The sequence below is a fragment of the Sapajus apella genome, unplaced genomic scaffold (assembly GCF_009761245.1).
Source record: "Sapajus apella isolate SASKATOON/1434 unplaced genomic scaffold, GSC_monkey_1.0 scaffold40, whole genome shotgun sequence".
Classification (NCBI taxonomy): Eukaryota; Metazoa; Chordata; class Mammalia; order Primates; family Cebidae; genus Sapajus; species Sapajus apella.
In genome coordinates this window covers 16,463,930-16,536,018 of record NW_022436980.1, presented here as the reverse complement: position 1 = coordinate 16,536,018, position 72,089 = coordinate 16,463,930, and the positions used below count along the sequence as shown (strand labels likewise).

Below are 72,089 nucleotides of genomic sequence, written 5' to 3'. Positions count from 1 at the left end.
GCCCCAACCAGGAATGTCAGAAAAACCATCAGCTGATGGTCAGGCAGTTGTTAAACTGTCTCGCTAAAATAATCATTTGTTGCAGCTGGTACCAGGGAAAGGCAGCTCCCAATAGATAGAAAACAGCTAAATCTGGTGATTGGTAACGTCTCAATAAGATTTCAGGTGTTGGGCAAGTGGGCTCCACCATGCACGACCATGTAGCTGTTAAATTGTCTCGCTAAAATAATCATTTGTTGCAGCTGGTTCCAGGGAAAGGCAGTCTCTTAGTAGATAGTAAACACCTGAATCTGGTGATCACTGCTCCCCAATAAGATTTCGGGAGTTGGGCAAGTGGGCTCAAGAGGAGTTTAACAGGTCTATGACCTTCCTCTAGGAATGCTTGACTGGTAAGAGAAAAGCACTTCAAGTGAGCACATGAATACAACTTCAGGAAACACACTGTGCGTGTGGCCCCTCCCTTGTGTTAAGAAGCCACTGCGCAGGTGGATAGCCCAACCCAAGGGAAGAATCAGGGGAGAAGAGACGCAAGACCCAGAACAATGCCAACATACAAAACCTGAAGTGAAAAGTCAAACCACACACTTGAATCTCTCAAGTTTCTCTCTTGGCACTTTTCTAAGTGTACTACACATCCTGTGGTTCCTGCTCTAAGCTTTTTATTAAACTTTCACTCCTACTCTAAATGTTGCCTCAGTCTCTTCCTCTGCCTGATTGATGCTCCTTGGGTCAAAGTCTTTCTTCTAAAGAGATAAGAATTGAGGTTGTCTGGGTGTGGTGGCTCATGCCTGTCCCAGCACTTTGGGAGCCCGAGGCATGGAATTCAAGACCAGCCTGACCAAGATGGTGAAAGCCTGTCTCTACTAAAAATACAAAAATTAGTTGGATGCAGTGGCAGGTGCCTGTGACCTCAGCTACTGAGGAGGCTGAGACAGGAGAATCGCTTGAACCTAGCGGGCAGAGGTTGCAGTAAGCCAGGATTGAGCCATTGCACTCCAACTTGGGCAAGAGAGTGAGATTCCGTCACAAAAAAAAAAAAAAAAAAAAAAAAAAGAATTGAGGTTGCTGAAGACCCGTACAAATGCCACTGCTAACAAAAGAATATCTCTTCATTTATAGGAGAAATTTCAACCTTTTTACATACATCCACAGTGCTTACACACAAAATCAATGTTTTGATAGTGGAATTTCATGGAGTCAAACTTCTGATATCAAAAACAGAAGAAGAAAAGTCTATCACAGCACTGAGAGAGAGAGAGAGAGACCTATTTGCTTCCTGTATTTGTTCTTTTGAAGCCCTTGGCTGATTGAATGGTGTCTGCCAACACTGAGGGCAGATCTTCTCCACAGTCCTCTCAGCCCACACAGTATTCACTGCTGAAAAGCACCCTCACAGTCATACCCCAAGTTATGTTTTTCCAGATTTCTAGGTTTTCACTCATCTAGTGATATTGGCACCTAAAATTAAGTCCACAAGTCCAGTCCTTGTCAACTTGGCATTCATATACATCTTAAATCATAATTAATTTCAAAATATAGATGATAACAAGATAACAGTTCCACTTAACATGATACAATTAACATGGTGTAACTATCCTACATACAATAGAAAACATATCAATGCCTTTTCAAGAATTTGGATTTCAGGATTTCAATATTCTGGATTTTAATCTTTTGTGATTGTGGCTTTTGGGATTTACATTTTGGGGAATTCATTACTAGTGATTTTGATCTTTTGGGATTTCAACATCTAAGATTATAGTGCTTAGGTGTGTTAAGATTATTGTCCAACTCTACTTTTTTCAGTGCTATGCGTTAGTAATTTTGAGTCTCCTATTATTATATTTGAGGTTGAACTAATGAATAAATGTATTGACAATCAGGGAATCAGGTTTCTCTCATTTGAAAAAAAAGCTGAAAAAAAAATGAAAGGAAAAAGATTAAAATACACCTTGTGTTGTTTGATTATATTGGGGAAAGGGAGGCTGAAGAGAGGAGAGGGAGACAGAATAGGGAGAGAAAGAGGGAAAGTGAGACTAAATGTCTAAATGCAGGAGACAAGTATACTTTTACTATCTATATTTCTTAGCTCTGTCTAATTCTAATGTGAAGACTCTAAGGCTAAGGTACTCCAATAGCAAAAACACCTGTAGTATTCAGATCTTATGATTAAAATTATTTTTTCTATTCAAAGCAACCAATGCTCCTATGAGAGAAGGAAAAATTCAACATTGATATAGGGAAAAGAGAAGATGATTGTGCCCATACATGGTCACAGAATAATGGAGACAAATCAAAAGAACATAGTTGCTGTCTCAAAGTGGCTCTCACAGGTGAAACCTGGAGAAATTTGAACATCAAAATAAAGATAATATTGAGTTATAATGTACCAAACAACATGCTATAATTTTATTCTGGTATTAATAAAGAATAAATAAATACGCACATGCAATGGAAGGAAACTCCCTTTCTTACATTCAAATGTCAACTTCAAAATATAGATTAAATGATGGAGTTGGGAAATTATCAATTGATACTTAAATAAATAATAATTTTACATTTAAAAAGATATCTACATAGCTTAAAGAAATTTGCCCCCAAATATGTCATAGTTGTGAAAGGAAATATGATAAATGTAGTGACACTACCTTACCAAGCGATCAGAGTTAACATTAAAAACTGAGAATAAAACAGTAATAAATTTGTAGTATTCCTCCGTAAAGTGCATAACTTGAATCACATCTTTAGAAAGCATTCAAGAACCATAAAATGGATAACATCCTATTCTTCAAAATGTCCAGGTAAAGTAGGATTTAAAGGGGAAAAAAAGACTGAAAAGCTTGCAAATTAAAAATAGCAACTATATGCAATGAGTGTTTCTCCATTGGATCCTGGACCAAAGAAAGAATAAAACTTGTAAAGGACATTACTGAGACAATTGAAAAGATTTTGTTATCCAGATAACATTCATCTAGATAACATTTGCTAAATACTAGTGTTTTTACTTAGATAATTGTACTGCAGTTTTATAAAAGAATGTCTTCTTGTTTTTAAGAAAATGTTACTGTAGTTCTTAGGGGAGAGCAGCATATTGTGTCCAATGTACTCTCCAATGTGAGATTTATTTTCGTGTCTAATTGTGTCTATCTCTTTGTGATTATCTTTCAAGAGTCATCTGAATTTTCTGCAGTAAACCTTGAGGAGCTACAAAAAACTCCTTATTGCAAACCAAAGCGAAACTGGCTATAGCTACATAATTGATCCAATGCACAGATTATGCTAACCTTTAATGGAGCCCTATTTGAATTGAATATAGAATGTTTTCTGCATTGGTTCACCCAACTGTGCATTGTAACCTGAAATCTGCACAAGAAAATATGTACTTTAAAAACTTACCTTGAAGTATTCTGTGTGTAGGCAGTTCAGACTGAGCCTATATTTATGTCTTCATATATATATATATTTGACATATCATTTATATTAGAGTATGCCACCTGAGTGCTGTATTGACTACACACTGACTTCAAACAGTATATAGCTATTTAAAAAACAACCCATCTGAGTAAGGGGAGGCAATTACCATTATTGCCTGCCAGTTATGTAAGTTAAATCCCATGTATAAATATGTTCTCAAGAGAATATGATAGATTGCCTCTTTGTTAAATTAAGAAGGTTCAGAGAATGCCATTTTGTAAAATATTGCCCTGCTGTTTCTACACAGGCTCTACTACTCATGTTTGTAATCAGACTCAAGTACACAAGTGGACAGAGCTTGCCTGGATCCATAGCCCTATTTCAAATCTAGAGGTTTTCTTTTGATGAATTTGTATTGTCTGCAAGCCCATATGGTGGCATATGGAGACAATGTACAAAAAATTAAACAGCCACATAAGTTACAAATCGATGACTAAGCTACTTTATCTTTCTATTGGCAAAATCAAAGCATTGAACGCATTGCTAGGGAATAAAGATGACTGGTGATATTTCTTAATCTTTCTTTCTTAGCTGGCATGAAACAGTAATGTGATGAGTGTGGGTGGAGACGTATAATAACATTATGTCCCATATTATCCAGTGTGGGCATGTCTATAAGCATTGAAATGAAGACTTTTAAAATAAAACAGCTTTAAAAACAATATAAATTATCTAAACTACACTATTACCATCACTGACGAATAATAAAGAAAATAGCATTTTATAACTGGTTGGAACCTTGTTTATCTTCTATCAACAAATTCTGTTTACATGTAGATAATGTTAAGTCTTAATTGTTTCTTGTTTGTTTATAATGCATATCCATTATAATGGTCCTCAAATATTGAGTTGATAAAAATTTCATTGCACTTCTAAAAACACACTTTGTTGTATAGCTGTGCAAGCTCTAGAAGTATTTTTTTCTCTTCCTTTTGCCTACGAACTATGACTGAGTTATTAAAAATGCATAAAATAATGCAATAGCACAGGCTAAAGATACTTTAAACAAAATATGTTTCAAAATCTACATTATATGAAAGAGAAAACTAAGTCCAAGTAGTTTATATTATGATGCTGATACCTTGCCTATAGCAATTTTTATAGAATTATTATTAATCAAAGGATTCTTAATAATTTAGAAGTCTAGCTATACAATTGGCAGTAGTCCAGTAAGTTTGAGAAACAGAGAAAAAAGGAAAGCCTTGTCTTCATTTTTAGGCACTAGATCTGGTAGAAAAAAATGAGGTGTAAATAATGGTATTGTTAGGATACATTCTATGATTAAACCATATTTAAAAAAATAAAAAAGTAACTAGTGCTATTGACTTGTCAGACTAATTGCATATTTAGAAGTAATTTTAGAAATTTAGAAGATGATAACAAAACTGTGTAATGACCTAATTTGGGAAGTATTCATGCAAAATAACAGTGGACCAAAAGTTTCAGAAGAATTTGAAGAGACAGAAAAATAACAGGGTAGTAACTAAAGTCAGTGTTTTAAAATTCTAAATAACATTTTAAGAATACTGGAAATAAATTGTAAAATATTTGTCAAGCTGTACTTTTAAAGGTTATTTATTTTAAGGGGAAGTCTATGAGGTAAGAATCAAGCAAACTTTCTTTTTAGTGTATTTGGTCACTAAAGATAGAAATTAAAATAGCTATGTAAGTTATAAATCAATGTGACTTTATTCAGTCACAAAAAAACAAAACCAGTAAATTGAAATTGTGTCCCTCTCCTTATCTTTAGGTAAAAGGTGAAGTTCTTAACTATAATTTCCTTGGTAGGAAGTAGGAGGGGAAAAAGAGTCATTGAGTAATGTAGAAAGAACAATTTGTCTTTGAAAAATGAGAATTTTGCATTTTGTAGGCTTTATGTACGTCCTGAAGAACATGAATGTTTTATAACAGCATTGCAACTCCATAGAGATTTACATAAAAAATTATCTGTGGAATCACATTCTACATAACTTATGACTACATGATGATTTATAAACACCATCAGTTATAAATATCATTATACTAATGTTAAGAACTTATGGTTTGCAACAACCACACCTGTTGTGGCTTTAATAGTATAAACTCTGAGATGAAAGTATTTTTTGGTGTTTTAAATAGAAAAATCTCACTTTCAAGTGTGTTCTATACCAATGGCTTTGATACTGTGAAGAATTTTAATTGATATATTTTAATGGAACATTTAAATCAATCTTTTCCCTATTGTTCTGAATTCTAAAACTTATGAATCTCAATCTTAAGTAAATAGATAAACAAAAACTTTTACTGTATTTAGCACTTGAATCCATAAATTTACAGGAAATGCTGATAAAGATATTCAATTATTCAATGAGCTTTCAGTAAGAAAAGCATAAGAACTTGTCCTTTAGTACTCAGGACTTATTTAATAGGAATGCAATCGTGTGTTTGCTTACTTTCAGTAAGAAAAGTATAAGAACTTGTCCTTTAGTACTCAGGACTTATTTAATAGGAATGCAATTGTGTGTTTGCTTCAGTAGATTATGGATTTGGTGAGGTAGAAACTGAATTAGTGATGTTCAAAACATATTTTAGAGCCTAGCATAGTACCTGGCTTGTTGAATGTACCTGATGAATATTTACCAAATGAAATGTTTGTGAATCCAACTAGGAAAGAAATGAGGAAGGAAAATAAAATTATCAGAGCTATTTATGAATAGAAGATGCTGCTTTGGGGGGCACCAAATTATCTCCAACAGAAAATATTCAAGCATAGACACAAAATATAATATAAAAGAGAAACATTAAGTTAATCAGGATTTGACCGAGTATCAGTGTTTTTCCAATTCTGTTTTTCACTGTCTGATACAGTGGTGTAATTAAAACCTCATAATAGGCTGCTCACAACTTTAATCCCAGCATTTTGATAGGCCAAGGCAGGTGTATCACTTGAGGTCAGGAGTTTGAGACTAGCCTGCCCAACATGGTGAAATTCCTCCTCTATTAAAAATACAAAAATTAGTGGCCATGGTAGTGCACACCTGTAATCCCAGCTACTTATGAGATTGAGGCAGGAGAATCACTTGAACCCAGGAGGCAGAAGTTACAGTGAGCGACGATCGTGCCATTGCACTCTAGCCTGGGCAACAGAGAAAGACCTTGTCTTGAAAAAGAAACAAACAAACAAAAAACCTCATAATAAAGTTTTATTCACAGTTTGTGTCTGTGTGTGTTGCTATTGTTTGTTCTGTGTGTGCTTTTTTAAATTTGGTACATGACATAATAGAAACCTATTTCAAACTAGCTAAAAATGGGAGATGTGAAATGTGTTAGCTCATGTAAGTAAAACAATCAAGTATGAGTTAGTCTTTGTCAATATAGTTAGACAAGTGTTACCAGTAAAGTTCTTTTTCTCTTTAGATTTAATGGCATTTAGATTATTATCAATATATTTTTGTTTAATCATTTCTTATACTCCAGCTTCTTGAGTGTGAAGTATGTATATATCTGTGTGACTGTCATTAATTGACCAGCCTCTGCTGTTTCTAACATGTCAGGCTTCTTATGGTATCTAATTAGACATTTAGCAACTGAGTCAGGTCTGTGATGTTATCATTTTCCATATGAAGAATAAGATTATCAGAGAGTTAACATACCCCAATCTACACAGGTAAAGAGGTTAAAACCTGTGTCTACACTTACTAATATATTTACATATACTTTATTGCCTACATTATAAGTGTTTACAATGTGTTTAACTGAATTTTTAAAATGCTAAAACTTCTTTGTGTTCTTGAATTATCAAAATAAACACATGCAAACATTCTCTATAAATGGCAAAAGTATCAGAAAAAAAGGCTTTTATTTTCTTGTAAATTCACTTGGGCATTTTAAAACCAACTTAGGTATTATCACCTTTCAAAAGTAGTATTTTCCTTTCAGTGATATTTCCTTGCTTCTATCATCTACAGATATTTGTTTTAGTTCTTCAATAGAAATTGAAAAGAAAAAGCAAACAATTTTATCTATCTATCTTCCTTACTGTAGAAAGTTTAAGGAGTTAAAGTAAATTAGCTTGCCAGTACTACATTTTCTTGAAAAACATAAGTGGAATTCAATATGCACTCCAGGAATTTCGTTTGCTAAAAAAACACATTTTTGAATTTAATATTGTTTCTACTTTCTTTCTCTTTTGTCATCTGATCATTGCAAATATTTTTGACAAGTAGCAAATAAGCAAATAACTGTTTCCACCAAAACTCAACAAACCAACAAACCAAATATGTACAAACACTCTATGCACTAAACAAATAGGTATCTTTTTTTTTCCCCATTTATTTATTTTATTGCATTTTACATTTTGGGGTACATGTGAAGAACATGCAAAATTGTTGCATAGGAACACACGTGGCAGTGTGATTTGCTGCCTTCCTCCCCATCACCTACATCTGGCATTTCTCCCCTTGCTATCTCTCCCCAGCTTCCCACCCCCCACCCTCCCTCCCCTATTTCCCCCCAACTGACCCCAGTGTGTAGTGCTCCCCTCCCTGTGTCCATGTGTTCTCATTGTTCAACACCCGCCTATGAGTGAGAACATGCGGTGTTTGATCTTCTGCTCTTCTGTCAGTTTGCTGAGAATGATGGTTTCCAGGTTCATCCATGTCCCTACAAAGGACCCAAACTCATCGTTTCTGATGGCTGCATAATATTCCATGGTGTATATGTGCCACATTTTCCCTATCCAGTCTATCGTCGATGGGCATTTGGGTTGGTTCCAGGTCTTTGCTATTGTAAACAGTGCTGCAATGAACATTCGTGTACACATGTCCTTATAGTAGAACGATTTGTAATCCTTTGGATATATACCCAGTAATGGGATTGCTGGGTCAAATGGAATTTCTATTTCTAGGTCCTTGAGGAATCGCCACACTGTCTTCCACAATGGTTGCACTAATTTACACTCCCACCAACAGTGCAAAAGTGTTCCTATTTCTCCACATCCTCTCCAGCATCTGTTGTCTCCAGATTTTTTAATGATCGCCATTCTAACCGGCGTGAGATGGTATCTCAGTGTAGTTTTGATTTGCATTTCTCTGATGACCAGTGATGATGAGCATTTTTTCATGTTTGTTGGCCTCACGTATGTCTTCTTTTGTAAAGTGTCTGTTCATATCCTTTGCCCACTTTTGAATGGGCTTGTTAGTTTTTTTCTTGTAAATCTGCTTTAGTTCTTTGTAAATTACGGATATCAGCCCTTTGTCAGATGGGTAAACTGCAAAAATTTTTTCCCAATCTGTTGGTTGCCGATTCACTCTAATGATTGTTTCTTTTGCTGTGCAGAAGCTGTGGAGTTTGATTAGGTCCCATTTGTCTATTTTGGCTTTTGTTGTCAATGCGTTTGGCGTTTTGCTCATGAAGTCCTTGCCTACACCTACGTCCTGAATGGTTTTGCCTAGATTTTCTTCTAGGGTTTTTATGGTGTTAGGTCTTATGTTTAAGTCTTTAATCCATCTGGAGTTAATTTTAGTGTAAGGTGTCAGGAAGGGGTCCAGTTTCTGCTTTCTGCACATGGCTAGCCAGCTTTCCCAACACCATTTATTGAACAGGGAATCCTTTCCCCATTGCTTGTTTTTGTCTGGTTTGTCAAAGATCAGATGGTTGTAGATATGTTGTGTTGCCTCCGAGACCTCTGTTCTGTTCCATTGGTCTATATCTCTGTTTTGGTACCAGTACCATGCTGTTTTGATTACTGTAGCCTTGTAGTATAGTTTGAAGTCTGGTAGTGTGATGCCCCCCGCTTTGTTCTTTTTGCTTAGAATTGACTTGGCTATGCGGGCTCTCTTTTGGTTCCATATGAAGTTTAAGGTGGTTTTTTCCAGTTCTGCAAAGAAGGTCATTGGTAGCTTGATGGGGATAGCATTGAATCTGTAAATTACTTTGGGCAGTATGGCCATTTTCACGATATTGATTCTTCCTAACCATGAACATGGGATGTTTCTCCATCTGTTTGTGTCCTCTCTTATTTCGTTGAGCAGTGGCTTGTAGTTCTCCTTGAAGAGGTCCTTTACATTCCTTGTTAGTTGTATTCCTAGGTACAAATAGGTGTCTTGTCAATAACAAGCTTCAGATGATTTGATGGGGCAGAAAAGACAATAGTAGGAATCAGGATTTCTAAACCGATGAAGAAAGATACATGCCTAGCACATATTTTCATTGTCCTCAAGCTGTGTTGAAGTTCTGATATCTCAGAGTTAACTTTGGTGTGCTTCTCTTATATAACGTAATGGGCTTGCTCTAGAACAGGAGATCTCTGTGCAAATAAACTCATAAGGAGCAATAAAAGAAGCCTCGGAAACATTCAGAGATGGAGTAGCTAGCCCCACTGATGCTCTTTTCTCTTCTCAATATAATCAGTGTTATAGAGCAAGGGTTGCTACTGACATTAGTCATATTAGTTTTAATTTTTCTTCCATTAAGTCAAAGTGAATGTGCTCCTAAATCTTATGTCATTTTCTCTGGATTTAAATGGCTTAACTTAACTCTCTGTTCCAAATCTCATTAACAGTGATTTTACAACTTAAATTTATGAAACAATTGTTTATTATAAGTATTTTTCCTAGAGTTTTTATGTAGCAGCTCATTTAAAATTTACAACAATCTAGTCTGTGACCCAAGTCCCTTTATTTTATTCACTAAAACTAAATTATTTTAATATATGTATCATGTTAGAACATTTAAATGGAAGAAAAGAAGATCCGCCAAGCCTTCCTTAACATGAAGACGTCATATGTTGTGTAATTCAGTTATTGACTTTTGCTTTAATTTTTCAGAGGTTTGATAATTTGTATTATAGACAAATGACATATAAACTGGATAGACATTATTACTATTTTCAGATGTGCAATCTGTACATAAGCTAGGGAAAGGTATTTCACACAAAGAGTAAGATCATGTGAGAGAACAAGCATTGCTAGAGCTTCTGAACCTCAGAAAAACTATAAAGAGGAGAAAATACAAGCGGCATGGTTTTTGCCAAAGTTGCCAATGAGAAATATACAATAAATTCTCAAAAGAAATCCTACACATAGCTTAATCTTCCAGCTGTGACTGCAAACCAGCATTGTGGTTTTCTTCTATTTCTTTTTGAAAAACAGACAACAACAACAACAACAACAACAACAAAAACAGATGATTGTATCTCTCAATGTTGTTTTAGGTACTTTATTATACTATGCTTTCAATTGCGATTGAAAATTTCTTAGCTACTTGTTAGGTATCTTATGTTTATGTGCATAACATTAGAGATTTTAGGCCAGAAGTGGTGATATTTTGGAAAGAGGAGCTATTACAGAGGACAGTCAATACTATCTAATAGAGTAATACCTCATTCATTATGAGAACAGCAGTGACTAAAATAAATCTAAAAATCAAGGGTTTTTTTGAAGTGTGGCCTAACTTGAATTTCATAAAATTTGATATTTTTAATTCTCCAAAATGCAGATTACATATTTTTAGTAATTAAGGAGCAGTTTGTGCACACAAAACCCAAGGAAATAATGTTTTGTTTCACATTTCAAAAATCTGTAATTGGGTTTTATATTTTTACTACTGAAATGTATACACTCCCTGAAGTTTGGGATTTAAATAATGGAGAGCTCACTAGATGACACAGAGATAGGGAAAGCAGCAAACTTATAGAATAAAGATTATTTTTTCTTTTTCTTTTTTTAAAATTATGTAAATTTGAGAAATAAAACATGATGTTTCGATATACATATACATAGTGAAATTATGACTACAGTCAGGTAAATTAAACAGGTTAGCTTTTTAGATAATTAAATGTATAACCAAATGTTGATCCTCATCTATATTAAAACAATATTTGACATATATTTTAGGAAACTCTGAGTCAAATTTTACCCTTAGCCCAAAATTTTAATTGCAAATTTTAAAATTCATGCTAATATTTAGACTTGTTTTTTTTTTTTTACCTTGGTAAAATGTGTATTAACTTATTTAATCTTGATACCAACCCAGTCAATACTATCATTAGTGTTGTCAGCACCATATTATACTTCAGGGTAGTTATGTGAACAGTTGAGAAAACTGATGCTCATCTAAGTTCTTTGTGCATTTATTAATACAAAGTAGTATAAGTGTTAATGGTTACTGAAAGGATTTAAAGTCTTTGTACTAACTGTGCATCTAGAAGTTAACAGAACATATTATAATGTCTCTTTAAGTAAAGTTCATAAAAACAGAAGAAATAAAATAGTACAGTCTTACATTATCACCACCATGTGGAAGTCAAAGCTTTTTCAAATCTATTTCTCTAGTTAAGAAATGTTAAAAAGGCAACTCAAGTGTTCACCTGCTTTAGTGAAGGCTGACCTTAAACATAAGGCATGCTCATACTTTCAATTTTATCACTTCCAAGGCACCTGACATAGAATGACTTGAGCAGCAAGCTTTTGAAAGGCAATGGTATCCATCAGCCCGGAGCTCAACTTAAACATCTTTGCTAGGTATACATAAATCTGGGACAATTTTGGCTGTGTTATAACATTGTACTCTTACTACTTTGTTTGAAAATGTATAGAAGGTAAAAAAAAAACAAAAACAAAAAAAACAAAAAACAAACAAAAAAAAAAACTAGAAAACAAAATTTGCATAAAGAAATAATGATATGGGCTGGGTGCAGTGGCTCACACCTGTAATCCCAGCACTTTGGGAGTCCAAGGTAGGCAGATAGCCTGAGGTCAAGGGTTTGAGGCCAGCCTGGCCAACATGGTGGCGAAACCCTGTCTCTAGTAAATATACAAAAATTAGCTGGGTGTGCTGGTGGGTACCTATAATCCCAGCTACTCAGGGGGCTGAGGCAAAATAATTCCTTGAACCTGGGAGGCAAAGTTTGCAGTGAGCAGAAATCACACAGTTGCACTCCAGCCTGGGTGAGAAAACAAAACTCTGTCTTAAAAAAAAAATACATATATATATATGAATTATACTAGGCATGCTAAAAGTATTGGATCTAAGATGTTCAGACCCCATTCAATACTTATTTGACAAAAGCTAATTTGCTGTGTATTCAAATATGAGGGGAAAAAACTTTCTTTGCTTGAATCCCAGAAGAGTTTGGGTGATGGATGCTCAAAGATGAGTATTTAAAACGCTAGCTCACAGCCGTGAATTGCTGTACCCTGTTATATGATGAGTAGCACCCTGTCAGCTTTTCCTGACAGAAATTGATATGAACTGAAGAAGATGACAACTTTTCTAAGTCTGAGGTCTCTGAAGTATGTCTGTTAAACAGACTGCATCTGTAATAGATTGAAAAAGACGTCTAATACTCAGAGAGCAGAGCTAACTGTTACGAAATAGAAAGGCCTTGGCTCCTAATCCCCTTTTAGAGATGAACCATTTAATCTACTCACTGTTGCAGAAATCTTGATACTTATGAGGTTTCTCTGGAAAGAGTTTTGAATTGTTCTGTATCCTGCACAAGGGCTGATCTTTATTATACAAAGAACATAGAAGGGTGGTTGGATCTGAACTAATTTAAGCACAGCTTGCGACTGCTCATAGCTTTAAAAATGGAAAGATTGCAGTATAATAGTCATCTAATTGTTCATTTTATGATACCTAATACCATCTGCCCAAATCTGGGTTTGTTTGTAAGTTTCCTAGCTGGGTGTTTTCTTTTCCCTAATCATAATCTTACTTCAATCTGAACAGGCACTATGTGCTGACTCATTTTATTCTCACTATTTCCACCATGCTGACTAAAATGCTTGCTAATAGAATATTCCCTTACCTCAATAGCTTATTGTGAGACCCAATCACTGTCCTTGGAATCTGTCCCTAATAAGTTATTAAGTCTCAAATAAGCTAGAGAAATCAATGTTGTCTGACCTTCCTCGTAGTGGATATAAGAGAGCTAGCCTAGCGAGATCAATCAAGTTGCCCAAAGTTGTGTAATGTATCATATTTGTTTATGCATATCCTGTGTTGATCTAAAAAAGATTTATGGCAGTTTAAAACAATGCCTGACACACAGCAGGAGTGAAAACAGGTAAACAAGATGAACAATAATAGACAAGAGATAAATAGGTATATACAAAGAAATAACTTCAGTGAAATCACATACATATTCCAGAAGTGGCATATTAATTTATCTTTAAATTTTTAGCAGCACACTGAACAGGAAGTTCAAATCAGTAAGTAGTATAATTTTAGAATGTTTAACAATAAAATCACACATATTACTCAGAAAAAACAATTTTACTGGAATTATAACAGAAATATATTTATCCAAACACTTTGATAATGAGGACTTTGCAGTAATTTATAAACACATTTTTACAGTAGATAACAATGAGTCTTATAATGTCTCAATACAATCTGACAATGTAATACCAAATCAAGTGAGTAAACATTTATATGAAGACTGATAAGAAAACTAACTGCCTAACATTTTGCTGGTGTTGTCTATTGGAGTCATGGATTTTATATTCTTTAATATTCTCAGATATAGGCAAACGTCATAAATTTCAGCCAATTTTTCATAAGTAATTATGTGTATCAGCTGAAATTTTTATACTTTTTGAGTAGCATTTTATTCAAAATTGTGTTGCCTAGTATATACACTTAATCTACTTTGCAATTAGTCTATTTTTCTATTGTGATATATTAATATTATTTTGTGACCAATTTTCTTCCATTCCCACTTTTACCATGAGTTACTTTGGACATAGAATCTTCCCTGTCTACCTCAGGCTGTTTTCTATAGCTATAATTGAATATCTGAGACTGGGTAATTTACAATAGACAGAAATGTATTAGCTCACATTTTTGGAGGCTTAAAATTCCAGTAACAAGGATGCAGCATCTGCAGAGGGCCTTCTTATTGCATCATCACATGGCCGAGGGTGAGAGAGTAAAAGAGAACAGAATTTGTTCTTTAATAATGGTTCCAAACACACCCATGAGAGCAGAGACCTCATGGGCTAATCACTTCTAAAAAATCCCATCTCTTAATATGTTAAAATGGCAATTAAATTTTAACGTGAGTTTGGGAAGGGACAAACATTCAAATCATAACATGACTCAACTGAATATGAGTTTGTACCTAATACTCCTTTTTCCCAACAAAATGTGATCAGGGATAATGAACCTCTAACCCGAGGCTTGTATTATTTGATCTGCCCTCTTCTGTTCCACAGCACACCCTGAGAAGAACGTGCCCCAGATTCTACCATTAGCCTATGTTGTGAAATTAGAGATGTGTACGACTGATCTGATCTCAAGCCTCACCAAATTCTCAAACCCAGAGTGAAGTTGTAAGCTACTAAAATATGGGGATTATTTGTTCTTCCATATTATCATGGTAATACCTAAAAATGTTATTAAATATAGAATATTATGTTTAAATATTGATAAAAGAAAAACTTCAGTTGTATTAAATTGAAAGGAGTTTAATTAAAGTAATGTACGATTCACAAATCAGGAAGCTCCTGGAATCACAGCAGAGTCACAGAGACTCCAGCACAGTCACGTGGTGGAAGATTTATAGACCAAAAAGCGGAAAGGACATGCAGAAATCAGAAATGAGGTAGAGAATGACCAGATTGGTCACAGCTTGGGGTCTGCCTTATTTGAACACAGTTTGAACACTCAGCAGTGTATGAATGGCTGAAGTATGGCTGCTGGGATTGACCAAGACTTAGCAATTGTTACAGGCATATGCTCCTAAGTTAGGCTTTCAATCTTGTCTGCCTATTAAGCTAGGTTGCAATTCATCCACAAGGACTCAAATATAGAAGTATGGTGTCCATCTCAGGCCACATTTAGTTCACTTTAATAATATGCACATTAAAAGTGATAATATTGGCATCATATTTTCTTTAAAAGTGTTGGAGCACATTATTAAAGATTCAGAATAAAGACCATCCAGGTTCAGTTCAGATTTGAGTTGAGGGAAAACATGGTGAGAACAGCAATAAGTTTTAGAATAATTTATAATTGTCCCAGCCTACATTTTATTTCAGGATGTTGTCTTTCTTACCACTGTTAAAAATAACCAGGGCAGCCGCGATGGACCTCTCTTGGGGTTAGCACTCTACATGAAAATAGCCCTTCTTGTCTGGGAGTCTTTATAGGTGGGATCCCAGATATCACAATTTTGCCCTTTCTGTACTTGATTCTTCCAAAATATATATTTGACTTAACTAAGCCAAAATGTGGAAAACAAAAATTGAGAACTGAAATGGCTGAAGATTAATCACCTATGGTTGATTGGTAAGCCTTTCTTTTATTTCAGTCGAGACTTTCATCACCATTCTAATAGTTCCACATCCACCACCCTTTTCTATTTTTATTTAACCTAGTTGGGTAAAGTTGCTAATACTTGCAGAGTAATACAACAGCTTTTGTGAGAAGGTTATTTTTTTTCTGACAAATGGAAATGGAATTAGTTTTTTACAGATTAGTTCCTTACCCTGAATGTATCCAGAGTGACTACCATCTCATTTATATCACTGATAGGCCATATTGTTTTTTAAATTATAAATGACCATTGTATACAGCAAAACTTATTCTTGAAGACAAAATACACTAAATATTATTTTATTTAATATCCATTAATAGGAGATTTAAAAAATCTATATATGCCTTTGTTATTAGTACCAAGGAATCAAGCCCAGGTTGGTTGTCTCAACAACTCAGTTCGTCATTTTCTTTAGCCATAAAGAAAACAAATTTTATATTTTCATATGTTTCAGTGGCAAAGACCACTATCGATCCTCATGTTGACACCATCCATTCACACAGGCAGTTAAACTATCACTGGTCTTCTACTTGGCTCCAGGTAAAGGTATTAACAGCTGTGGGAAAACTAATTAGGCCCAATTATCACCCACCTGACCTAATTCGCCATCAGCTGTCTGAGACCACAACTGAATTATCAAATAGAGATGTAGCCACTATATACACATGAGTCCCATGGATAATTTATTTCTAATGAAATTCATTTGGAGAATAGAAATGTACTGACTGTAATACAATAATCAAAAAGAGGGATATGATATAAGTCAAACATCCTGAAAGAATATGATAGCACAATATAATGGTATTTATTCATTATTCTACTCATTTACTTTTTTTCTCAAAGTCGTTCTTCCTGTAAGTTAAAAAGAACCTTTAATTTTATTGTTAAAGGTGTGAGATACAATTTGCTCATGATAAGGTGCACTAATTGATAAATCCTTTTATCTATATCATTTTTTGCCCCATAAGTCATTTATTTTAAATGATAACAAGATGCAAGACATTCTTCCTGACTTTTTGGTTTCTAGTTGGTTAACAAAATCCACACTTATGCCTATAGGTGTTTTTGAGGGTACAGCAACACCAGGATTTTCAATGTCTTCTAAAAGGAAAGTAGAGTCATCTGGGTAACTAAAAGTAATCAATCAGGCATCATTTCCATTCAGCCTGAGCCAGAGGAGATCCTACACTGGCATATATTTGTAATGAAAGGTATTCAAGGGACAGGTGAACAAATAGGTGATCCACAAATATCCACAAAAAAATAACTCATTCATTGGTAGAAAAACATATGTTCTGAATTGCAAGAGCTTTTTTCAAGTTGTGCTGAAGAATGAGAGTGAAAACAGAATATAGAAAATAAACTTCAACTCTCAAAGTAACTATTACACTAGATGATGAAAGAGGATTAAAAGGAAGAGATAATTTATAATTACAAATATTTCATCAGCTCTCTGAGGGAGTTAGCAAAGCACATTGCTGTTAAAGGAAAAAGGAGACTCTACTTATACCTTGTCTTTTATTCTGCTTGAGAGCTAGCTAACTATAGATCCATACCCTGTGGCAAAGGATCAGCTTCTTGTCTGCTCATACAAAGCTAATTAGTTGGTACAGCTGCAGCATAGGTCAGTCAGGAGCAGGCAATGGAGGAAAAGCAGTACTGTGCCTTGCAGAATTTGTGACTTTTCTATAACAGGCACTTGACTTAATCCTCTCAATTTCATCCTTTCAATTTGATACTTTATACACTTTTTTAAAGGACTGGTAACTCTGTGACACATTTAAACCATTGTCAATCATATCTAATATAGGATGATTTAAAGTTCTGAGAGTAGATATCAATGAAAAATGAGTAAAAAAGATGCATGAGGGCATTTCAATAACATAGAGATGTGTAAAGCAATTACTCTAATAGGACAAACAGAAATTTCTCAGAGAAGAGCGTATGAAGAATTGACATTGTTCCTTGTTCCTTAGCCAGTGACAGCCATTCCTGACAAGCCCAGTAACTCAGGAGACCAGAAAGTGGACCCTTGCATGAAGATCATGAGTCCACTTACCTATTTCTTTATCCAGCTTATTCAAATAAACAACACAAAGCTATGTAGGACAAAATCAAGTCTTATATATTTAGTCTTAATACTACAAAGCTAATAACAATGTATGCATCTATGTGTGGAGCTCTTACTATGTACCTGAAATACTGCCAAGCAATTAATGAGATATAAATAACATAATATTTAAAACAAAAAGTCTATAAGTCCCATTTTATAGACAAAGATAATATGGCAAAGAGAAGCCAAATATATTTTATAAGGATATAGGTCCAATGTAAGTGACATAAGTCCAGGCAGCCTGGTTATGGGTTATACTGTCTTATTAAAAAGACAAAAAGAAAATCTGAATAGAAAAAAATTAGCCTATAGTGAATAAATAAGTACATTCCAAATATTTTAGAAAGATAATATATTTATTTGACAAAACAAATCTATCTATGAATTTTGAAAGTATATGCAAATTAGGACAGTCTTATATTTAACATATTTATTATTCTTCATACACTAACAGATTTATTCTTATCTTCCTATAAGATGGGTAGACATTTGCAGCAATGTAATTTTGTCTACGAATCACTCTCAGAAAACAGGCCACCAGTTTTCTTGATTTGATCTACTCAGCAGGCCAGGGCAGGTGGGTCTCCATGAGCTCTTGTCATTGAGTGCATTAGGGTTGTCAACCTCCACATCCAGTTACATGATGGCTGCTTAGCCAAAACACTCCGGCCCTTCCTTGTGTCTCCAGTGTCTTCTTTTAGAAGTGTGTGCAAGATAGTTTGCCTCCTGATGCTGGAGGTGGCTTCCTGGGCTAATCTGACACAGAGAACAGAAAACTAACGTGACCTAGCCCAATGCTGGAGGCTGCGTTGGTGTTATTATTATTGTCGTTTCTTAACACTTGTTATCCTATCTCTTAATAAATATAAATATTTTTTAAATAAAATAAAGAAAGAAAGTTTTCCTTGGCAACTGAGGCTGTAATGCCTTGAGATATCATTTCTCATTAAAAATCAGCAGCACAGCATAGAGATTTTTATCCTGCAGAAAGATCACCTCACAAGCATTTATATTCCTTCTCCACCTAACTCCAACATAGCATCCTAGCACCAAGATAGGATTAAGAGTTTCTTCTGACAGAATCTCAGCTTCGATTTTTCAAAATAATATTGATTTCTGCAAAGTATGAGCCACAATTAACAGAAGTCTCAGAACTAGGAAAAGAGAAACAATTACTTTCCCACATATTAGTACATGTGTATGTGTGTATGTATGCACACACATGTAAATAATGTACACCAAGGATATGGCAAAAGGATATGAAAGTTGTTATTCAGTTGTTTAACAGTGCACTGGTTTAATATTTGATTTTTGTTTTTATTTTGTTGTTCATGATGTGCTACTTTTATTCTTTCATATCTTAACATTTATTTGTTGAGGTTACATACCCTTGCAGAGAGTGGAAATATGAATAGGGAATTCCCAGGAAATATTATTAAACCTAATAAAAGCAACACATAAACTCCTGGAACTTTTTTTCTTTTGTCCTCTATCCTGTCATTTCATTCAGAATATATGAGTGCAATTTTAAAATGTTTTAAAATAAGAATTTTTGAACAATATTTCTTTTGCAATTAAACAGAAAAACAGTCAATGAAATAGAAATAATTAGTGATATAAGTAAACATAATCATAAAGTTTTGTCTTTACTTTGCTTCTACTTATGGAGTTTTGAAAACTTCTAAAATGAAACCCACATAACAGAAGAGTGAAATAATTATGAGCCTGAGCGAAGAAACAGAATTCCTACGTTCTAATCTCAGAGGCAACTATTTTATTTTGTTTTTGAGATAGAGTATCACTCTGTCTCCAGGCTGAAGTGCAGTGGCGCGATCTCGGCTCACTGCAACCTCCACCTCTGGATTCAAGCAGTTCTCCTGCCTCAGCCTCCCGAGTAGATGGAACTACATGCATGCAACACCAAACCTGGCAAATTTTGGTATTTTTAGTAGAGAAGGGGTTTCACCATGTTGGCCAGGATGGTCTCGATCTCTTGACCATGTGATCTTCTTGCCTCGGCTTCCCAAAGTGCTGGAATTACAGACATGAGCCACTACACCCAGCCTCAGATGCAACTCTTATATGTTACTGACACCAGTCAAGTTACACAACTTTTTTCTGCTCTATTCTCCTCACTTGTAGAATGAGTGTAATGATAGTCCTTCACAACTTTGTCATGAAGATTAACATGTAGTTTATCATTAACATCACATGTGTTAAGCACTTAAAGCAGTACATAGCACATTGTAAATGCTATAGAAGTTAAATAAAATATACCACTTACAATAAAATCAGCTAGATTAACCCTTGAGTCTCATCATATTCTATTGTGAGATAAAGAAGAAAATTGATTATTAGAAATAACAATATAATTAAAATATCTTTACTTTTATATCTATCTATCAGTTAAATTCAATTGTAATCATGTACCAAAAAAACAAACACAACATTTAGAAAATCAGGTAGTGAGAAAGGAAGGGATGTCAATGACATCTGGGAGATCCTTCTGCATGGCTTTAATGATACATAATATTTTCTTTATGGTAATGTAATCATATACAGCCAAAAATACAAGATTTTGTTAAAAGGCATAGTGGGAATATGACTATTATATTTATCTATACCATAAAAATAAGTATTTAATTTAAAAAAAGATGACTTAAGACTCACACATGCCTAATGTCAATCCTGTCTTTGCTAATTATAAGCTTTATGACTTTGGGCAAGTCATTTATTCTCTCTGTACTTCACTTTCTTCTTATTTCTATGACCTAATAAATGTTGAGATAATTCAGAGCAAAAAGAGGTATCCCAGATTTAACTGTCAATATATACATGTTGTAAATAAAATTAAAAAGAAGACGGTCACCAATTATTTCAGTTTTCTTATTAAGTTCCCAATTGAAGAATGGCAATATGAAGAATTTCCATTATTAGTGACACAATGGCTTAGGGATTGTTTCTGGAATTGATGCCTAACACACAGTCAAAAAGGAAAAAGGCAGACTTAATAAAATCCAAATAAAAGATTACAAAATTACTGGTAGTTTTGCCTTGAATAATTCGCCATAAACACTACACCTATAAATTATGAAAGTGATATCTCTAAAATTGAATATTAAGTGTACATTACTTAGAACAATAAGTTCTCCTTCAAAATCCCTAGCAAAATCAGTTCCTTTATGTGTAACAAAGAGAAGAAAAAAATTCAGAATTAAAGAGTGTACAACAAAAGTTGATAATAAACATCAGTTTAATAATTTGAAAAAAAATATTTTAGAAGTCGATCCTTTATGAAATTTGTAATTGCATGAGACATAGAGTAGGATTGTGTGGATCTTATATAATCATGTATATCAATGATTCTGACTTGGATTGTGCATTACAATAAACTATGGAGATTTTTTTTTTTATTGTACTTTAGGTTCTGGGGTACATATGCAGATAATGCAGGATTGTTGCATAGGTACATACATGGCAAGGTGGTTTGCTGTCTCTATCGCCCCATCACCTATACCTGGCATTTCTCCCCACATTACCTCTCCCCACTCTCCCTACCCCCAACTGTCCCTCCCTTAGCCCCTGCTAACACACCCCAGTGTGTGATGCTTCCCTCCCTGTGTCCATGTGTTCTCATTGTTCAACACCCACCTATGAGTGAGAACATGTAGTGTTTGATTTTCTGTTCTTGTGTCAGTTTACTGAGAATGATGGTTTCCAGATTCATCCATGACCCTACAAAGGACAGAAACTGTGTCCACAAATGGGCAAAACAAACAACCAGTAACAAAATGGCAGGATTAAATTCACACATAACAATATTAACATTAAATGTAAACAACCTAAATGCCCCAATAAAAAGACACAGACTAGCAAACTGAATAAAATGTAAAAACCCATTGGTGTGCTGCAGGAGACCTATCTCACATGCAAAGACACACATAGACTCAAAATAAAGGGAAGGAAGAAGATCAAGCAAATGGAGAGCAAAAAAATAAAAAAAGCAGGGGTTGCAATCCTAGTCTCTGAAAAAATGGACTTTAAACTAACAAAGATCAAAAGAGACAAAGAAGGTCATTACATAATGGTAAAACAAGAAGAGCTAACTATCCTAAATACATACTTACCCAATACAGGAGCACCTAGATACATAAAGCAAGTTCTTAATGACCTTCAAAGAGACTTAGACTCCCACACAATAATAGTAGGAGACTTTAACAATCCACTGTCAATATTAGACAAATCAACCAAACAGAAAATCAACAATGATATCCAGGACTTGAATGCAGATCTGAAACAAGCAGACCTAATAGACATCTACAGAACTCTCCACCCCAAAGCCACAGAATATACGTTCCTCTCAGCACCACATCACACTTACTTTAAAATTGACCACATAACTAGAAGTAAATCACTCCTCAGCAAATGCAAAAGAATAGAAATCATAAGAAACAGTCTCTCAGACAACAGTGCAATCAAATTAGAACTCAGGATTAAGAAACTAACTCAAAACTGCACAACTTCATGGAAACAACTGGCTCCTGAATGTCGACTGGATAAACAATGAAACAAAGGCAGAAATAAAGATGTTCTTTGAAACCAATGAGAACAAGAACACAGCATACCAGAATCTCTGGGACACATTCAAAGCACTGTCTAGAGGGAAATTTATAGCAATAAATGCCCACATGAGAATTGAGAAAAGATTAAAATTTACACCTTATCATCAAAATTGAAAGAGCTAGAGGATCAAGACTTTAAAAACTCAAAAGCCACATTTTCCCTGTCCAGTCTATCATTGATGGGCTTTTGGGTTGGTTCATTCTCAGCAAACTGACAGAAGAGCAGAAGATCAAATACCGCATGTTCTCACTCATAGGCGGGTGTTGAACAATGAGAACACATGGACACAGGGAGGGGAGCACTACACACTGGAGTCAGTTGGGGGGAAATAGGGGAGGGACGGTGGGGGGTGGGGAGCTGGGGAGAGGTAGCAAGGGGAGAGATGCCAGATGTAGGTGATGGGGAGGAAGGCAGCAAATCACACTGCCACGTGTGTACCTATGCAACAGTCTTGCATGTTCTTCACATGTACCCCAAAACCTAAAATGTAATAAAATAAATAAATGGGAAAAAAACCTCAAAAGCTAGCAGAAGACAAGAAATAACTAAGATCACAGCAGAACTGAAGGAGATAGAGACACAGAAAACCCTTCAAAAAATCAATAAATCCAGGAGATGGTTTTTGAAAAGATTAACAAAATAGACAGACTGCCAGCCAGATTAAGAAAAAAAATATAAGGAGAGGATAATCAAATCGATGCAATAAAAAATGATAAAGGGGATATCACCACCAATTTCACAGAAATACAAACTACCATCCAAAATTACTGCAAACAACTCTATGCACATAAACCAGTAAACCTGAAAGAAATGGATACATTCCTGGACCCTTGTACCCTCCCAAGACTAAACCAGGAAGAAGTTGAAACCCTGAATAGATCAATAACATGGACTGAAGTTGAGGCAGCAAACAATAGTCTACCAACCAAAAAAAGCCCAGGTCCAGATGGGTTCATAGCCAAATTCTACCAGATGTACAAAAAGGAGCTGGTACCATTACTTCTGAAACTATTCCAAGCAATACAAAAAGAGGGAATCCTCTCTAATTCATTTTATAAGACCAACATCATCCTGATACCAAAACCTGGCAGATACTCAACAAAAAAAAGAAAACTTCTGGCTAATATCCATAATGAAAATATATGCAAAAATCTTCGGTAAAATACTGGCAAACAGATTGCAACAGCACACCAAAAGCTTATCCATCACAACCAAAAAGGCTTCATCCTAGGGATGAAGGCTGGTTCAATGGAAGCAAATTTATAAACATAATCCATCACATAAATAGAACCAAAGTCAAAAACCACAAGATTATCTCAATAGATACAAAGAAGGCCTTCAACAAAGTTCACAGTCCTTTGTGCTAAAAACTCTCAATAAACTAGATATCAATGGAATGTATCACAAAATAATAAAAGCCATTTACGACAAACCCACAGCCAGTATCATACTGAACAGGCAAAAACTAGAAGCATTCCCTTTGAAATCTGGCACTAGACAAGGATGCCCTCTCTCACCACTCCTATTCAATATAGTATTGGAAGTTTCAGCCAGAGCAATCAGGCAAGAAAAAGAAATAAAGGATATTCAATTAGGAAAGGAGGAAGTCAAATTGTCTCTATTTGCAGACGACATGATTGCATATTTAGAGGACCCCATCATCTCAGCTCAAAAGCTCCTTAAGCTAATAGGCAACTTCAGCAGTCTCAGGATACAAAATCAATATGCAGAAATCACACGCATTCTTATACACCAATAACAGACAAAGAGAGAGACAAATCAAATGTAAACTCCCATTCACAATTGCTACAAAGAGAATAAAATGCTAGGAATACAACTAACAAAGGAAGTAAAGGACCTCTTCAAGGAGAACTATGAACCACTGCTCAAGGAAATAAGAGAGGTCACAAACAGATGGAAAAACATTCCATGCTCATGGTTAGGAAGAATCAATATTGTGAAAATAGCCATACCACCCAAAGCAATTTATAGATTCAATGCTCTCCCCATCAAGCTAGCAATGACCATCTTTACAGAACTGGAAAAACCACTTTAAACTTCATATGGAACCAAAAGAGAGCCCACTTAGCCAAGACAATCCCAAGCAAAAAGAACAAAGGTGGAGGCATCACGCTGCCTGACTTGAAACTATATTACAAGGGTACAGTAATCAAAACAGCATGATACTTGTAGCAAAACAGCAAGAGACACAGACCAATGGGACAAAACAGAGGCCTTGGAAGCAACACCACACATCTGCAACCATCTGATCTTTAACAAACCTGACATAAACAAGCAATGGGGAAAGGTTCCCCTGTTTAATAAATGGTGTTGGGAAAATTGGCTAGCAATGTGCAGAAAGCAGAAGTTGGACTCCTTAATGACATCTTAAATTAAAATTAAGCCCAGGTGGATTAAAGATTTAAATAGGAGATTTTATTTTTTAGATGGATGACTAAAGATTTCAGATACAAGTACTTCTTAGAAAAATGAGCCAAAGTTACAAGTGAATAATCATGGCCCAAGTGTAGTACTGATGGGAGAATGATAGAGCATATTGGTTCAGAATTCATGTAAAGAAGAAAGAAGCTGGGCCACAGAGCAAGAAGAAACCAAGAGTTTGGCAGACTTTAACTCCTGAGGAATTCAGAGTCTCATGGAAAGCATCAGTGGGCATTTTTTTGGCTTCCCTCATCCCTGCATCAGACTGCTTGTTTCTGAATTCTCAGAGAGCACCTCAGCCCTTGTGAGCCCAAGCACTGGTGTGGGTGGCAATTGGGAAATTCTTGTGGGCAGAGCACTGGGCAGCCAGCTCATGCAGTGTCTGTCACCCTCCCCACAGACCCCAGCTAAGCTGGCAGGTACCATATTTGTTGTGTGCCCATTATGGGCCACTGTTATGCCCAGAGAGTCTTAATCCTTGTGTCTCTACATCACTGGATTCCCTGGCAACATAACTGAGCCCCACTCATATGGAAGCAACTAAAGCGGGTTGATGGTAAATGGGGGAGCTATGGGATTTCCAGAGGTCTAGCCCTGAGGGTGGGCTGCTCTTAGGAGAAAGGAGAGTGAAGTATGTCAAAGCACCCCTTGGGACAAAGAAAACCAGAGTATACACTCTACTGTGCCTGAGAGCTCTAGGCTTGTGAGTTGAAGTGACTGTGCCCTTTCAAATGGAGATGCAGGTAGGTGCCAGGCTCTGTAGAGGAGGAATATGGTTCTACCACAGAGATGAGGTGACACAAGTGACCAGAACAGATGTGAAAAGGTTACTTCTCCTTCTCTGTCCCCCACTGCGGTGGATGCAGCTGTGGCTATTCCCATGGGTCCTGGCATGGGTGTGCCAGCAGATGGCCATTCCAGAATATTAGGGTGGTTGCAACCCCAATGTCTGGGTGGCTACCAATCCCAGACTTGCATAGAATGAACAGCACTTCCCCTTCTCTACACATGGTGGCAGCATTCCTGCAGCAGAGATTAGGTGGCTGACAAAGTCCTCTGTTTTGGGCTGAAGTAAGAAGTTGGACTCCAAGGCCATTTGGAGGAAGAGTCACAGGAAAATTGTTTTCTGTGGCCCTCAGCTACATTGTAGCCTGGAGATAAGTAACAGTGCCTATCTGAATTAGAAGTCATGAGCCCTGGAAAAGGGATGTGATAGGGAGGCAGACTGCATTCCTGTTTGCCTAAAATGTGAAGCTAGTGCACCTCCTACCCTCTGACCTCACTCACAGAAACCTCAGTGCATTTCACCACAAGTTCCCCCTGCCACTCCCATCAGGGCTGGTACTTATGATTGTCATTGGGGTTCCTAAGGACAAGCTTGGCAGCCCAGTGCCACCCAGTGTTGTACCCAACACTGTGGCTTAGAAGCAAACTCAGGGCACCATGCTTTACATAGAGCAGTCTACCATCTAAGACCACAGAAAACCCCTCCCAGCTGACAGAGATCAAACACATATGCATAAGCGTCTGCCACATCAAAATCTTACTCATAAATGCTCCACTGGCCTGGAAGTTGAACGATACAATGCAGTACATAAGAGGCTAACCTAAGTGTACAGGTCTGTGAAACAAGATAAACTACCTGAGATCTCCCTAACCCTGGTCCTACAGGAAATAATCAGTCTGATCATATGCTCAGTACACTGCCATTGCAACTGGTATTTGAGAGAGTCATCATACAAAGGCTATCTATAACCAAGAAACTCATACAGAGTGTTGGCCCCCTGAAAGGACCCAGAATCAAAGCCAAATAAGTATGTAGAGTATGTATTACAGCCATGCACTCAAGGAAGCAAAAATAATTTTAATGAAAGTCTCATCCAAACAAAGGCACACTCAAAAACAAGAAATGGCACTTTCTAAAGAGAAAGAACCAGTGCAATGAATCTGGTGGTATTTAAATAACAGTTTTTAAGACCCTTCCAAAAAAGGTCACACTAACTCTCAAGGAATAGATTCTAAACAAAGTAAAAATTCTTAAATGACAGATAAAAAATTCAAAAAATAACTTGTGAGGAAACTCAATGAGATTCAAGAGAAAGTTGAAAGTCAGCACTAAAACATTAGAAAAATAATTCAGGATGTAAATACAAAATTTACTAAAGCGATGGAAATTTAAAGAAAGAAACAACTGGAAATCAGAAAGTTAATGAAGCAATTACATAATACAGTTAAAAGCTTTATGATAGACGAGCACAACCAGAAAAAAAAAAAAAAATCAGAGCTTAAAGGCTGGTCCTTTTAGTTAATCCATACAAAATGATAAAATAATTTTAGAAGGTAAGCAAAGAAATTAAAAAAAAAAATAGTGAATTATGCAAAGTGACCAAACCTATTAGTTATAGGCATTGCTGAGAGAGAAGAAAAATTAAAGGTATGGAAACCTACTTAAGGGAAAAATTTAGGAAAAGCCTCCTTGATCTTTGCAGAAAATTAGATATTTGGACACAAGAAGCTAAGAGAACTATTACAGATAGTCTGATGGACAACCCGCATAATCTGAGACCATCCAAAGTCAATTTTTAAAAAAAAATTCTAATAGCAGCAAGAGAGAAGCATCTAGTCACTTATAAATGAAATCTCATCAGACCAGTAGCAGACTCCTCAACAGAAACCTTAAAAGCCAGAAATACCGAGGTTCTATTTTCAGTATCTTAAAAAAAATTGCAAGCCCAAAATTTCAATCCTGCTAAACTAAGCTTCATAAATGAAAATCAAATAAAATCTTTCCTGGACAAGCAAATGCTATAGGAATTAGTCACCACTAGACAAATTGTACAAGATATGCTCAAAGGAATTATAAATGTCTTGTCTAAATAAAAGGCAATAAGTGCCATCATAAAAGAACATAGAAGCATGAAACTCAAAGATCTTATGAGGCAATTACACAATTGAGACTACAGAGCATCTAGATTCTGCACAGCAAAAGAAACAATCATTAGAGTGAATCGGCAACCAAGAGAATTGGAAAAAATTCTTGCAATCTACCCATCTGACAAAGGGCTAATATCCAGAATCTACAAAGAATTAAAACAGATTTACAAGAGAAAAACAAGCAAGCCCATTCAAAAGTGGGCGAAGGATATGAACAGACACTTTACAAAAGAAGACATATATGAGGCCAACAAACATATGAAAAAATCCTCATCATCACTGGTCATTAGAGAAATGCAAATCAAAACTACATTGACATACCATCTCACACCAGTTAGAATGGCGATCATTAAAAAATCTGAAGATGCTAGAGAGGATGTGGAGAAATAGGAACACTTTTACACTGCTGGTGGGAGTATAAATTAGTTCACCCATTGTGGAAGACAGTGTGGAGATTCCTCAAGGACCTGGAAATAGAAATTCCATTTCACCCAGCAATCCCACTACTGGGTATATATCCAAATGATTATAAATCATTCTATTATAAGGAGACATGCACACGAATGTTCATTACAGCACTGTTTACAACAGCAAAGACTTGGAACCAACCCAAATGCCCATCGATGATAGATTTGACAGGGAAAATGTGGCACATATACACCATGGAATACTATGCAGCCATAAAAAACAATGAGTTCGTGTCCTTTGTAGGGACATGGATGAACCTGGAAACCATCATTCTCAGCAAACTGACATAAGAACAGAAAATCAAACACCGCATGTTCTCACTCATAGACGGGTGTTGAACAATGAGAACACATGGACCCAGGGAGGGGAGCATCACACACTGGGTTCTGTCTTGGGAACTAGGGGTGGGAAGTGGGGGGTGGGGAGTTGGGGAGGGATAACAGGGGTAGAAATGCAGATATAGGTGATGGAGAGGAAGGCAGCAAACAACATTGCCATTTATGTACCTATGCAACAATCTTGCATGTTCTTCACATGTACCCCAAAACCTAAAACGCAATAAAATATATATTTTAAAAAAGTAACAGGTAACATCATATAGGAACAACACCTCACATATCACAAATTCATAGACTTTAGAAATTGAGGGAAGTAAGAGAGGTATTTTTAAAGGGTTAAAATAACACTTAAATTTTAAAAGATTATTCTCCAAACAAGTTTATTTTAACCAAAAGATTTTACTTTCTAACCTATATAGTGGGATATTGTTTATGTGGGACCCAATCCAAGGAATAGCAAATAAGTAGGAAAAGTGAGGTGGTGAAAGGAGAAAATACAATCATAGGTGGATTTATGCAAAGGTCACTTTGTGACCACCTATAAGTTTAATTCCACTGGAGACCCTTGAAGAAATAGTGTAGAACCTATTTCAGACTTGTGTCTCTGAGGATAAATGTTTGGGTTATATATCCACTAACATCTACCTTTTACTGATTAAGGATTAGCCTTGGAGATGTGAAAACTCAGCACTTCCATGCTCTCTTTGTGGTCTGAGGAAGGCTTTATAGATCTGGTGAACACTCAGGCAGAGAAGCAGAGATGCAGCCTCTTGAGGAAGGAAGCCTTTGGCATACACAGAACAATTTCACTGCAGCTATAGATGAGCTTCCACATGGGAAGAAAGGATACACATAGGGCTGAGAAACCACAGTATATTTTATGCAATTAAATGGAGAGCTGTATTTGTATCTAATAATAAAAATTAGTGCAAGTATTATAAATCATGAGAATATAAAAATATAATTATACAATTTAGGACATGGAATAAAAGAAGAGGAAAATGATTTATAACAATAAAAATAAATTTAAAATAACTAAAATATAGAATGAAAAAATTGGGAGTTGTTTAGGTGAGATAAAAAGGTAGAAGGCAGCATAGGTACCCCATATTTTGTGCTTTTTTAATCTGAACTGTCAGTTCTAGTTTCTATGTTGATGCATCCATAAATAGAGACACAAATGAATTATTTATCCCTATCATAGTAATTATAGGAATAATTAAACTTGGAAATTTTAAACATGATTTCCTTTAGAGAGGTGGAGTGGAATTGAGAATTATGAGCTGACAAAACAGTTTCTTGCTGTTTTATATAATTCTCTTCTAAACTCATTCATTTACATTGGATTAAGTTGTTTTGTTTTGTTTTGTTTTTTCCAGAAAATTAAACCACTGGACATAGTGAGAGAAGTGAAGCGTATGCGATCACAGTGCATGACAATGACGTAGACTAAGCTTTAATATGGTCTTGTAATTTATACTAGGCCTTCTGTATGTCATAAAGGTCATAGTCACTGTTTCAAATATTTTTATGTAAAAATGACTAAAATTATGCTTAAATTCGGTGTTATTTTACAGAATATATTTGATATCAAAGAGTCATCATAACTTAATTCATAAACTTTAACTTTCCTCTCTGTTTTTACATTAATCATTTTAGGCTGAAAGTATTATTGTTTCAAACATTAGATGGATACACTGTTCTGTAATTGGGGCAGAAAACCAATTCTCTTTAAAAGTAAGAGCCATTTACTTTGGTGACACTGATACAATAATAAAATGGAAGGCAGTTGTCCTGATAATGACTCTTGATCGAACTTTATGTACAGTCACCCAATAGGGCAGATTTTATACCGTAGAATTCTTACAGAAAGAAAAAACATTGAAGAGGCTAAGAACAGGCAGCACTGTTGGAGTTTATACTGACCACATGCTAGAAAATTACACACAGTAGGATTTAAACAGCTCATAGAATTTTTCCTGCTTCTCTCCCACCTGCAATGTTATTGTTTTTCTCCTGTGCAGTGGTGGCAGAAACACTATGTTCTTTAAAGTTATTGAGCAGATATTTGTTTTAAAAATAAAATGGCGAGGAGATCCAAGATGGCCGTTTAGGAACAGCTCAGGATTGCAGCTCCCAGTGAAAACGCAGAGGGTGAGTGGACGCCGCGTTTTTATTGCCCACAGACTAGGAAATTCCCGGGCAGAGGTGCTCCACGCTCGCCAGCGCGGCTGTTGTGGCCAGCGCTGCTGTGCCGGCCATCGCCGACCGGCGCCGCTGCTCTGCCCCGCGCGGCTGCTTTGTCGGCGCCCCGGAGCCGCGGTTCTCCGTACAAAATACACCGGTCCGGGTGCCCTTTTGGCTGGCGATTGGAGCCACGGGAAGTCGCCCATATGCTGGTTCAAAAAGGGGACTGAGCAGAGAACCAGGACAGTAGATTCCAGGGCAAAAAAAAAAAAAAGAAAAAAAAGCGCCACAAACCTCAGTGCCGCTGTTTAAGCCAGCGCAGTGAGTGGCCGCAGGGGAAAACAAACAGACCCCGGCGGCTCTTCAACAGGCGACTGGAACACCAACTTAAAAAAGGCTCTGAGGCAGGGAGCCAGGCGATCAGGCTCGGCTGGCCCCACCCCCACAAAAGAACAGCAACCAGAAACTCTGGATTGAGAATTTCACAGCAAGTGCAGCTGAACCCGGGACAGTCCAGCTCTGTGGGGGAGGGGCGTCCGCCATTACCTAGGCAGCCCGCCGTTGCCAAGGCAACCCACCATTGCTGAGGCAGCCCGCCGTTGCCAAGGCAACACGCCACAGCAGAGACTCCGCCCCAACAGAGGCGGGCCACCATCGCCAAAGCAGTTCTAACTACACCCATATAAACAGGACTGCAGGGAAGTTCACTCGGCAGCGGGGCGCAGCCCACAGCAGCTCAGCAAAGCTGCTATAGGCCGACAGTGACTAGGCTGCCTCCTTGCTGGGCTGGGCAGGTCTGAATGAAAAAAAGAAAAAAAAAAAAAAAGAAGGCAGCAGCATAACGGAAACTCATAAATAAAGCCCTAAATCCCTGGGACAGAGCACCTGGGAACAAAAAGCAGTTTATGAGTTCTGCTGCAGCAGACCTAAAAGTACCTGCCCAGCAGCTCTGAATGAACAACAACAGAGCTCACAGCTCACCATTTGAGCTCCTATAAAGAAAAGACCGTCTCCTCAAGCAGCTCCCTGACCCCTATATATCCAAAAAGACACCTCATAGAGGAGAGATCAGATTGACACTAGGCGGGTATCCTTCTGGGACAAAGATAGAAGAAGAAGAAAACTGGTAACAACCCTTGCTGTTCAACAGCTGCTGCAGGTGAACCCCAGGCAAGCAGGGCCTGGAGTGAACCTCAGCAGACCTACAGCAGAGGGGCCAGACTGTCAGAAGGAAAACCAAGAAGCAGAAATAACCTCATCATCAACAAACAGAACGTCAATCTGAAAGATTTGAGACCCAATCTGAAAGCCAGCAACTACAAAGTCGACAGGTGGATAAATCCTTAAGGATGGGAAGAAACCGGCGCAAAAAGGATGAAAACACCGGAAACCAGAACACCTCTCCTCCTAAAAGGGATCACAACTCCTCGCCAGCAAGGGAACAAGGTTGGATGGAGAATGAGTGTGATGAAATGACAGAATCAGAATTCAGAAGGTGGGTAGTAAGAAACTTCTGTGAACTTAAAGAACATGTTCTAACCAAATGCAAAGAAACTAAGAACCTTGAAAAAAGATTTGACGAAATGCTAACAAGAATGGACAAAATAGAAAGGAATATAAGTGAATTGATGGAGCTGAAAACTGCAACATGAGAACTTCGTGAAGCATGCACAAGTATCAACAGCCGAATGGACCAAGCAGAAGAAAGGATATCAGAGGTCGAAGATCAACTCAATGAAATAAAACGGGAAGGCAAGACTGGAGAAAAAAGGGTAAAAAGGAATGAACAAAGTCTCCAAGAAATGTGGGACTATGTGAAAAGACCTAATCTACGTTTGATAGGCGTACCCGAATGCGACGAAGAGAATGAATCCAAGCTGGAAAATACTCTGCAGGATATTATCCAGGAAAACTTCCCCAACCTAGCAAGGCAGGCAAACATTCAAGTCCAGGAAATACAGAGAACACCACAAAGATATTCGTCAAGAAGAGCAACCCCAAGGCACATAATCGTCAGATTCACCAGGGTCGAAATGAAGGAGAAAATACTAAGGGCAGCCAGAGAGAAAGGTCGGGTTAACCACAAAGGGAAGCCCATCAGACTCACAGCAGATCTCTCAGCAGAAACCCTACAAGCCAGAAGAGAATGGGGGCCAATATTCAACATCCTTAAAGAAAAGAACTTTCAACCCAGAATCTCCTATCCAGCCAAACTAAGCTTCATAAGTGAAGGAAAAATAAAATCCTTTGGGAACATGCAAGTACTCAGAGATTTCGTCACCACCAGGCCAGCTCTACAAGAGCTCCTGAAAGAGGCTCTACACATATAAAGGAACAACAAGTACCAGCTCAACTAAAGGGCAAAACAGCCAGCTAGCACCAAAATGGCAGTATCAAATTCACACATAACAATATTAACCCTAAATGTAAATGGACTAAATGCCCCAATCAAAAGACACAGACTGACAAATTGGATAAAAAGACAAAACCCATCGGTGTGCTGTATCCAGGAAACCCATCTCACAAGCAAGGATACACAAAGGCTCAAAATAAAGGGATGGAGGAAGATTTACCAAGCAAATGGAGAGCAAAAAAAAGCAGGAGTTGCAATTCTCATCTCTGATAAATTAGACTTTAAAGCAACAAAGATCATAAGAGACAAAGAGGGACATTACATAATGGTAAAAGGATCAATGCAACAAGAAGAGCTAACGATCCTAAATATATACGCACCCAATACAGGAGCACCCAGATACATAAGGCAAGTTCTTAATGACTTACAAAGGGACTTAGACTCCCACACAATAATAGTGGGAGACTTTAACACCCCATTGTCAACATTAGACAGATCAACCAGACAGAAAATTAACAAGGATATCCAGGACTTGAACTCAGACCTGGACCAAGCAAACCTAATAGACATTTACAGAACTCTCCACCCCAAATCCACAGAATATACATTCTTCTCAGCACCACATCACACCTACTCTAAAATTGACCACATAATTGGGAGTAAATCACTCCTCAGCAAATGCAAAAGAACGGAAATCGTAACAAACAGTCTCTCAGACCACAGTGCAATCAAGTTAGAGCTCAGAATTCAAAAACTAACTCAGAACCGCACAGCTTCATGGAAACTGAACAACTTGCTCTTGAATGTTGACTGGATAAACAATGAAATGAAGGCAGAAATAAAGATGTTCTTCGAAACCAATGAGAATGAAGACACAACATACCAAAATCTCTGGGACACATTTAAAGCAGTCTCTAGAGGAAAATATATAGCAATAAGTGCCCACATGAGAAGCAAGGAGAGATCAAAAATTGACACCCTATCGTCAAAACTGAAAGAGCTAGAGGAGCAAGATCAAAAAAACTCAAAGTCTAGCAGAAGACAAGAAATAGCTAAGATCAGAGCAGAACTGAAGGAGATAGAGACACAAAAAACCCTTCAAATAATAAATAAATCCAGGAGCTGGTTTTTTGAAAAGATCAACAAAATAGACAGACCACTAGCCAGATTAATAAAAAAGAAAAGAGAGAATAACCAAATTGATGCAATAAAAAACGATAAAGGGGATATCACCACAGATTCCACAGAAATTCAAACCATCATCAGAGATTATTACAAACAACTCTATGCACACAAACTAATAAACCTGGAAGAAATGGATAAATTCCTGGACACTTGCCTCCTGCCAAGCCTAAACCAGGAAGAAGCTGAAACCCTGAACAGACCCATAACAAGGTCTGAAGTTGAGGCAGCAATTAAGAGCTTACCACCCAAAAAAAGCCCAGGTCCAGATGGGTTCACAGCTGAATTCTACCAGACATACAAAGAGGAGCTGGTACCATTTCTTCTGAAACTATTCCAAACAATACAAAAAGAGGGAATTCTTCCCAAATCATTTTATGAGACCAACATCATCCTGATTCCAAAACCCGGCAGAGACTCAACAAGAAAAGAAAACTTCAGGCCAATATCCATGATGAACATAGATGCAAAAATCTTCAATAAAATACTGACAAGCCGATTGCAACAGCACATCAAAAAGCTTATCCACCATGATCAAGTAGGCTTCATCCCGGGGATGCAAGGCTGGTTCAACATACGCAAGTCTATAAACGTAATTCACCACATAAACAGAACCAAAGACAAAAACCACATGATTATCTCAATTGATGCAGAGAAGGCCTTTGACAAAATTCAACAGCCCTTTATGCTAAAAACACTCAATAAGCTAGGTATCAATGGAACGTATCTCAAAATAATAAAAGCTATTTATGAAAAACCAACAGCCAATATCATACTGAATGGGCAAAAACTGGAAGCATTCCCCTTGAAATGTGGCACCAGACAAGGATGCCCACTCTCACCACTGCTATTCAATATAGTATTAGAAGTTCTAGCCAGAGCAATCAGGCAAGAAAAAGAAATAAAGGGCATTCAAATAGGAAAGGAGGAAGTCAAACTGTCTCTATTTGCAGACGACATGATTGTATATCTAGAAGACCCCATCGTCTCAGCCCCAAACCTCCTGAAACTGATAAGCAAGTTCAGCAAAGTCTCAGGATACAAAATCAATGTGCAAAAATCACATGCATTCCTATACACCAGTAACAGACTTAAAGAGAGCCAAATCAAGAACAAACTTCCATTCACAATTGCCACAAAGAGAATAAAATACCTAGGAATACAACTAACAAGGAATGTAAAGGACCTCTTCAAGGAGAACTACAAGCCACTGCTCAACGAAATAAGAGAGGACACAAACAGATGGAGAAACATCCCATGTTCATGGTTAGGAAGAATCAATATCGTGAAAATGGCCATACTGCCCAAAGTAATTTACAGATTCAATGCTATCCCTATCAAGCTACCAATGACCTTCTTTGCAGAACTGGAAAAAACCACCTTAAACTTCATATGGAACCAAAAGAGAGCCCGCATAGCCAAGTCAATTCTAAGCAAAAAGAACAAAGCGGGGGGCATCACACTACCAGACTTCAAACTATACTACAAGGCTACAGTAATCAAAACAGCATGGTACTGGTACCAAAACAGAGATATAGACCAATGGAACAGAACAGAGGTCTCGGAGGCAACACAGCATATCTACAACCATCTGATCTTTGACAAACCAGACAAAAACAAGCAATGGGGAAAGGATTCCCTGTTCAATAAATGGTGTTGGGAAAGCTGGCTAGCCATGTGCAGAAAGCAGAAACTGGACCCCTTCCTGACACCTTACACTAAAATTAACTCCAGATGGATTAAAGACTTAAACATAAGACCTAACACCATAAAAACCCTAGAAGAAAATCTAGGCAAAACCATTCAGGACGTAGGTGTAGGCAAGGACTTCATGAGCAAAACGCCAAACGCATTGACAACAAAAGCCAAAATAGACAAATGGGACCTAATCAAACTCCACAGCTTCTGCACAGCAAAAGAAACAATCATTAGAGTGAATCGGCAACCAACAGATTGGGAAAAAATTTTTGCAGTTTACCCATCTGACAAAGGGCTGATATCCGTAATTTACAAAGAACTAAAGCAGATTTACAAGAAAAAAACTAACAAGCCCATTTAAAAGTGGGCAAAGGATATGAACAGACACTTCTCAAAAGAAGACATACGTGAGGCCAACAAACATATGAAAAAATGTTCATCATCACTGGTCATCAGAGAAATGCAAATCAAAACTACACTGAGATACCATCTCACGCCGGTTAGAATGGCGATCATTAAAAAATCTGGAGACAACAGATGCTGGAGAGGATGTGGAAAAATAGGAACACTTTTGCACTGTTGGTGGGAGTGTAAATTAGTGCAACCATTGTGGAAGACACTGTGGCGATCCCTCAAGGACCTAGAAATAGAAATTCCATTTGACCCAGCAATCCCATTACTGGGTATATATCCAAAGGATTACAAATCGTTCTACTATAAGGACACGTGTACACGAATGTTCATTGCAGCACTGTTTACAATAGCAAAGACCTGGAACCAACCCAAATGCCCATCGACGATAGACTGGATAGGGAAAATGTGGCACATATACACCATGGAATATTATGCAGCCATCAGAAACGATGAGTTTGGGTCCTTTGTAGGGACATGGATGAACCTGGAAACCATCATTCTCAGCAAACTGACAGAAGAGCAGAAGATCAAACACCGCATGTTCTCACTCATAGGCGGGTGTTGAACAATGAGAACACATGGACACAGGGAGGGGAGTACTACACACTGGGGTCAGTTGGGGGGAAATAGGGGAGGGACGGTGGGGGGTGGGAAGCTGGGGAGAGATAGCAAGGGGAGAAATGCCAGATGTAGGTGATGGGGAGGAAGGCAGCAAATCACACTGCCACGTGTGTATCTATGCAACAATTTTGCATGTTCTTCACATGTACCCCAAAATGTAAAATGCAATAAAATAAATAAATGGGAAAAAAAATAAATAAAATAAAATAAAATAAAATAAAAAATGGCAAGTATGGTAGTAGCTGAAGACACTAAAATATTTTGATATTTGAAGTGGTGGTTGAAGCTAAGTAATTTCCTAAGTAACTTAGAAAAAGTCGAACCTTAATAAAGTTACATTGAATGTCATATTTTAAATGCTAAAATATTTCTTGATAATGTTCCCTTTTTAAAAAAATCAAAACAAGAGAAGCAATGTGGAAACTATCTTTTTTCCCTCTCTCCTGTACCTCTGTGATGTTCTTGGGTTAGTAGTCACATCATTTTTAATTTTAAATTTTTTATGAAGTTAAGCATGCAGTTTTAAAAATATTCAGTGTTTCAGAAAAGTAAAATAATAAAATGTAATAGTAGGCAATTCTATCACTGGCAACCCCACTTCTCACCCCCAAACCAAATTTATAAATTGTTTGTTAACTCTACTTTTTGAAGTTTGATAATTCATTTAATTAACCCTATATCTACATTTCTTTTTCATTCCTATCTCAATATTTTCTTATTTATATATTTTTTCAGATTTTTTTCTTCCTAATTCTAAAATTTGTTTAAATCTCCATTTTTCTGTCTATCCATTGTAAACTCATTAGTCTAAACCTTGATTATCTACAAAAGGACATAATTTTCGCTCTTATCACATTTTTGCTTAGTCTTCTCTGCCCCTTAATTTTATCTGGTGTCCATTATATTTAACAATTATGGTAGCCAAGATATTGACATGCATGTGTATAATTAATCTATAATATTAATTTATGCTTTAACTATAATTTAACTTAAATAACCAATGTGATATTGTGACATAACAATAAATATATATTTGATCTTCCTCTCTTGTTCTTGGCACAGAACTTCTAAAATCCTTGTAACCTCAGGAGTGTTAAGATTGATAGAAGTATAATTTGATATTCGTAACAAGCCCCTTTTAATCACTCCTAAGTTAGCGTCTAGAAGTTCCTAGATGGCTTCAGGAGGGGCTGGTTGCCAGAAAAAGCAATTGTGAGATTAGAAGTTTGGAAATTTCAGTTTCATTCATGGGGGACTTCAGGGAGAAGAGAAAGGCTGGGAATTGTACTTATCACCAAAATCGATAATTTCACCAATCATCCCTAATTATATAGTGCCTACATAAAAACCCTAAATAAAGGATTAGAGAGCTTTCACATTGGTGAAATCATCCATGTGCTGGAAGAATGGACCTAACTCCCTGGGACAGAAGCTCCTGCCTTCAGTACCTTTCCAGACCTCTCCCTATGTACCTCTTCACCTGGCTATTCATCTGTATGCTTTATAATATCTTTGATTATGAACGATTGAATATAAGCAAATTCTTCTTTTGCCTTGTCTCTGCTATTCTAATATATTGTTAAACCTAAAGAGGGTGTCACGATACCTCCAATGATGTGTAGCCAATTGGCCAAAAGTATGGAAGGACTGGACTTGTAATGGGCATCTGAAGTGGGAGCAGCCTTGTGAGACTGAGCCTTTGACTTGTGTGTTGTTACATGAACTCTGGGTAGTTTGCATCAGAATTGAATTGAGTATAGTTGGTTTTCAGTGAGTTCCAATAGTGGATGCTAGTATGAAACAGCACCACACATTTGGTATAAGAAGTTTTGTGAGTAGAAATGGATCATAATAATAGTAGTTTGTACAAGTATGATTTGCTAGACTGGACTTGAATCAAGGAAATGTGGTTTGGGAAAGAAAAGCATAAAAAGGCAGAAGATAATAATTGGTTCCTGGATGAATACCTAGCTCGATATGGTATAAAACTGTAGCTGTACTGAAATCAGTTACTAAGAATAAAAGTTATTGAATGAACTTAGAAGTGCTGGTAGACCTGGCTTTCATGGAGTTGGCTCATTGGATTTGTAAGAAAATGTAAAATAATAAGAAGTATGTTAAACATAAAATCCCTTTGTAACTGTTATCTGAACTAGCTAAGATGAATGATGCTAAAAGAAGCTCAGATTTTTGTCAGTATAAACTTTAACCCCTGGCCTCGAAGTTGACCACAAAGGAAGAAATTATGACAGGACAACAGAAAGTACCTCTAAGACCTCTTGTCACCCATAAATCAATCAATGTTGTGGTTGGTAGGGAGATGAAGAAACTACCAAAACCAGGGGGGAAGAGCGTAAAAAATGTATCATTTTGTAAATTAGTATCATCAGCTCCTTTTTTGAAAGGAAAATTTATTAAAGAAACCTTTATTAAAATAAATTGTGATAGACTAATTTAAGGGCAATGTGTGTAAGTCCATTTCTGTTGCTATAACTCAATACCTGAGAATGGGTAATTTATTAAAAAACTAAAAATCCTTAAATTTCTGGATGCTGGGAAATCCAGCATCTAGAAGCTGCATCTGGTGAGGACTTTCTGTGGAACCCCAAGGCAGCTGGTAAGGACTTTCTTCTCACTGGTGAGGACTTTCTGTGGAACCCCAGGACAGCACAGGGAATCACATAGTGAGAACGCTAAAGGTAAGAGCTTAGGTCTCTCCTTTTCTTTACACAGCCTCCTGTCCAGTCCCACTCCCATCACAACTATTAATATATTAATCAATGAATGGATTAATCCATTCATGAGAAATGAGCCCTGAATGCCCAGTTATCTCTTAAAGGCCCACTTCCCAATGTTGTTGCATTGGGAATTAAGTTTCAATTTAAGTATAAGCTTTGATTGAGCCAAACATTTAAACCACTGCACACTGTCTTTGGTTTTTAATACTGCAGGGTAGTAGAGCATGCTTGGGTTGATAAAGAACTTGTAGCTAGAGAAAATGATATTTGTGTACTGTTTAGCCTATGACTTGTTTTGTTGAGTATTATGCTTATAAAATTTGTCTAAGAGACTCTGGAGAGTCCAAACTGACCAGGGCAGAGGTGGTTGCTCAGCATGACATGACTGTTTTGTTGAGGCTTGGCCAGACTGCTTCTTTAAGTGGGACTCAGATCCTTTCCTTCTCGCTGGATGGATCCTTTCAGCCACGGCTTCTGGCTACCACAACCCATGTTCTACAGCCAACAGTTCTAATTTCTCCCTGGGATGGAGTGGTAAGGGGGTAGGGCAGGCCATCACCTTGGCTGTTTGGGGATCTCAGCCAGTCCAGCCTATAGGCCTGTGAGAGCCCAAACCAATCAGGAGCTGAAGGATTCCCCGACAAAGCACAGCTGCTCTACCAAAAAGCAACCATACTGCTTCTTTAAGCAGGACCTTAATCCTGTTCCTTCTGACTGGGTGAGACCTCCCAACAGGTGTCTCCAGACACCCCCTAAGGCACATTCAGGCTGGTAAAGGTAAGCACTCCCCAGGAAGGGAGCTTCCAGAGGAAGGTGCTGACTGCCATCTTTGCTGTTTCACAGGTTTCACTGGTGATACCCCCAAGTGCTAGAAAAACTGATGCAGCTAGAATGTGGAGGAGACCCTCAGGAAATTGCAGCATCCCTGCAGAAGAGTGGACAGATTGTTAAAAGAACAAGAAACAAACAGAAAACAAGAACAACCAAAAAATAACACAAAAACCCCATCCAAAGGTCACCAATTTCTAAAATTGAAGGTAGATAAGCACACAAAGATGAGAAAAAACAATTAGTTCAAAAACACTGTACGCAAATATCCAGAGTGCCTACTTTCTTCCAAATGACCACCACACCTCTCCAGCAAGGGTTCCAAACTGCACTGAAGCTGAAATGGTTGAAATGACAAAAATGGGCTTCAGAATGTGGATTAAAAGGACTTTGCTGAGCTAAAGAAGCATGTTGTAACTTCATGAACAGAAGCTAAGCATCATAATTTTAAAATACAGAAGCTGACAGCCAGTATACAGAGGAACATAACTGACCTGATAGAGGTGAAAAACACACTACAAGAACTTCACAATGCAATTTCACTTATTAATAGCAGAATAGACAAAGTGAAGGAATCTCAGAGCCTGAAGACTTTCTAAAATAAGACAGGCAGACAAGAATAGAGAAAAATGAAAAAAAAAAGGAATGAAAAAAACTCTGAGAAATATGGGATTATTGTAAGAGACTGAATCTACAGCTGATTGGGCTCTCTGAAAGAGATGGGGAGAATGGAACCAATTTGGAAAACATATTCCAGGATATCATCCAGGAGAATTTCCCAACCTAACAAGACAGGCCAATATTCAATTTCACGAAATTCAGAGAACCTCAGTAAGATACTCCATGAGAAAATTATTCCCAAGACACATAATCATCAAATTTCCAAGCTCAAAATGAAGGGAAAAAAATGTGAAGGCAGATAGAGAGAAGGCCCACATCACCTACAAAGGGAAACACATCAAACTAACCATGGACCTCTCAGTGGAAAACCTACAAACCCAAAGAGACTGGGGAACAACATTCAGCATTGTTAAAGCAAATAATTTACAACAAAGAATTTCATATCTGGCCAAACTAATTTTCACAAATAAGAATCTTTAAGACAAGCAAATGCTGATGAAATTTGTTATTACTAAACCTTCTTACAAGAGCTCCCTAAGAAAGCCCTAAATGTGGAAAGCAAAACCATTACCAACCACTACAAAAACACACTGAAGTACACAGACAAGTGACACTATGAAGCAACCACATAATCGAGTCTGCAAAATAACATCATGATGACTGGATCAAATCCACACTTAACAATACTCACCTTTAATGTAAATGGGCAAAATGCCCCAATTAAAAGACACAGAATGGCAAGTTGGATAAAGAATCACGACCCGTTAGTATGCTTTCTTCAACAGACCCATCTCATGTGCAAAGACACCCATAAACTCAAAATAAAAGGATGAATAAAAATTTACCAAGCCAATGAAAAACAGAAAAAAGCAAAAAATTAGGGTTGCAATCCTACTTTCTGACAAAAATAGACTTTTAATCAACAAAGATCTGAAAAGACAAAATAGTGTATTACATAATGAAAAAGCGTTCAATTCTATGAGAAGAGCTAACTACTCTAAATATATATGCACCCAACACAGGAGTACCTGGATGGATAAAACAAGTTCTTGGAGACCTTCAAAGATACTTAGACTCCCAAACAATAATAGTGGGAGACTTAAACACCCAACTGAAAATAGTAGCCAGATCATCAAGACAGAAAATTAACAGCTATTCAGGACCTGAACTAAGCTTTGGATCAAGAAGACTTGATAGATATCTACAAAACTCTCCACCCCCAAATAACAGACTATATATTATTCTCATCACTGCATGGTACATATTCTAATATTGATCACATTATCAAAAGTAAAACACCCCTCAGCAAATGCAAAATACCTGAATTCATAACAAAATCTCTTGGACTAAAGTGCAATCAAATTAGAACTCAAGATTAATAAATTCATTCAAAACTATGTAACTACATGGAAATTGGACAAGCTGCTCCTGAAGACTAAGAGTTCTTATAATAAAATTAAGGCAGAAGGTATATAATGAAATTAAGGCAGAAATCAAGACGTTCTTTGAAACTAATGAGGACAAAGTTACCATGTACCAGAATTACTGGGACACAGATAAAACAGTGCTAAGAGGAATATTTATGGCACCAAATGCCCACATTAAAAAGCTAGAAAGATCTCAAATTAACAACATATAATCACAACTAAAAGAACTAGAGAAACAAGAGCAAACAAACCCAAGCCTGGCAGAACACAAAAAATAACCAATATCAGAGCTGAACTGAAGGAGACTGACACACACAAAAAACCTTCAAAAAAACTCAGTGAATCCAGGAGCTTTTTAAAAAATAATAATAATAAAATAGACAACTAGCTAGACTAATACAGAAGAAAAGAGAGAAGACTCAAATAAATGCAATCAGAGATGTCAAATATTACCACTGAACCCACAGAAATACAAACAACCAACAGAGAATATTATAAACACCTATGTAAACATAAATTAGGAAATCTAGAAGAAATGGATACATTCCTGGACACATACACCATCTGAAGACTGAACAAGGAAGAAACCTAATCCATGAATAGACAAATAATGAATTCCGAAATTGAAGTTAATTCTTCAGTTTCATCTTTTAAAATTCCTGAGGAAGTCATCATCATATACTTGTTTGATTTCATAAACATGATATTTTCTTCTTCTTTGATGTCTGCAAACACATAATATGACTCAGGCTCTTTTTAAAAAAACATAGTATGTGCCAATACATATTTATTGTTCAGATCTAATTGGACTTATTTTTGTGGGGTTTCAATCTATTATATTAAAGAATAGTATTACCAATTAGTGTTATCTTCTTTCACTGTTTAGATCATTGGAAAAATTTGAAAAAACCAAATTTTTGGTTTGTTTGATGTGCCAGTACTCTATACCATACGCCAGTGGAGCTTTCCATTGCCCTGAAGTAAATGGAAAGCCTTAAGTAACTTACAGAAAGGAGAAAACATGCCTTTTTAAATATTAAAAAAATAATGCCATTGACTGAAATAGTACAGAAATAGAGTATAAAGAGGCAAAAGTTGAAGAAGAAAGCCGGAAGTGGGGCCTTTGTAATGGGAGCTTGCAGAACTAGAGGACTGCAATAAAGGTGACAATTTTCATGCAAGTGTGGCTGCAAGTTTCTAAAATAAAGAGATTGTTGAAAAACGGAAGCTCTTTCCCTTTATGGGGGTTAGGGAATCTGTCATGAGGCTACGTTGTCTTACTAAAAATCACTCTTCATGTTTTATTACACAGTTGACTGTTGGGTTTTGGGGATGTGAATACTGATGTACCCCTTCAAATTGCAATTTTTTCCAGGATTCTATTCTTCTTACCTGTTGGTTTCTTGGGATGATATTCTAGTTAGAAGGATATAGACCTTAGAAGGATATTGTATGAGAGATATGAACTTTCAGTTAATAATAGTGAAATTTTGTTATCTACTCACTTTCTCATCTATTGAATAGCCCTAATGCTATCTGGAGAAGTGACCTCAGTTTACGCAATAAAGTATGTTGGTCTAAAAGCAGTTTCATTCTACTGAGCAATTTAAAAATGGTCTTGGGATACAGATGACCAAACTATAACAGGTAATAATTATGGCTTCTCACAAAGTCATTACTCACTCTTAAAATGGGCATTATGAAGTCAAATTCTGTCTTTACATTGGACATGATAAAGAAAGCATGTGTGCTACAAAATGAATGTCTGTGTCCACTCAAATTTATATGTTCAAAGGCAAATCCACAAAATGATGATATCAGGAAGCAGAGCCTTTGGGAGATGATTGGGCCATGAGGGTGGAGCCCTCATGAATGGGATTAGTGCCCTCATATAAGAAGCTCCAGGGAGTTGTCTCACTTCCTTCCACCATGTGAAGAAATTACAAAAAGGAACTCTACATGAACCAGAAGGTGAGCCCTTTCTAGACACTGCTGGCTTGACTGATGGCTTTACCTTGGACTTCAAAATAAAGCCTCCAGAACTTAGAAATAAATATTTGTTGTTTAAGTCACCAAGCCTACGGTATTCTGTTATTAGAGAAGCCCAAATAAACTAAGACAAAGTAGTACTGATTCTGTTGGCAGCCTTCTTATGCACAGAAAAATCAGCCTTCTTATCTATGAAAGGCAGAGAAATGATAAGTAAAGCACCTGGCTTCTTAATTATCTGATGCAACCAGTGCTAAAACAACTCATCCTATAGGGTAGGTTCTACCTCTTTAGGTTAATGTGTCTTTATTTTTTCTGGGCCTTAGAATAGGCTTTCTTTTCAATGCTATCAAAACATTCTAACTGTCCTATAACTTTAACTGAAACTTGGCTTATCTAAGTCCTTATTTGGGCTTGATGGCCCCAAGTTATGCTTTTGTAGAGAAAAAGAATATATGATAAGCCATCATCAGCAACTTGGGAATTGGGATCATCAATCCAAACATTAAATCTGTCCTAAGTTAATCATAAAATAAAACCAACTTAACAAGTGTACAAAAAGTAGCACTGAAAAATAAAATTTATACATGGGTGTGTATGGTATATAATCTGTAAACATTCACCTGATATATGGGGACTTAATATAGCTTTAACAGAATTAAGACCTCCTTAAAAGTGTCTTATTTTAAAACTGCTAGAAATTGTGAAAGAAAAACTGCCAAGTTCAAGACCTGAGCATTTTAAATTTGTCCTCCAATTAAAACTCAGTATCTCTCCAAATCTCCCATATAAGTCTGTTCTGACAGATTTAGTAATTTTCTTAGTAAATGGAATTGTTAATGCATTTTGAAGTAATTTATTTAGCCCTGATTGTGTAACATTTCTTTTTATACCTAAAATATACTAATATGAAACAACACATTATCCATTTCATGCTGGGTAAATGACTGAAAATAAAGCCATACAATCCATCTCCCCCATAATTTTATCCATCAGTCCTTTTCAGAAAGCAACAATGAGAAGTGCACAGAATGAATCTCTGTTTACAGAAACTTTTTTTTTGTAGTGTAGCTTTTAATATCACAATTTACACTGTAAAAAAACTGTTTCTTGGTGTTAGATTTCAGCTTAGTGTGAGTCCACATTCACCTCTCTTCACTCTTTATCACTCATCTTCAAATTGATTGTCATGTGTAACATGTTTCCTAAGGTATTTTCCTACATTTCTTTCTTTTTTTTTTTTTTTGAGACAGTGTCTCACTCTGTCACTTAGGCTGGAGAGCAATGGTACAATTTCGGCTCACTGCAACCTCTGACTCCCGGGTTCAAGTGATTCCCCTGCTTCAGCCTCCTGAGTAGCTGGGACTACAGGCATGTGCCACCACACCCAGCTAATTTTTGTATTTTTAGTAGAGACGGGGTTTCTCCATGTTGGCCAGGATGGTTTCGATCTCTTGACCTTGAAATCTGCCTGCCTCAGCCTCCCAAGGTGCTGGGATTACAAGCGTGAGCCACCACGCCCGGCTATCTCACTCATATTTGATGGTCAGCATGATAAGCGATCATTAAAAGTATAGTCTGAATCATTCAGTAGGGTTCAGTTGCACTTGAGAAGTCCTCCTAATAACAGTGGCATACATGTAAAAGGAGGAAGCTGAATTCAATGTTGACATTGTAACTTCTCTAAATCCAACAAGACAGTAATTTCTGGTCTTTCTGTCAATTCTGAACAAATTTGTTTGGTGCAAAAATCAGTATTGCTTTTCTAATCAAGAAGCAATTGGAACATTCTGTCTTGCAGAGAGACACATCATTGACAATGAAAACACTAGATTAGAAGGAAATGAATCAACTTTAGGAATGTAGAAACTCAAATTGGATTTGCCTCAAGTCATTAAGCTTTTATGACAGTCAGTCACTAGATTTTAGAACATTAAGTCATCCTAAATTTATATACATAAGAAAAGGCATTAAATTATTATATTTAAATGCTACTCGTTCATAAATGGCATATAGTTAGAATTATTTCGCAATCTTGCCAAACACTATACTAACTAAATTTTATTTTCTACAACAATATGATGCAGGATTATTCTCGGCCCCTCTGCCTGGCTTGCAGCAAGAGACACCCTGTCTACTTAGCCTGCAAGGATGCATGTGGCTTGTACTCTAGCCAGTGGCTGCTGTAGCTGCTGTGACTGCTCACTCAGTACCTGGCAGGAGGGTATGTGTGAGGCAAGCAAGTGCAGGGTCTGGCTGGCTGTTCCAAATGCAGGCACAAGGGTGGCTCTGTGCAGAGCTTGAAGCTGGACTAGGCATGCCTCACTGAGGGGAACATGGTGATGCCCAGGCAGAAATCCCCAAAGCCCCAGAAAGCGTGTTACAAAATGCTAATCAGCTTTTTAGTCCTGCCTCTGCAGCCTAACAGACAGCTGCATATTAACAGCTCAGTTCAGCCCCTTGTCCCACTCTGGCCTATAGGTCTGGGGCTGGCTCAGCTCTGCCATTGCTTCCTGTAGTTTGGGGCGGCTGCTCTCCACTGGCAGAGGACAGACAGCCACAGTGTTATAGCTTTCTGAGTATCTGCATTTGGTAGGTCCTGAATTTTTGTCCTGCATTCAAGAATGAGGTCATTCTGACAACTGAAGGGTGATGAGGGTGAAGAATTTTATTGAGAAATGAAATAGCTCTCAGTGGAAAGGGGACAGAAAGGTGGTCTTTCATCTGAAGTCAAGTCATCTTCCCCCACTGAAGCTGAGTCTGGGGTTTTTATAGACACATCATGGGAAGGGGCAGGCCATTGGTAGTACTGGAAAAGGCAACTTTTGACTGTTAAAAGCCATTATTCACAAAGAAACAATTTGGAAAGGGCAGGCAAACAGGAACAGAAGTTCTCACTCTGGGTCACAGGTTTCATCCAGAACCAGCATTAGGGTCTTTCAGCCTTCAGGTTGTTTTTGGCTTGAGGGTGGGGTTTCACCAACTACCTGCCCCATCTGCCTAGGCGTTTGTATGCCTCCTGCCACTATCAAGTGTAGATCATATCTATTTTACATGACCTTTAACATAAATTCACAAGTATCTCAGTCTGGAGATGAATACCAATGATACTAAACATTTTCACAATGTTGATTGAGATAGATATGTCCAATTAATTAAATGATTTCTTGTCTTTTTTGAAAAGCCTCACTTTTGTTTCACTCTTCTTGAACAGAAAAAAAAAAAAAATACCTAGATCGTAGGGATAGTTTAGCTTAATAATAAAAATAGGTTTATTTATTTTCACTAAAGGGGCATATTAATTTTAAAGATCAGATTAATTCATATAAATAGTAGAATAAACAATTTATTTATATTTGTTTTGCCTTTAACAATTAAAAGATTTTCCCTTGAAAAGAATGAAGAACTGAGAGAAAATACGTAAAATTATAAATACATATTATCCTCAATATGGAATATCAGATAAAAACATTGATTATGCCTAGAATCCAAATATAAGCCAAGGAAACTGTTAATCACACAATTGTATTCTTGAAAATAAGCTTTGAAAATTGACCAGCAGTTGAGTGCATTGATTGGCTGTATGTGTGCACATGTGTGTGTTTTAGGAGATTAGAAGAGATCTCAGATAAATAATGTAGTACTTTGTGTATTTAACAGCTGTCAACAAATTATTCCTCAACCTTCAGTGATAGAGGCCCCAACTATAATATGGTGACAAAGCTGCTGAACTACTATAAAAGAAGACACAGAAAAAGAAAGTATTTTGTCTTCCAATGTCTAGATTTAATTTATTGTTTGGCACTCATCTCATAGCCAGTTAACTAGCCTCTAGCCAGTGGCCTCTCTTTTAAAAAAATTTAGGATGCACATTATCCTAAAAAATTGTGAAAGTAACATGATTATTGGTGGGAGTCAGTTCAATTACAAGTGTTAATTTTGTGAAGCCTATTAGACATCCAAGCGGCTATGTTCAAAAGGTGTCTGAGATATGTCAACAGTTTCGGGTAGAGGTCTTGTCTGAAGACAATAAAACAGATTTGATCACTAAAAATATAAATTAGAAACAAAAGAATACAAGAAGTCAGGAGATTGACTCCTGATTCACTCAAATACGAAAAGTTTGGAAAACAAGGAATCAGCAAATGATACTAGGCTGAATGATATGTTAGGAAGTTATGAACCAAGAGTGATATCTCAGAACCCAAATGAAGAAAGTATTCCCATATATTCTGCTTTTGAGCTACATATTATGTTTTTGCTAATTTTATGCTTTGATGTAAGGCTGACTACTTCAATTTTACACTGGAACTCATCTACTCTTTTTTATTCTATAGTATCATTCCCAGGATCATCAATATTTCTCTCCCTACTCATTTTCATCAACATAAACATGCCATCCTATCTCACATTTTTTTAATACCCCCTCAGTCCAATAACTACCTTCACCTACTAAATTATATTTCTGCTTTATTTTGAAGCATAAATTTCCAAAGTAGTTGCTTCCACCTTCTTTCTTAGGAATCAATTTCACCTTTTTAAAAATTTTATACTTTCCTATGGAATAATGTAGGTTTCTTCATTGTTAAGGGGAAAGTATGAGCAGAGGGGAGACTAGAATGGTTTGTGTATTTTCCTTCAGAAACAAGAAGATGCAGTGCTCTCCCCTCCTTCTTACGAGTGCAGTACATTTTTTTTTTTTTTTTTTTTGAAACAGGATCTCACTTTGTCACCCAGGCTGAAGTGTAGTAGAATTATTTCAGCTTACTGCATCTTCTGCCTCCCAGGTTCAAGTGATTCTCCTGCCTCAGCCTCCCAAGGTGCTGGTGTTACAGGCCCCCACCACCATACTCAGCTAAATTTTGTATTTTTAGTAAAGACAGGGTTTTGCTGTGTTGGCCAGTCTGGTCTCAAACTCCCAACCTCAGATGATCTTCCTGCCTTGAAGCTGCCTGCCAAATCTTGGTCCTCCTGTCACTCAAAAAAGTTTTTTGTTTGTTTTGTTTTAGGTTGTCATTGCTATTCACCCGAATCAAAGCCAAAAAAACAAAGCAATGGGCTAAATGATAAAGCAGAGCTGATGTAAGATTGTCTGATTTCTGTTGTCCTCTTAGAAGATACAGATGTCTTTAACAATATTTAATTTCTTTTTCAGGCCTAGCGAGCATTTGGAAAATATGATGGGTATACTGTGTTATTTAAATTTGATTTCAGCTGGCAGTTCTGCTGTGCCATCTTATTAACTAGAGAACTACTTAGCAATATAAATCTCAGTAATGTCACTGATAGACACACCCACTTCCTTACTTCACTGCCTGATGGGCAAGGAGCAATAGTTAGTGAGAATCATACGTATGATTAATAAACTAGGAAGAGCTTAAAATAGCTACTGCTCCATACCACATGGGTTCCCATACATTAAGTAAAAAGGAAAAAGAAATACCCTGATGAGAGAGGTCACATTTTTTAAGACCATTGGAGGAAGTGACAAAAGCCCTATTATGTATGAATCTCCAGGAAATCCATTCTGTGTCAGAAGGGAAGAAGGTCTACTAACTTGTGACTGTTAGAAATGTGCAGTCAGATTTTTCTTAATAAGCCATGGAAGGAAGGTCAGAATATAACTACAAAGGAAAAATGTGATTAAAAGTATCAGACAGAAAAGTCAACAATTCCTCTTGATTCAACTTAGTATCTTGATTTTATTCTCTCTTGTCACTGAAAGTAATCAGTTCATTTAACTCTCACCTTTTACTTTGTCCCTTATAGAGTTGGCTTAACATACAATGGGAAAGCAGCCCCAACACAGCTCATATAGCTGGGCCCCAAACTGCATGAAACCACCACCACCACAGCACTTGCTTTTGTGTTTTATGAGTCTTTATACACATACATACACACATATGCCATAATACGATATATGTGTGTGTATATTCTTTTTTCTTCTCCATCTTCAGTTCAAGAAAAACATATCTTCCTCTCATCAAAGCAAGAAAAACAGAATTGCAACTTGAACAAATTCCAACAATCAGATAAATAGTGAAAACTAAATATTAGAAGAGAAAAGGGAAACTGTTGATTCAGAAGTTAAGAAGAAATTACTTAGGCAGATAGTGAGGGTATGAGAGTCCTCAGTAAATCTTTTCTTTTTAATAAAAAGCAACCCCCAAAACATTTCTTTCTAACAGAAAGAGGCTTGAAAAACCAGACCCGCAAGCACTGATATGCAAATACCAGCAGCCAAAATCCACGTCCACCCAACATGGTATCTCCCACCCTCTTTTCCTTGTCACCACGTGTCCCAGGTGTCATGGTAGCCTCCATATAAAACCACATGTACAAGTATCATGGCCACTCCCAGGTGGAGGTAGCATTTGCATAATAAAAGACTAGGGTAGGAGGTCCAGTCTTTTGACAGGCTATGTGAATGTCACACCTGGTCAAACCAATCCCCTGAGCCCTATGTAAATCAATCACCACCTCCTCATGCCTCTGTACAAACCAATTGGATTCTGCTGCAATTCAGAGACTCTCTTCCATTGCTTTCTCAAATGATTAAGCTTTTTCTCTTTCTTTTCTTTTTCCATTAAACTTTCTGCTCCTGAACCCACTCCTCATGTGGGTCTGTGTCCTGAATTCCTTCTCCACCAGGACCAAGAGCCAGGGTATAAACCCCAGATAACAGAGCCATTTCAGTGTTAGTTACATAGATATAACAATATCAGGTAAAACTGTATTTTACAATTTTGATATTAGAAAAAAACAAAATTATAATTTAACTTTGGTATTGAAGGGATCACATATTTTCATTAAAATATCCATGTATTTTGGAAAGAACTCAGCCATTATTCTAGATAGAAAGCAGTAAAACATGTACCTTTAAAAAAGTATATAAAAAAGAATGTCTTGGGGTTAAGCTGAAAAATTTTCTAAAACTATGAATCATTAAAAGTAATTATAAGTTAAATAGGCCACAAAAGGTGTGAGTTTTAAAACTACATGAACAATAAGAAGATTCAATTTAAAATAACTTGACTTTGTGTTTCTCTACCTAGTATTTGAGAACACAAAGAACTTGTAATTTTTAAGTATTTTACAAATTTAAAAATAAATTGCTAAAAGTGGCTTATAAAACTTTAAAAATCACTTTTTTGGCAGCATGTGTTTAAGGAAGTTACTATTTGATTAAGCCTTTCAGAATATACTTTATTTCAATAGCATTCATGAAAACTGTGGCCAAACATTCTAAAGGACATAATAATGTTTTATAAGAATATAATTCAAGCACCTCAGCATTCGTAATTATAAACATGTATTTTTTGTTTAGAAAATATTAGTCAAATATTTTTAAAACAGCATCTTCTTAAACTTGTTTAAATAACTATTGTTTGCCCAGTACTCAACCAGTTCTGTTCAATATCTGATCTAATTACGTTGGACTACTCTTGTCCTTCTGGCTATATATTGATACATGTTAGGATTTAATCTGTGTTACTACCTTTTTCTGTTAGATAAGACAATTTTTCATAGTTCAAAATGTCCCCTTTTTATGATTTCCCACTTTGCAATCTCAGTCATCATTAACTCTTTTCTCTTTTTTCTACACTTAATGGGTAATTGCAAAGTAATCATATTTCTACTTCTCAAATTCTTCAAATTATATTTTTATGTTTATTTAAAGGAAAAGCCAAAATGAAAGATATTCTAAAAAAAAATATTCTAAAACATAGGCACATCAGTCAGTATTTCCTTTTTCATCTCTCATCCTGCATATCCTGAAAATGCAGCAAGGAGAAATAAAACAAATCAAACATTTTTAATTCTAGAAGACAAACAACCTTCAGATTCCACACTTTTGTTGGATAAACCAAAACGTTTATGCTGAAAGCACACACCAAATACCAGAGAAAAAATGATTGAGAACATTCAAGAACAAACGTCAGGTGTTTGTTAAAATTTTCTGAAGGAAATCAAGGCAAGATGACTGGTATGAACAATGAGTAATAAATTGTAGAATGTGTGAAAGGACAAAATAAAAAAAGTTAATTTAAAGATTTTGATTAAAAAAATAGCAAAAAGATTTTGATTGGCTTCATTGCAATTCTAAAATCAGACAACAACTCATTCTATAAAATAGAAAGTATTCAGGTGAGCTGAGCAAAAGTTGTTGGCTTTATTGAGAGAGAAGGGCTGAAGAAAGCTGAGACAACACAAAGTATATTAATCATTTCATAGCTAATTTCTTACAAGTCAGGAACAGGGAGACAGAACAATAGAAAAATAACTGATAGGTTAACATCAGATTACCTCAGGCTCTTTCTTTTGTGTAATGATTAAAACAAAGGAAACTTAATTGTCGTGCCCTTTGAAGATATTAAACTGGCTTGTTTGGGAAATTGGCTGATTTCTCCAAGATTAGACAACAAGGTAGCTTGAGTTTGGTGACCTGGAACTTTAGTATGAGTTACTCCATTTTTATTTTTAGTTTAGTTTACTGTTGTTAAGAGCAAATCATTTCTCTTCAAAGAGTTTTGGTTTCTGGTTCTTTGTTCTATTCTATAAAGTCATTTTACCTATTCATCTATCAGCTCTCCCTGTCTCTGCTGTAAGCAAACAAGCCCAAGCATTTCCTGACACCTATGTAACCATCCTTCCATCAAAAGCCCACCCTTGCCCCCTTGATGATGTCAGCAGTAGCCAAGTGGACTTAGCCTAGACTGTGTGGTTTGACCCCAGCCCACAGAAGGAGGACACATGAACAGGGTCTGTGTTAGGAAGGAAAAACTGCTGCTCTCCTTTGCTCTAGGCATTCCCCCTTGCCTCTGCCTTGCATGCAGGAGATACCCTTCTATAGAAGTAAATTACCTTTGCCCTGAGTGTTGGTTCCGCTTTGTAGCACTGAGCACTTTTATCTCCAACAATCTGGGGGCTTGTCTGGGATCCCCATTCTCCTCTGGGGAAGGGTCTTTGGTCCTCTCCCACAAGGAGGCACGTCCTTCTGTCTGGTTGCATTGGCTTCAGGGGTAAAGGAGTCGAGACCCACTCAGCGTGAATAAACCCAGACTCCCAGCAACGCAGGAAAGAAGCAGGTAGGCAGTTTGGGGGAAAGGAGGTTCACATACCACTGTGACCAGGTAACTGTGCACAGACTAAGGTAAGAGAAGCTGCGAGGCCAGAGAGGTATTTCCTCTGTGGTCAGGATTCTGAAAGTTGAAAGTGTGTGAATGGTAACAAGCACTACTGCTGTGTGAAGTGAGGGAGTCCAATTTGCGGTTCCGGGGTTATCGCTCATGGTTAATGTAGGCCCTCTTGTAGGGATCCTGACGTTGGCCTTTATACAGTCTTGCCAATGCTAAGAGGAACCTAATTTCCCTCTGGAGAAGTGGCCATAGCAAAGTGAGAGAAAGGTGCAAGGAACCTCCAGCCGGTGGGGCTAAAGGATAGGTGAGACATTTCTAATAGGAGAAATTGAGCCTAACAGCCCTAGCAAGCCTCTAGAGAAGGATAGGCGAGACATTTCTGAGACGAGAGATTGAGCCTAACCATGACCCAATATGGGAACTACCCCAAGCAAGACAGGGAATAAAAAGAATAGAGTTAGCAAAAAAGATATCCCCCTGATAGTCCTACAGGGCTATCATGTTAAAACACTGGAAAGATAATGAAAGACTAAAAAAAAAAAAAAGAAAAAGCAACAAATGATAAAATATTGTTGTTCCATTTGGTCTCAGAAACCAATACTTGAACCTTTAGTATTCTGGCCAAAATTTGGCTCAAATGAGGAATGAATTTGTGAACTTTTAATAGAAAACATTGCTAGTAGGAGACCTGCCTCCCAAGAGGAAATAGATTACACCCTATGTTGGTGGCAGGGACATGTCCTTTACTCTTCAAGGGTTGTCTTCGGAGGAAATTTAGTCATAAGCACACCCCATCAAGTTAAAACCATCTTAAATCAAAAAGGCAAAAACGTGGTTTATTAACTCAATAACCTGTTTCAGTTTTTTGTTTGTTTTTTTTTTTGAGGGCACTAATCTGCCACTCAAGAATCTTAAAGTACAAGGTTGTTCTGTTAAAAAGAGATAATTTAACACTGACCACCAAACCTGACCTAGCAGGTTTCTTAACAGGGAGCCTACACCTAAAAAGAGAATACACATATTTAAATTTAATTGACTATCACACAAAGGTTAGGCCCAATTCAAGAAAGCACCCCCTTCAAAACAGTGTGACACTCCTTTGTAGATGGTTCCTCCCAAGTAATTGAGGAAAAAGACACAAAAGGTATTCAGTAATTAATGTAAAAGCTCTTAAAGAAATAGATCCAGAAAACTGTCTAATAACTAGTCTACCCAAACTTGTGAGCTGTTTGCATTGAGTCGAGCTTTAAAATACCTTCAAAACCAGGAACAAACCATCTATACTAAGTACACCTTTAGAGTGGCTCATACATTTAGAAAAATTTTAGACTGAATGAGGACTTATTAATAGCAAAAGTCAAAACCTTATTCACAAGGAGTTAATCAGTATTAAGTAACCTAGGGGAGATATAGCTTATACTTCTAGGATACAGAATCTTGTAGCTTAGACTAGACTGGTGTTGATGTGGGACTAATGGAGAAATGTATATGATAGATTTGAGATAAATGTAGGATTTCACATTGACATACATTAGTAGTTCTTCAACCCTCAGTTGTTCTACAGCCATATTTCCATCATGCTTCTGACACAGTCTTGATTAAAATGATGGTTATCACAAAATTCCATTTTACCTCCTTCTTAGTTTACATTTCATTTTAGCTTTTGCTAAAATCACCAATAACTGGTATTGTAAAATTCAATGGTTATCAATTTTGATAATTTTGGTCACACTGTCACCCTTGAAACACTTGCAGGTAATATGAATACCAATTTAAAAATCTTTATGTGTAATAATATAAGTTAATTTACTTCCTATTAATGAGAACTTTACTCAATGTATCTCTAGACCTCATTTCACCATACCGGAGGAAAAACAGAAATAACCACTGTTATTACCTATAAAGTTCTCAACTCTCTTGAATTGTGACATAGCTTTTGTGCCCTTATGCAATTACAAGATATTTGGGACATGGTGGATAAGGTGCTGCAATTATTACTTGATAGCAATCCACATGAATTGCCTTTGTGATGGCCCTACTTCTTGTCCAAAGGACTCTCCCGAGTCTGAGGTCTCTCTTAGTTTCCTATCTCACTGGTAGCGCTATGTGTGTTCCCATGTGGTGGGTTGCAATATGTACCTGGGATGTTATTACCTCTACTGGGATACCATAAAAGGCAATTTGGAAATCCCTGCCCAGTTATTTTTCTACTCTCTTGTCCTTTCCTTTCTTTTGCAACTCATGAAAAGATGTTGAATACGAAGGTGAAATATTTCTCCCTTTATGCTTTCTTTAGAAATTCAGTTTATGCCCACAGATTCCCACTTTGACCTCCTTTGGAACCTGTCCCTTATTCTGCATTCTACTCCACTTCAGAAAAGAAAATACTTTCGCTTTTGAACGACAAAAGGCAAAATGACATGCTATATACTGTTGATTTTAATCTGCTTCATATGTCCCTGGGGCTATAAATACAGGATTAGATATGTATTTAAATTTGGAGGAAGAGAGAAATTCATGAATGTAAAACTAAAAGGCAAAAACTATTATTATTTTACCACATTTTCCTCCTAGTTATTTTGTATTCCTAGGAAGGTTTGTTTTGTTTCTTAGAGGGTGTATTTACTTCCTTATGCTTCACATGATTGTTTTGATTACACTTCTCACTTTTAAGTAGACTTTTATCTGCATATCACAGTTCTTCCTCTTATATTTCATTTTATTTTATCTTATTCCTCTCTCAACCACTATTAATATAGACTACTCTATGAGAAATGTCTTTCTTTCAAATTTGTTTTTAATGCAAACTTTCAGGTTATATAAGTGTGTATCCATGAAAACCACGATATTTAAAAGCTATTTAAAATAAATGCAAGAATTTGTACTCCTAACAGAAACACTTTGAAATACCATGTTATAACACATTATTTTCAGTCCTTCTTAATTTTTGCTAATATTTTAAATGTAAAATGTTTATGGTTGCCGGAACTATGAAAATGACTCTACCTACAAGTGCCGTATGTTACTCAATCAAACACCAATCTAGGTGTAGCTGTGAACGAACTTTGTGGATAAAATTGGGATTGCTAAATAGCTGACCTTGAACAGGCACAGTGGCTCATGCCTAGTGTAAGCTGTCCTTTTAAAATTTCCTCTATTGTCTTAGAGCTTTTGCTTTAAAGGAGTGCTTTGATTAGATATTCAGACATTATGTTTCATTAGGATTAACATTGCTATGAACTGAAATGAGAGAGTTTCTCACACTATAATATTTTTGTATGTGTATGACAAACACTATTTTATATATTATTTTTATATGCAGATAAACTCACTTTAAGTATTTTCTTTAGAATTCTTACATTTATGTCTACAAATAAAATTAACTATAATTTTATATTCTTGTATTTTTTTTCAACTGTGGTGATCAAAATTATACTAACTTCATATATGTTGTTCAGCAGTTTTCTTGCTATTTTTATTTCCAGAAAATTTAAAATAGAGTTAATCTATCCAAACTGTTTGGTAGAACTTGACTGTAAAACTGCTTGGATTTAATGTTTTCTGTGTGCAATTTTTAAAAGTGTAATTTCAAATATTTTTATGGTTCTGTTACTAATTATTATTTTTAATTCACAATGAACCAATATCAGAATATCATTTTTTCCCATTTTTCAGGAGTACTTAGGTCACTAAATATATTAGCATAGTATTTTCTTTATAAATTTAATAATGATACTTTCTTTTTCCTATATTTTTTCATCATATTTTTGCCTTCTACCTTTTTTTTCTGATTCCCTTTTGACATTTTTTTTCCAGAAGCTAACGTGTTTTTCAACAACTAATTATATCAGTATTTATTTTCTTTCTTACTTCATTATTTTCTGATTGTGTATTATTCTATTTGCCTTTTGTTTCGTGGTTGGTTATTGTCTTTGGTTTTGTTTCTGCAGTTAAATGACTAGCTAATTTATTTTTAGTGTTTCTTATTTTCTAATAATTGTATTCAGGTCAAATATTTTCTTTCAAATACTCTTTCAGATGCAACTAGCACATGTTGACATGTTACTACATTGTATGTTATTAAACAGACATATTTCTTTTTTAAATTTTTTTATTCCTCTCATGGCAAGTGGACATATTTGCAAATGTTCCCTGTAATTCTTTTGAATCTATGAATTATGTAGTGGTACTTTTTATTTTTCAAATACTTGGGGTAATTTTTATATTGTATTTCAAATTTTATTTTATTGGTGTGCAGAGAAAACACATTTTGATGTGTATTGCTTTGTGATTAAGTGCATAATATATTTTTGAATTTTTTTATGCACAAAATTAATACATGTCCTGGGTTTGTTACACAATAACATTTGGGATAATAAAACTTTTAACATTCTTGCTTTTCTTTCTGTTTTTCTAAATTCTAAAAAAAAAAAAAAAAAAAAAAAACCCAACCATATCTCTTGCCTCTTTCTGTCATTATTTTTATCTTGCAAAAATCTGTTTAAGATCATATGATTATGTACATATGTTATATCTGCCTACCAGTATGCTCAGATATAGGCCACATCTGTTAATCCACCGAGGAAATGAAGGTAAACGGACATGTATTCTACAATTTAGCAATCTACTTACATCTGTATACATGTACTCTGCCTTCCTCTCAGATGCAATGGTTTAAACACACTGTTCTTATGCTGGTCAACCCACAAACATGAGCACTGGGTAGTATCACCTTTTCCTAATAAGGACATTTAATCTTTCAATGATTTCCTTTTATTTTGCCTCAGCATTCTTTTCTCTCTCCCATATTATTTTCTTTTGAAGAGATACCTGCTGGATTTTTTATGATGATGGCATAAAAGGAGCCATAACCAGAAATAGTTGTAGGATATGTATTTAAATAAGCTGCCTAATTTAAACAAGGATATAAGGAATCTGGAGATATAAAAGCCATAAACTGATATTTAACTAATACAGATACAATGAGTGAAACTGCACAAAAAGTAGTCAGAAAAAATAGTAATGTTTACTATGGTTTAACCTAAATGTATTTCAGAGGTGCTTAGCAATTTGGGGGCTCCCATTTACAAAATTGTTGAGCACATTGCAATTTTCTTATAAAAAACAAAACAAAAATACAATAAAAAAGACAACGTTAAGTTTGCTGAGCTATTAAAATAGAGATACATGAAACATAGAATATGAAACCTACAAAAATTGCTGAGTAATGTAATTCAGTAATGTAGCTCAGTAACCGAGTTATGTAATTTGATTATGTAAACTCTAGTACCTTTATGGTGATTCACTGAAAGACCCATTCTGTGAGACAATGCCTGTTGAAACTATGTTTTGAAGAAAATGTGATATTTGAGTTGCTGCTAGGTATAGCTTTTATTCAATAATTGAAAAAACCCTGCATGTTTGAGTAGAGACCAGACACAAGGGGATTCTGACGCTTTTCAGGCACCCACCACCAGCAGACACAGTGGGGATCCAAGTAAACAGGACACACGACATCGAAGTTGCGGAAAGAAATCTGTGGCAGTCTGAGTAGGCGAATCTTATCTTTGCCTAAGGTTTACAAGCAGAAATGTACCCTCGTCAGAAAAGAACTAGTCTCTTTTTGAGAACTGATTTATCAAGAGATCATAACTGAGACTAAAGTTCTGATCATGGTTCAGCTACCGACCCTGCTGTGTTTCTCAGCAGGTCATAAATAAATAAGAAATTATGGGAGCAAACAACGCACACTGTCCCCAAGTCACATCTTTTCTTTTTGCTAACCCTCAATCAATTTACACCTATGGCCTCAGTCTCTGGGGGATTGTCTTATAACCTCTAGAATGAGAAGAAAAGAAACTTTACAGATACCACAGAAGATATATTAACAAAAACAACAACTACAGCAGCAAAGCCAATTTGAAGATCAACAGAAGACAGAAAAATATCCCAGGGACCACAGTTTTAGGTAATCATTTATTTATATTTTGATTGTAATAAAAATTCATTTGAAATAAATATCAACATAGATTTAATAGTGACTAAAAGACTTGAATATTTGAAGGAGTATTCAGGGGTTTACCACAAAAAATAATAGAGGAGTGTTAACTTGGAGGCATGGGAAAGATGTACATGAATGGATCACTCAGAATGGGCTCAAAGAGTGTGAATATTTACTTCACTAATTAATACTCACCAAAGGAGTCCAATTAAAAATACATTTTTTAAAACAAATAGGTCCAAGATTATAACTGTGTGATCAAATTGCATTCAATGAATTCCAGCTTTCATTCTACTTTCTGTTATTCTGTTCCTTCATTTCTCAAAATGCATTGTTTCATTAACAATTTATGTTATTTATTCTGTATTTTTAATAAAAATATGACCAAAGTCTCATATACTGTTTTAGAGAAAATATTTTTATGTTTTATGTTTAGGGCTTGCTGGACAAAACAGAAACCTGGTAATAGAGTTTGGCTCTGTGTCCACACCCAAATCTCATGTTAATTATAATCCCCAATGTTGGAGGTGGGGCCTGGTGAAAGGTGATTGGATCATGGAGTTGGTTTCTAATGTTTAGCACCATCACCCTACTGCTGTCTCGTTAGTGGGTTCACACAAGACCTGGTGGTTTAAACATATGTAGCATTTCCCCCTTCACTCTCTTTCTCCTGCTCCCACCATGTAAGACGCGCTTGCTTCCTCTCCTCTATTATAGATCATGACTCCTCTATTATTTTTTGTTGTAAAGCCCCCACCCCTTCAAATAGTCCAGGCTTTTAGTCATTACTCATGAATCTATGTTGATATTTATTTCAAACAGACTTTATTACAAGTAAATATAAATAAAGTGATTACCTTAAATTTTAGTTCCTGGGATATTTTTCTGTCTTCTGTTGATCTTATAATTGGTTTTATTTTCTTGTTGCTGTTGTTTTTAGTATATCTTCTGATTGTATCAGTAATGCTTCTTTCCTACTCATTCTAGAAGTTATAAGACAATCCCCCTGGGACCATAGGTATAAATTGAGGGAGAAATTGAAGAAGATATGACATGGTAACAGTGTGAGTTGTTTGCTCCCATAATGTCTTATTTCTTCACAACCTGCTGAGAAACACAGCAGAGTTGGGAGCGAACCCATGGTCAGAAATTAAGTCTTGGTTAGGATCTCTTGATAAACCAAATCTCAAAAAGACACTAGTTGTAGGTATTTCTTTATAGCAGTGTGAGAAGGAACTAATACATATGGATTAAAAAAAAAAAAGTCTTGGACATTACTGACTAGATAATAAAAGATTTGCCTTCGAGGATTATGTGATTATGTTTTAAGTTGAATGATATGAAAGAAATCCCAAGGATTGTCCACCTGGAGATACTTCTCCTCTCTTCCCTCAGGGACATTAATTTACACTAGAAAGGGCAAAAACCCAGGGTTTCCCCTTGTCTTTCTAAGAAGATTTGTTTATATTAGGAAAGTATGGCTTCCCACTCTCTCTCTCTCTCTCTCTCTCTCTGAAGAGAAATTTTTCCAAGCAAGCTATCTTAAGGAGTCATCCAGAATCACAATGCCAAGTTTCTGAATTATAGCAGAGACCCCAGAAGTATGTGCAGCAAAACGTGACTCTCATTAAATTGTCTTGCAAAAGGGAAATTGGGACACAAGGGAATTGTCACAATTATTTTTGTATGCTAGCAATAATAAATGTGTCCCTGACTCAAAAATATTTTGTCTACATTCAGAATAATATAAATATTGGTATTAGAACTCATATGTGTATACATATTTGTTTATATGCTTCCTGTTTTCTTGCACCATTTTTTCTTAAACTTCTTGTGTTGGGACCTCTTTAAACACTAAAACCTTATCAAGGACTTCAAAGAGCTTATGCTTATGAGGGTTATATCTCTGCCTTATTAGAAATTAAAATAGAAAATTTTAATATTTATTAGTCAATTAAATAGTCCATAATAAATGTTTCATGTTAATATAAAGCATATATTTTAAGTATAATATGAAGTTTTCCAAAAAAAATAGAAGAATAGTATAATTTTGAATATATATGTATATATTCAAAATGGAAAAGGAAAGGCTTTGTTCACTCTGAACAGGTCAAAATTATCCTCAGATGTACTTGGACCACACTTTGTAAATTGCTCTCTCAAAAATAGGAAGCAGGCTATACACATGAATCTACATTTTACATTTTTCAATTAAAACTATATCCTGTATTTCACTCCATATGAGTATACAGATATAATTGTCATTTTTAAAATTGAAAAAAAAATTATAGTAAAATGCACAGAGATTGAACACAATTTAGTGTACAACATACAATTGTGTATCCAATGCCCCAATTAAGAAAAACAAACAAATAACATTACCGTAATTTCAGAATGTTATTTCATGCCCATTCTATTCAGTGTTCAATAGCTATAACTAACTTTGTATTAATCTACTTTAAAGTCATATAATCATACAAATATTTTCTTTTTGTGGGTTTCTTTCCCTCAACATAAAATTTTTGAGATTTCTCCATGTTGATAAGTATAATTGTAGTTCGCTTAATTTTAATGCTGAATTGTTTCCAACAGAATGAATATATTGCAGTTCATTTATTAATGAATTTATTACAGCTCATTCTCTTTTGGTTGGACATTTAAATTTTTTTCGATTTTGTGCTCTCTTGAAAAAGCTGCTATGAGCATTTGTGCAAGTACTTTTATAAATTATTTTAAAATTTATCATAATTAAATACCAGAAGTGGAATTACTGATCTATAGGGTAGGTGTACATTCGTTTTTATAAGAAACTGCAACATAGTGTTTTAAAGTGATAGCACCATTTTATGCTTTATACTTTTACACCAACAATGTATGAGAGTACCAGTTGCCCCCCACCCTCTGGCTTCTTTTTTTTTTGAGACAGAGACTCGCTCTGTCACCCAGTCTTGAGTTGTGCACTGGCACAATCATGGCTCACTGCAGCCTGGAACTCCTGGGCTCAGGCTATTCTCCCACCTCAGACATTCTAATAGCTGAGACCACAGGCATGTGCCACCATTGGCTAATTTTTTCTTATTATTATTGTTTTGTAGAGAAAGTCTTGCTTTGTTACCCAGGCTGGTCTTGAACTTCTGGCTTCAAGGTATCCCCCCACCTCAGCCTTCCAATGTGCTAGGATTACAGGTGTGAGCCATCTGGTGCAGCCCAGTTGTTCCACTTTCTAGCCATTATTTGGCGTTACCAGTGTTTTAATTTTAGCCATTCTAATGGGCATAAAATTGTATCTCATTATTTCTAAAATTTGTACTTTCTTAATGACATAGGTTAGGGCCTAACAGGGGAAGAAAAAAACCACAAAGTATTTGGCCAGAGAGAATGCAATAAAAACATTTTAAACTCTATATAGCATTTTTGACTAGGTAACTGGAAATGTACTATTGAATACGTAGAATATGTATGTGACTATGCTACAACACAGTAAGAACAACTGCAGGAAGTATCTGACATTTCTAAGGCTAGAGGAATAGAAAACATAAATTTGAATTACTAAATATTTAAATTTGGGACATAGGCCCTATAAAGATAAAATGGAGTGCTCTTTGAGACACATGTTGCTGAAGTCTATGAGCCACAAGGAATGTCCCTGTGGATCTGGACATCTGAAGCAGCGGCAGAGCCTGCCGGGACTGGTGTCTCCAATATGAAGCATGAACAAATTTGTTTCGTAAGAGTTGGGTAAAATGGCATACTGGATTCAGATGCTACAATGGGAAGAATACACTGTTGTCAATTTGAGGAAATGTTGCTAGGGTAATAGGAACTGCAAGGATATAGGAAGCTCACAGGGGCCATGCAGTAAACAAAGAAAAACAAGTAATGGTCCCTTTTCTTTTTTTCCAGCCTTGGAATCTATCATGACCTATGGGATGAGGTGAACCTAAAACCAGCTCAAAAAGCAGAAATGTGGTATGCACCACATGCCTAGTAATAGCTCCAGTGTTATAAGGTCTAAGAAACACTAACTTAATAACTAGAAGGGTCTATAAGACTGAGTATATTTTTAGGTTCTTAATATTAATTTACAACTTTATTTCAAAAGTATTGAAGATTGTTTTACATTTTTAATTTTGTTGTATTTTCAAGGAGTTCTTTCTATATTGTTTTATGTCATTTGACATATTTGTATATTGCAATTATATTTTCCCAGTTTGTGGCTTGCCTTTTTATTTTCTCAGTGGTGTCTTGAGGAGCAGTTTTAAACTTTAATGTGATCTATTTTATCAATGATATTTGTTTTATAGTGAACTTATTTTGTGCACTGTCTGTTAAATATGTAGTTTCCATGGTTATAAACATATTATTTTGTGTTTTCCTGAAAATGTTGTAGTCTTTCTATTTATGTTTAGGTTTGTGACCCATCAGAAATAAATATTTTTAGTATTTATTATAAAGTAGGATTTGAAGGTAATATATACTTATGTTTAAAGTAAGATATAAAGGTAATATATACTCATGTTTGTCTAGTTGTTCCAGCATTATTTGTCAAAAATGTTTTCTTTTTTTATTGAATTTTCTTGTTATTTTTTATTGAAAATTAATTGACCAATTACATGTGGCTTTTTTTTATGGACTCTCTTGTTAAAAGAAAACTTGAAATGAATTAAATGGACATACTTTATTTGAAACAAGAACAACTCATGAATTGGGCAGCACTTAGAACCAGAAGAGGTTCAAAGAGCTTTGCCCAACAGAGTGAGCAGTGAGTTCTCGTAGGTGAACAGAGCAGCAAAGTAGAGAAATCACCCGATTGACTACAGTTAGGTATCTGCCTTACCTGAGCATGGTGTAAGGTACTGATTGCATGTGATTGGTGAAAGCCCAACTGCTTGCAATTGGCTGAAACTCAGCTTTTTGTTATACTCCTAGTTAGCTGTTAGCTTATTTATTTAATAAGGTGTATTGTAATTTGTTACAAAGGAGCTCAAAAAATTGAGGAAGCCTCAGGATAATAGCCTCCTGCTGCTTCAGGGGAACCTTCTATTCTATTCCATCAATATACATATTTGTTATATCCAACACCATTTTGATTTGTATGTACATGTTATGTTTAGATTTAAAGTGGTATCAAAATTAGGTGTTGGGAGTCCTTTAATTTTCTTATCACAATTATTTGGGTTGGCCTGGCATGGTGGCTCAATGCCTGTAATCCTAGCACTTTGGGTGGCCAAGAGGGTGGATCACCTGAGGTCAGGAGTTTAAGACCAGCCTGGCCAACATGGTAAAACCCTATCTCTAACAAAAATAAAAGTAGCTGAGCGTGGTGGCACATGCCTGTAATCCCAGCTACCTGGGAGGCTGATGAATGAGAATTGCTTGAACCCAGGAGGCACAGGTTGCACTTAGCCAAGATTGTGCTACTGCACTTTAGTCTAGGCAACAGGTTGAGACTCTGTCTCAGAAAAAAAAAAAATTGTTTGGTTTAATTTTCACAAAATGTCTGTTAGGGTTTTTGTTTGGGATTATTTTTAATTATTTGGAAAGGAATGAGTTTTAAAATTAATAAACATAGAATATTTCCTCATTTCTTTGGGTCCTTTAAATATATTTTTGTATTATTTGTAGTTCTCATTGCAGAGAATCTTTACATTCTTGTTAAATTATTTTCATATCTTTCATGTTTTTGATGTGACTGTATATAGCATTTCATGGTAGTCGTTTCTCTGATGGTATACAGAAACAGAATTACCTTGTATATATTGGCCTTTTATACTTTGACCTTGCTACATTTATTATTTAGGTGTATTTGTTCATTTCTATTCAATAGTCTGGTTTTCTGAGCACATATCAATGTAATCTATAAATAACAACTGCATTTTAGTTTTTTTTTTTAATCTGTATGCCTTTTTCTTTTAATATATTTGTGAAATTTTAATCTACTTTACTGACTAGTAGCTGTAATGTTAAATTGGTGAGTACAGAAATATTTTCATGGTTATGAATCTTAAGGGGGAAATGATGAAAGACTTATTCATTCATTCTGCAGGCATTCAATTTTGCAAATATTTGTTTTTCTACATTCATCGAGATGATCTTATGATCCTAAGATTTCTTCTTTGTTTCATTGTTTTCAAAGGACTTTATTCAATTGGTTAATTTTCAAATGTTAAAAACCAGTATGATGTTTTGTTTTGCTTCAAAAAAACCATAAGCAAAACAAAAAAGAAATATGCAACACAAAAAACATTTTTGTTCAGGGGACTGATGAAATAAGATTATCAAAGTATTCATAATTAGGAGAATTGAATGATATGCTCATGACTGAATTTTAGAGTGTTCTTTTGTTATTTATGTATAATCAAAACCCCTCCCAGAAAACAATGTTGCCCACTTGGAATATCAGTAATTCTCTTTCACCTATTTCATTCTCATTGGGATAATAAAAGAATTGTTCATGTTTCAGGAATGTTAGTTATTCATCTATTCAATCAGATGAACTGGTTATGGCCACTTTAGATACTCCGTCTTGACTGCAGTGGCAACAAGAATTAATTTTTCTTATGGTTCCATACTCCAGAGCATTAGGCAACAACTTGGTGGCCAATTGTTTAAATTGTGCAGCTTATATTATTTATAGGATGCTGACTTATTAACAGTGGAACAAACACTTATTTGGGTCATTTTTGTATTCAAATCTGCAGACATATTTTATCAATATTTCAAGACTATTTTTAAATCAGCTTTCAATTAATATCTTCTTTAAGAAAGTCAAGGATAATACCACTTGATACTTGCTTAGGAATTTAAATGATAAATAAATTTCTCTTCTTGGCCAATTTATTGAAAAAACTTTAAATCAATTTAATCAAGTGTTTGCCATTTGTGCTATTTCAATCTTGATTAATGTATCTATTGTTACAAGGCTATGCTCATTGAAATAGACATATAACTATTTAAGATTTCCTTCTTTCTTTTTTATTTTCCATCTTTATATGTATATTGGCAGAAAAATATTGTTAAATTTGATTCAAATTAATGCAATTGTAATGCAAATTCAGTGCAACATATATTTAAGGATCATAAACTTGATAAAACATTATATCTTATAAATTATTTTAATGATCTTAAGGTCACATATATTTAAAGGCTATGCTCATATTTACAAATAGAACTACAAAAAAATTGTTGAAGTCCAACTACGAGTTTGTGTCTTACATAATGTAATACTATTAAATTATAATACTATGAACTTTTAAATGAAGAAAACTTTCTTATAGATTTTCTATAAGAATAAACTTAATATATGGCTTACAATAATTTATTTAATTAACTTCAAATAATTGCAATACCAAACTATATTCTTGACATGTCAATTGAAAAAGGAAAGAGTTAATTTCACTTTACTCTCAATAAAATAATTAGATTTTCTTTGTAGGTGCTTTTACACTTTTATTGGGACAGTCAACATAACATATGGCTCATTGAACACCTGCCAGCAAAAGTACATTTATAGAAACAGTAAACTAGTTAATTTCTAATAGAGCTCCATGACTTTTGCATAGCCTTGTAACAATAGAATCTAACAAAATTATATCCTTTTCTTTGTAAAAATATTTCTTTACCAGTATAAAACCAGTGCTTTACTTTGAAAAGATGATATTTTTTCTTTATAAACTATGAAATGATGCTCTGAGAAAAGGCAGGAAATTATAGTAAATGTCCACCAAACACCATCATGCCCTTTTACCCAGTGTTTCCAAATTGTTGGATATAAGCTCAAAAAATACATATTCAAAAGTCTACACCCCTTTTTGTATTACCTTTTTGTTTTTGTTGATATAGCTCTTTAGCTCCGATTCTCAGTGTTTGTGTCTAATACCATATAGTTATTTGTGAATTTGGCAGAAAATATATGTAACTTCAATAACATTAACTGGATCCTTTATTTTTCATGTTTCTTTACCTCTTTGGTTTATCATACCCTCAGTTTCTGCTTCATTTAAACACCCTAAAGCTATAATAATGTTTTCACATAATTTATATCTCCCTTAAAGTTGCATATAACGCTTTCACTCCTGGTGATCAGGGGTTTTTTTGGTTTTCGTTTTGGTTTTTTTTTTTTTTTTTTGGTTAAATCAGACCTCTAGTTATTCTTCTTCCCAATTCTTTTATAGGGTGTTTTATCTTTTTCCCATTCAAAGTAATTTCTTTCCTTTGGCATGCTGAGCAAAGATATTTTCAGAACAAGAATCTTGGATAATGACTGTGTTTTCAAGTCTTAAAATTCACTGCTGTTTTTGGATTGCACATAATTGGATTTATTTCTATGGCTAAATCATTTACAGAACTATCAGTATTTTATAAAAAGCAGTTCTATCCTTTACTAAATTCAATAATATTCAGAAATGATGTTGAGCAGATGCCGTTCACATTATTTAATAGCATATTACAATCCCCCATCATCATCATGTATATTCTCAAAACAATTGCAAAGAGCAAGATGCAACAAGGCAAGTACGCAGTTTTTATCAGGGCATTAGGAATAAAAATTGGCACAACAATATACTGTTTAGTTTCATTAGAACAGTTCTTGAAACTGTATGCAATAAGAGGAATAACCTATCATATCTCAGATAACTGTGGTGAGTGTAGTACATAGGAACAGTTTGCCTCAGCATAAATAGTACACATGTGAATTAATAACTTTTTTTCCTGTAAAGCAGCATAAGAAACATTTAGAATAAGGCTATTATAATAATTTAATCATAATGAATTCAAGAAAAATTATTAATCATATTAAGTGTTCTTCAATAAATCGCCACTTATAGTTTTGGGGAAGGTTTTCTAATGCAATTGTGTTTAAAAGTGTGATACTTTCAGTTTAAGAGTATGTAAATTCCTCATATTTTTTAATGAAGTATGGTTGACCTTTGAACTCTGCAGAGGTAAGGGGAATCAACCACTTGCATAGTAAGGAATCCATGTATAATTTTTGACTGCCTCAGAACTTAACTGCTAATAACCTACTATTGACCAGAAGCCTTGCAGACAACATACACAGTAGATTAACATATATTTTGCATGCCATCTCTATTAAGTACTCCATTCTTACAGTAAAGATAGAAAAAAGAAAATGTTACGCAGAAAATCATAAGAGAAATATATTTACTATTTTAGTAAGTGAAAGTGGATCATCATAAAGACATTTTATTTGTTTAACTTTTATTTTAGGTTCAAATGTGCAGGTTTGTTAGATAGATGTCATAAAGGTCTTCATTTTCATGGCCTCTCTGTTGAGTAGGCTGAGGATGAGGAAGAGTAGGGGGTTGGTCTTGCTGTCTCAGAAGGGCAGAGGAGAAAGAAAAACTGCATATTACTCAAATTTGTGTTGCTGAAGGCTCACCTCTATTTATAAATCACATTGATAGCCCCCAAATACATTGAACTTACTTTATTCAGAAATTCATTTAAAAAATCTTAAAAAAAAAAATAAAAACTCCCCTATGTATCACAGGTAACTGCCTCTCATATGTTACTGATTAGGTCTTGCTCAAGCAGCCTACATGTTATAATTTAGTCTAGAATAAATTTCTACTTTTCATGAATATAAATTGGCAATTCAAATCTTCAGTCTCTTTGAATTTTCTTTAGGAACTAGATATTTTGGAAAATTTTACCTGTAAATAATATAAGCTATGAAAAAAATATTGTAGAATCAACTTTAGAAAAATGTTGTGCTCAATGTTTCTTAGAGAGATAAAATTCCTCTACATATAATTTTAAATGTGAATTGGTCTCTTATTTGCTTACATACTCCTTTCTATGCCTTAGGAAGAATTGTGCTTGCTGTGCTAGGCAGTACCCCCCACCCCATCCAACAAATTTGTTGCTTTGCATGCCTGCATGGTAAAAGGGACTTTGCAGCTGTGATTAAGGTTAAGGACTTAAAGATGAATGAATTATCTTGGAATGTTCTGCTGGCCCTAATCTATTAACGTGGGTCCTTAAAACTGAAGAATCATTTTCAGCTGTGGTCAGAGAAAGAGAATGCATATGACCTTTAGGCACTAGAAAATGCAAGAAAATGGATTCTCCCTAGAACCTCCATAGGAGAATATAGCCCTGTCAACACCTTGATTTTAACCTAGTAAACATCATTTTAGACTACTGATAGCCAGAACTGTCAGATAATAAACTTTTATCATTTAAAGCCACTAAATGGGTGATATTTTATCACAGCTGCAATAAGAAACCAAGGCAAACATATATAAAGAGCCTACAAAAGACATACTTTTAAATTCACTAATCAGTTCTGAGTCTGGCTTTTTACTTAGCAAGATGCTTTGAAGATTTATCAATGTTGTTATGGATATCAGTACTTCATTCCATTTATTGCTAAGTAGAATTTTATCCTGATGTCTTTCCTGCTAGTGATTTTTTCCATATTTTAGCAATTATGAATGAAGCTGTTATAAAAAATTGTATGCTAATTTTTAAAAAAACTTTCTAGTAGCATGTTTTCTGAAGAGGCTACCCCACCTTGCATTCCCTTAAGGGAACTATGAGAGCTTCCCATTTGTTTCATGCCCTTGTCAGCACTGGTTGTTGTCTGATTTTCTTTTGTTTTTCCATTTTAGCCATTGTAATAAGTATATATGAGATTTCACTTTGATTTTAATTTGAATTTCTTTAATGATAAATGATACATTGAGCAGATTGTCAAGTATTTCTTTCCTATCTGTAAATTTTTGGTAAAGAGTCTTAGGTATTTTACTGCTTTTTATTGCTATATTTGGCTTGTGGTGTTTTGTGAGTTCTTGTATTATGGCTCCAACACTTTTACCAGATATGTTTTACAATCTTCTCTTTCAGTATGTGGCTTAATATTACCTTGGTGTTTTCAAAAGTTCAAACATTCTTAACTTTGATGAACTCTAATTCATCATATTTTTGCAAATCATCTTACATATTATCTGTTAAATATTTGCCTAATTCATTGTCAGAAAAATGTTATTCTATGTTTGCTTCCAGAATTATCATACTTCCAGGTTTCACATTTGGGTATATGATCCATTTTGGATTACAATTTGTATATGCTCCAAAGTATGAGTCAAAGTTAATTGTATTCTTTTAATATGATTATCCAGCTGTTCAGGATGATTGATTAGAAAGATTATATTTTCTTCACTGAATTATTGTTTCACCGTGGTCAAAAATCGATTATATAAGGGAAGATCAACTTTTAGACTCTCCATTGATTTCTGTTGAAAGTTTCACCAATACCATTGTCTTGATTGCTTGATTAAAGATGTTGTTCTTGAAGTCCTCTAAATATTTAATTTTTCTTTTTCAAAATTATTTTGTTCATTCTAATCCCTATTTACACTGAAATTTTAGAATTACCTTGTTCATTTCTTGAAAAAAATGCTACTAGAATTATGACTGTGATGATATGGAGTTCATAGCTCAACTTGGGATAGTTGACATTTTTACAATGTTGAGTCTTCCAGTACATGAACAAGTTTAACATTCAATTTATTTAGACCTTCTTTATTTATTTATAGGTATTTTATAAGTTATATCATAAACATTTGCATTATTTTGTTATATTTACACATTTAATCTACTTTGGATTACAATTATAAAAGATACTTATACAATTTCAATTTTCAATACTTAATTCCTAGTAAATAGAAATACAATAGCATTTATATTTCTATCTTGATTTTGATAAGCACATTTAGTTGTTCTACTAGTTTTTTTGTGAATTCTTGGGTATTCTTCATGCAAAATTAATGCCATCAGGGGATACAGATAGTTTAATTTCTTGTTTTCCAGTGTAGATGTCTTATATTTATTTTTCTTGCATTTTTGCTCTGGCTAAAATATCTGGTATGATATTGCATAGCAAAAGTATGTTAATACCCTTAACTTCTCCTGATCTTAAGGGAAAGTTATTCAGTTTTTTATTATTAGTTATGTTGTCATCTGTTATTAATTTTTTTTCAGACAGAGTCTTGCTCTGTTTCCCAGGCTGGAGTGCTGTGGTGTGATCTTGGCTCACTGCAACCTCTGCCTCCTGGGTTTAAGTGATTCTCCTGCCTTAGCCTCCAGAGTATCTGAGACTACGGGCATGAGCTACCATGTGCAGCTAAGTTTTGTATTTATAGTGGAGACAGCATTTTGCCATGTTTGCC

At 35.7% G+C, this 72,089-nt stretch overlaps 1 long non-coding RNA gene across 1 annotated transcript; it reads right to left on the bottom strand.

The window, feature by feature from the left end:
* Nucleotides 1-22,329: 22,329 nt before the first annotated feature.
* LOC116565351 lies at nucleotides 22,330-42,772 on the bottom strand. Its single transcript, XR_004275403.1, has 3 exons — nucleotides 42,731-42,772; nucleotides 28,896-28,903; nucleotides 22,330-22,393 (listed from the first exon to the last, which is right to left on the bottom strand). It is a non-coding gene; the product is annotated as an uncharacterized LOC116565351 (long non-coding RNA).
* Between the last annotated feature and the right edge of the window lie 29,317 nt (nucleotides 42,773-72,089).